The sequence below is a fragment of the Zingiber officinale genome, chromosome 2B (genome assembly GCF_018446385.1).
Source record: "Zingiber officinale cultivar Zhangliang chromosome 2B, Zo_v1.1, whole genome shotgun sequence".
Lineage (NCBI taxonomy): Eukaryota > Viridiplantae > Streptophyta > Magnoliopsida > Zingiberales > Zingiberaceae > Zingiber > Zingiber officinale.
The window spans coordinates 151,685,818-151,756,479 of NC_055989.1; the positions used below are offsets into that span (position 1 = coordinate 151,685,818).

General features: G+C 38.6%; 6 protein-coding genes and 1 pseudogene across 13 annotated transcripts in view; 5 read left to right on the plus strand and 2 right to left on the minus strand.

Moving 5' to 3' along the window:
- Nucleotides 1–3,597: 3,597 nt before the first annotated feature.
- Nucleotides 3,598–3,739, minus strand: LOC122049745 (annotated as a pseudogene).
- Nucleotides 3,740–10,057: 6,318 nt separating this feature from the next.
- Nucleotides 10,058–12,010, plus strand: LOC122048873 (exocyst complex component EXO70H1-like). Its single transcript, XM_042610387.1, has one exon. It carries the CDS (start codon nucleotides 10,058–10,060, stop codon nucleotides 12,008–12,010), a length of 1,953 nt encoding a protein of 650 aa, XP_042466321.1.
- Nucleotides 12,011–15,080: 3,070 nt separating this feature from the next.
- Nucleotides 15,081–19,011, plus strand: LOC122047884 (serine/threonine protein phosphatase 2A 57 kDa regulatory subunit B' kappa isoform-like). 3 transcript variants are annotated; one of them, XM_042609410.1, is made up of 4 exons: nucleotides 15,081–15,394; nucleotides 15,499–16,733; nucleotides 17,710–18,033; nucleotides 18,731–19,011. In XM_042609410.1, exons 2-4 carry the CDS (start codon nucleotides 15,573–15,575, stop codon nucleotides 18,731–18,733), a joined length of 1,488 nt encoding a protein of 495 aa, XP_042465344.1. In that variant the 5' UTR covers nucleotides 15,081–15,394; nucleotides 15,499–15,572; the 3' UTR covers nucleotides 18,734–19,011. The 3 variants fall into 3 exon arrangements, with proteins under 3 accessions (XP_042465344.1, XP_042465342.1, XP_042465343.1); XM_042609408.1 differs by lacking the exon at nucleotides 18,731–19,011 and having other exon boundaries at nucleotides 17,710–18,221; XM_042609409.1 differs by lacking the exon at nucleotides 18,731–19,011 and having other exon boundaries at nucleotides 15,081–15,390; nucleotides 17,710–18,221.
- On the minus strand, nucleotides 18,428–22,633 carry LOC122047885 (protein YIPF1 homolog). Of its 2 annotated transcripts, XM_042609412.1 has the most exons (7): nucleotides 22,425–22,633; nucleotides 22,296–22,338; nucleotides 22,142–22,222; nucleotides 21,837–22,026; nucleotides 19,610–19,877; nucleotides 18,706–18,929; nucleotides 18,428–18,623 (listed from the first exon to the last, which is right to left on the minus strand). In XM_042609412.1, the coding sequence occupies exons 1-6, from the start codon at nucleotides 22,494–22,496 to the stop codon at nucleotides 18,723–18,725; spliced, it is 861 nt and encodes a 286-aa protein (XP_042465346.1). In that variant the 5' UTR covers nucleotides 22,497–22,633; the 3' UTR covers nucleotides 18,428–18,623; nucleotides 18,706–18,722. The 2 variants fall into 2 exon arrangements, with proteins under 2 accessions (XP_042465346.1, XP_042465345.1); XM_042609411.1 differs by having other exon boundaries at nucleotides 18,428–18,929.
- A 3,440-nt stretch (nucleotides 22,634–26,073) lies between these two features.
- LOC122049675 (protein LURP-one-related 5-like) lies at nucleotides 26,074–27,120 on the plus strand. Its single transcript, XM_042611036.1, has 2 exons — nucleotides 26,074–26,541; nucleotides 26,612–27,120. Exons 1-2 carry the CDS (start codon nucleotides 26,287–26,289, stop codon nucleotides 27,029–27,031), a joined length of 675 nt encoding a protein of 224 aa, XP_042466970.1. The 5' UTR covers nucleotides 26,074–26,286; the 3' UTR covers nucleotides 27,032–27,120.
- A 1,971-nt stretch (nucleotides 27,121–29,091) lies between these two features.
- On the plus strand, nucleotides 29,092–38,035 carry LOC122047886. 2 transcript variants are annotated; one of them, XM_042609413.1, is made up of 10 exons: nucleotides 29,092–29,328; nucleotides 29,546–29,712; nucleotides 29,828–29,892; nucleotides 30,183–30,223; nucleotides 30,544–30,632; nucleotides 30,708–30,821; nucleotides 31,576–31,653; nucleotides 31,745–31,810; nucleotides 37,434–37,514; nucleotides 37,617–38,035. In XM_042609413.1, exons 1-10 carry the CDS (start codon nucleotides 29,184–29,186, stop codon nucleotides 37,722–37,724), a joined length of 954 nt encoding a protein of 317 aa, XP_042465347.1. In that variant the 5' UTR covers nucleotides 29,092–29,183; the 3' UTR covers nucleotides 37,725–38,035. The 2 variants fall into 2 exon arrangements, with proteins under 2 accessions (XP_042465347.1, XP_042465348.1); XM_042609414.1 differs by having other exon boundaries at nucleotides 29,093–29,328; nucleotides 37,437–37,514.
- Nucleotides 38,036–66,468: 28,433 nt separating this feature from the next.
- The window catches only part of LOC122047887 (membrane-embedded CAAX protease MroQ-like), a 5,026-nt gene continuing 832 nt past the window's right edge, over nucleotides 66,469–70,662 (plus strand). Inside the window, exons 1-8 of one of the 4 annotated variants that reach the window (XM_042609415.1) lie at nucleotides 66,469–66,749; nucleotides 66,980–67,071; nucleotides 67,463–67,570; nucleotides 67,667–67,749; nucleotides 68,233–68,366; nucleotides 69,251–69,300; nucleotides 69,377–69,469; nucleotides 70,230–70,321. In XM_042609415.1, the coding sequence (XP_042465349.1) occupies nucleotides 66,507–66,749; nucleotides 66,980–67,071; nucleotides 67,463–67,570; nucleotides 67,667–67,749; nucleotides 68,233–68,366; nucleotides 69,251–69,300; nucleotides 69,377–69,469; nucleotides 70,230–70,321 (895 nt within the window). In that variant the 5' untranslated portion in view covers nucleotides 66,469–66,506. Of the gene's footprint in view, nucleotides 66,750–66,970; nucleotides 67,072–67,436; nucleotides 67,571–67,666; nucleotides 67,750–68,232; nucleotides 68,367–69,250; nucleotides 69,301–69,376; nucleotides 69,470–70,229; nucleotides 70,322–70,662 lie in introns of all 4 variants that reach the window. The other 3 variants (XM_042609417.1, XM_042609418.1, XM_042609416.1) reach the window with 3 other exon arrangements.

Consider the following 70,662-nt stretch of genomic DNA (forward strand, 5'->3'; position numbering starts at 1 on the left):
CTTCGTCCATAAATAACTTCGAAAGGACTCAAACCAATGGTCTTGTTCTTTGATCTATTATATGTGAATTCTGCTTGAGGTAAAACTAGATCCCATTACTTCGGTTTAGTTTCTGTGAGATATCTTAGAAGATTTCCTAAGCTCCGATTCACTACCTTGGTCTGACCATCTGTCTAAAGGTGATAGGCGTTGCTGAAGTTTAGCTTTATCCCTAGCTTTTCCTATAAAGTCTTCTAAAATTAACTGACAAATTTAGTATCACGATCCGAAGTAATAGTTTGAGGAATCCCGTGTAAACGCACAATCTCTTTGAAGAAGAGGGTGACAATCTGAACAACATCCATGGTTTTTTTGCATGTCATAAAGTGAGCTATCTTGGAGAATCGGTCCACCACAACTAGAATATAGTCTGCGGTCCGTTGGGTGCATGGTAAACCCAATACGAAATCCATGCTAACCTCATACGAAAGGGTTTCGGGAATTGGTAAGGGAGTATACAAACCAGCATTGGTGAGGGTTCCCTTAGATTGTGACAAATAAAGCAACGATCCACGAAATGAGCTATGCCACTAGTTAGCTTGGGCCAATAGAAGTTGGAAGAGATGAGGGCTAATGTCTTGTCTCGGCCAAAGGAGGGATCATCAACATACATATCTGAGAAAGATCCAAAGTCGGTAACCTTAATACTCATGGTAGTAAGTAGGGAAAAGACTGCACAAAGGCTCATACTCTCACGAGTATAACCTTGTCTCAATAGCTCCACAATGACTTGTCGTTGTAGTTTTTTAGCATCCTTAGGGCTAACACGGTATGCCAGCCAATTAGGTAAGATTGACCCCGGAACGAGGTCGATCTGGTGTTGAATGTCTCTCCTAGACGAAAGTCCCGGAGGAAGGTCTTCAACAATCAAATTAACAAAGTTGAATAGGAGTTGTTGCACCTCAGCTGGTAGATCCAAGTCTAGGTCTATTTTATCGCTTTTGTAAGGAAGCAAAGTATACACCATGTCTTCGTGCTTCATCTTGTTCAAAAATTTGGACATAGGAAGTAGTGTAGAGTTATTAGTTACCAAATCTGAAGGGATTCCATCTTGTCCAGACTCTGAATAGAGTGTAATCACGTCAGAAGACCACGAATTCATCATCTTCCTTGTAAGTAGCCTCGATCGTTCTTCTTCTAGATTCCAAAGGAAAGTTGGTAGCTTTATTTTCTTCTCGTAACAACTCCAAGGGGAACATAGCCATGTTGGATGGTACGAGATGATTGTGTCACTGGATGCTTTGCATCAGACGCCCCAAGTTGAAAAGAACTCGTCCTCGAGTTCAAAATAATATCTTCAACATCCATAGCCTCCCTTTTCTTCGCATTGTCTTCCGATACAGTACAAACTGCAACCTCAAATAAGACCAAAATCTCATGATCATCACCATAGAGTACCTCTTCAACTTCATCATCAAATATCGGTTCGCCTAGTGCTTCGATCTCATCTTCGTCGTAAATTGGATAACTAAATAATTCGATCTTGTCGTCGTCTTTGCTGCCTCCTACAATTGGATTATCGAGAGAGTAGGATTGGTCGTACTCGATATTATCGAGGTCCCCATCCTCATGGTTGTCTCCATCGCCGTGAGAGGAAGGGGGATGTAGAGGTACTAGGGAGTTAGTGTTCTCTCAAAGTTGTAAATGGTGGGGTGGTTAAACCCATATTTCTCGAAACTAAACTTATACTTGGACAACTCTTCTCGATTGGAAATTAGAGATGTTTCAAAAGGGGAATAAAGAAACTTACGATATTTACGTTCTCATGTCGCTAGATGTTGAGATAACTTTGTGACTTGTCTCTGTAGATACTGAATCTCGTCTTGGGTGCTATGACCACAATGTGAGGCTTCCTCAGCCAGAACCTGCCTTTCATGATCATGACCACGTCCATGACGACCCTCCATTGGATCTTAATGAGCTTTGATACCATCTGACACCGAGTAGAATATAGATTATTTTGGGGCGTGAAATTACAGAGGGATTAAGAAGAAACTGTTGGTGTGGTTAGCACTAACGATCTAACTCAGGTTTTGATGAATAACAAAGTAGATTAAGTTAGTTTCATTGTAATCTAACGCTTTGACCAAGTGTGCAGGAGAAGCCGAGATAGGTCAACGGGCTGATCGGATGTCTGACATGAAGCCCAGCTAGGTCGACGGGCCGACCAGATAGCTGGCACGAAGTCCAGACAGGTTGACGAGTTGACCGGATGTCTGGCACGAAGTCCAGCTAGGTCGACGTGCTGACTTGATAACTGGCAAGAAGTCTAAACTGGTCGAAGGGATGACCGGACGTCTGGCAGGTAAGTTAAGGTAAATCACTGGAGAGGAGTGATTGTGAGGACGCGTTCCCGGAAAGGGAACTTAGGCGCCGATTCAACTTATAATCATTTCGGAACTCTAAGTTGAGATCTTTACTAGATTCCGGTCTCGATGGGATGGAATCTAATTAATACTCTGTTTGATTATTATAATTGTGCTAACACTTTGATTTGCAGGATAATATAATTTGTATTATGCTTCGGACTAACGTTTTCTTGCAGGGAGTTGAAGCTGTTGGAAAATGGGGTTCGGGCGTCCGGAGTGCAAATTTTATCTCCTCACTGCGTCGCCACGTGGAGCTTTATGGTTGGTTGGGCTACGTCACACTCCAGGCATCCGGAGCCTCCTATATAAGGAGGGTGAGCGCTGGAGCAAAGAACAACTACTACAACATCATCCAACACTTGCTCTGTCGTGCTGTGCTCCTACGACGCTGCGAAGCTTCTCCGACAACGAGTTGTTTCTTCTTTTCCTTAATTGTTGTCGGTACTTCATTTTTTAGCATTCCTGTACTGTCATTTTGTAATAACTTTTTCAAATTGCTAGTGGATTGCCCAACGAAAGCACTCGACGAGTGCGAGCCTTGGAGTAGGAGTTGACGAAAGCTCCGAACCAAGTAAAACGGTTCTTGTTAGCGTTGTGATTTCGTTTTTCCGCTGCGTACTTATCTTTCAATCGATATTCACCTCCCCTCCCCCCTATCGACTTTCACGATCCAACAGAAATAAGAGAGAAATAACGAAATAAGAAGTAGCTCAAGATAAGTTTTAAAAAAATCTTCTTGAGAAAATAAGAGCGGAAAATAAAGAACAAAAGAGATGTAGCTGTAACGTGGCTTAAGCGAAATCAATTGATTCAATATCAAAATAGCTTGTCCCCAAACATCATCTAAGCATAGGTTTATATAGCTCTTAAAACCCTAAAAAAAAATCTAAACATAAAAATAATCAACTAAACTTATTCCCTAAGATTTAGGATAAATTAATTATCAAAACTCGGTTCCTAAGATTTAGGACAAAATTAAATATAAAAAATAAACTAAACTTAATTAACGGATAACTACTTAAAGAAACCCCAATTTTGGATTCTCTCCTACAGCACACATGTAATATAATACATGACAAGTAATGAACTCTCCTCCATAAATAATTAATTTAATTATCTATATTAGATATTAAATTGATAAAAAAAATACTACACTTAATCTTAGCTGAAAGACCGCCCATAAATTAGGCAAGGGTGCACCATACCCATGCAATAATGCAATGCTAGGATGATGTTCAAGAATCCTAGTAGCAAGCTATTGTAATGGACTCCCCTTATAAAAATTAATTTAATATTATACTTGATATCAGCTAAAAAACTGAGAAAAGTATGTTTTCTAACATTGTCGGCCCAAAATATTTATAGAAGATTCTCTGCTCACAGTGTTACTAATTCTAAGATGTGGAACTAAAGATAACTCTAGATTTCTAATTGATTAATGAAAAAATTTACAATAATATGCTGCAGCTAAGTCCCGAACTCTAGTCCTTTAATTGATTTATGAGAAAAATTTCTAATAATACACTATAGTTGAATTTCGAACTCTAGATCACTAATTAAGTAATGAAAAAAAAATCTAATAATATATCGTAGCTAAATCTTGAACTTAGATCATTGGTTAATGTGTTTGTAGGAATTAGTAATAAACTTCGAAATTATTTTTGATGAAAAAAAAATATTTAAATATACTAATTTTATCTCTGTTATTATTATGAGTTGAATCATTTTTTTCATCGATCGATTTCGATCAAAATTAATTGATCAATTAATTTCGGGACTTAGAGATCTTAGGACTATATAAAATTAGTTCTTATGTGTTCATCTAGTTCTCATGATTATATTCATGTCCTCAAATATTAATTTAACCCTATATTAAAAGCAATTATTTTTTGAATATGAAAATGGATTCAAAAAATTAATTTATATTCAAAAAATTTGCTCTCAGGGTCAAATTGATATTTAAGGGCATGGATATAATATGAGAACTAGACAAACACATAGAAATTGATTTCATATCAATCAGAGATCATTTGTCCATCAAACGATTTTTTCCAAAATAAGTTTTTTAAAAATCTATGATGAACAGTTATATCAATTTGACCCGATATATTGAGAGCAATAATTTTTTATCACGAATATGTTCGAAAAACTAATTTGCATTTAAAAAATTACTATTCTCAATACATTATGTCAAATTGATATTTGAAAGTATGAATATAATCACAAGAACTTGAAGAACTTATAGGATATGGTTTCACTTCATTCCAAGCACTTTATGTCTATCAATTAATTTTATGTTCGAAATGAAGTGAAACCATGCCAAATTGATGGACATAGAGTGCTCAGAATGAAGTGAAACAATGTCTTATGTGTTCGACTAATTCTCTTGATTATAAAAATACCCTCAAATATTAATTTGACCCGATATATTAAGAGTAATGATTTTTTTTTAACACGAATTAGTTTTTCAAACATATTTTCAAGTTTAAAAAAATTATTGCTCTCAATATATTTTGTCAAATTAATGTTGGGAGTATTTTTATAATCAGGAGAACTAGACGAACACATAGGAATTGATTTTAAGTGATTCCAATGCCTCTAGATCCATTAGCTTGTCTATCAGCCGATTTTGGCTGAAATCGACTGATGGATAGATTTTTCGAAATTGATTCGACGAAAAAAAAAATCAGTCAAATCAATTTAAGATGGATTTTTTCAAAAAGTTTAGAAATCGATTTGACTAATTTTTTTTCCAGTTGAATCAATTTTCGAAAAATTCATCCATAAGTTGATTTCAGCCAAAATCGGTTGATGGACTGGCTGTTGGACCTAGAGACTTCGGAATGACATGAAATCAATTCCTATGTGTTCGTCTAGTTCTCCTTATTATAAAAATATTCTCAAACATCAATTTGACCTAATATATTGAGAGCAATGATTTTTTGAAGATGAATTAGTTTTTCGAACGTATTTTTAAGTTCAAAAAATCATTGCTCTCAATATATCTAGTCAAATTGATATTTGAGGACATTTTTATAATCAAGAAAACTAGATAAACATATAGGAATTGATTGCATGTCATTCCGAGGTCTTTAGGTCATTCTTTTCAATAAAAATTGGCTAAAATCGGCTGATAGACCTAGAGACCTCGGAATAATATAAAATTAGATCTCTTTGTGTTCGTCTAGTTCTCCTGATTATATAAATACCCTCGAATATCAATTTGATATAATATATTGAGCTATTCGTTTGAACACGAATCAATTTTTTTTTAAATATTACTGTTCAGGATGGATTTTAAAAAAATATATTTTGAGAAAAATCATTTGATCGACAAAATTAACATTAAATTATTTTTCATATGTTCGTCTAGTTCTTATGATTATATTCATCACCTCAAATATCAATTTAACCTAATATATTAACAGAAATGATTTTTTGAACATGGATTAATTTTTTAAACTCATTTTCATGTTCAGAAATCATTGCTCTCAATATATCAGGTTAATTTGATGTTTGAATGTATGAATATAATCAGGAGAACTAGATGAACACATAGAAATTGATTTCATATAATTCTGAGATTTCTAGATTTCAAAATTGATTAATTAATCAATTTTGATCGAAATCGACCGATGAAAAAAATGATTCGACTAATAATTGAATCGATGGGAATAGGAACAATAATAAGAGATAAAATTGATACAGCATAAATGATTTGACCATTTTCTAACTAACCTACGTGATTTCGTCATTTCATAAAATTACCTACTAGCCTACTAGCTAGGTTCAGTAAAAAAAAAGTAAAAAGCCATTCTTTCTTTAACTTCGATTCCATTAGTTCACTGAACCAAGCGGTTCTTCTATTGGAACCGGTTGAGCTTGTGGTTTAATTTGCTAGTTGAGATTATAAATTTCAACACCCATGACCATAACGACCCCCTCTTAGACTTTGACATGATAAAAACGATGTTCAATACTTGGTCAAATATTTAAGATTTTAATTCGTCTATTTTTCTTCTTCTAATTTTGCATCAAATGATATTTTCTTTCCTTGCAACTTTCGCATGTTCATCACTACACAATATCAATATACGATAATATATATCCTTGTGGATCATTCATTATATAAAATATATAATAGAATATAATAGAATATACTCATGAGAATATATTCTTATGGATCATTCATTATTTCATGATGACAAAAAATGAATACGTTCGCCCTAGCGTTCCCGTCAATTCATCCCAAGACTAATACGGAAGAGATAAATCACGGACGACTGTTAACCTTTGGAATAATGACTAATACATAAATGAGACATTTATCATTCATTATTTCATGCACCTTTAGATGTTCGCTGCCCAAATGCTACTTACACTCTTGTATCAGGAAGAAAGGATTTTCATGTCCAAAGTAAATAGGCCGTGTTCGTCTAGATAAGGCCCGTAGCTAAGATTCGACCTGATTAGTTGCTTGAAGGATCTTACCGTTATACCATTACCCGGGGGCTAATGCTCCATATATACTCGTCATTATTGGCAATTGTTTTTGCTCATATCATTTTTCCAAACCTTCACTCCTTTCCTCAAATTATGATTCGGCAATCCATTTGGCTTCGCACAAGCCACATCCAAAGGGGTTATGTAAGTCACAATCGAACTAGAAGTATAAACTCATACTACTCGATCAACATGACAATTCTCATACGAATCTATAAACGAAGACGTCTTCATCTTAACTACACGTCTCCGCTGACTATATATGTATCTCGGATGTAAGATTATTTCTCCTTCGAAATAATGATCGAGTCAACTATAACCTAACTGCAGGAGAGTGACACAGGCCCCCCCTTAGACCAAGTCACTTGAACTGATCAATTGCTTCTAGTTAGTTCAGACCTCAAAAATCATTCCCATCACAAACACCAAAAGTCCAAACTAGTGCCTCAGTTTTCAATTCTCTATGAATCGAGTACAAAAAGATATTTTTTTTTAAAGATAGAAATGCAAAAAAAAAGTAAAGAAATAGAGATGGTCGCGAACTTTTGCCTCGATTTTCAATTAGTTATGAACAAGTCGCAAAAAAGCATTTTTAAAGATAAAAGATAGAAAAGAGCAAAAAGAAAATATAGATGGTCACGAGCCTTGTGATTGTTTTTTCTACTATGTTTTGGATGTCAGATAAGATAGTAATTATTCTACGAATGAATGAGATGGAGAAATTGAGAAAAACATCAAATTAATCACTAAACATAAAGAAACTCTCATCCGCTAGACGATTTCTTAATAGTTAAATAGATATTTATATAAATTATGATTTATAAAAAAAAAAATTAATTCTTATCTCGTAAAAAAGAAAAGAAATTGATGCGGTGGTAAAAAAATATGCCAAGGACGAGTTAAAGATGGGAAAAGTAATCGATGTGAAGGTTAAAATCAAGACAGTCAAAGACATAGAATCATTGGGTCACAAAAATTAGTCGAGCGGGTGGCGACGGGTCGATCAGGCATGGGTGCTCGCTCAGCGAAAGGAGGGTCCAGAAATAAGGTGCCGCCTAGAGGCATGTCCGACCAAATCACTTCTCCGGCCAGATGATAGGCAGCGCCCCAATAGCCGGACGACTAAAGAAAGGAGGACAGATGTTCACAACTGTGACGACCCTATAAGGGCTAGTTCGATCGGACCGCCTGTTCGGTCATACGAGGAATAACATACTGAGCCGAGTAACCGTGGAGAAGAACAACCTCGAGTAACCGGGCGGGGAATCGCGACCAAGCAGCTCCCCCACTCGGCCAAACACTGGGACCCCCTTGCTTAGCTCATCGTATCCTTCTGGGAGATGGTGCCGCTGACAACAAGGCATGGTGATCAGTAGTCAAAATAGTACGATGAAAACTTCCACTGAAATGTCAGGGATTTGCACGTCCCGTTAAGAAATTGTGTTAGAGACACTTTTCTGACTTATTTTTTCTAGGAAAAATGTACATGCACTTTGAGAAGCATGCACGTACGCTACATGATCACAATAAAAAATGGAAGGGGGGGGGGGGGGGGGGTCCATGCACCGGAGAAAGTATGCGTTATTTGTGAGTACGCTCTTGTTACTATTATAATTTTCTTTGTTTTTCACTATTGTCGGTGGCTGACTTGAGCGTCGGATGATCAATGTCGGGGACACCTTCCCTAATCCGATACTAACGGAGTGGAGTCTTCACATGTTCAATTACAAAATCACATTTCTAACTAACTGTCTCCATCGCTTTCAGACATGATCAAAAATTTTATCAGTAAAAAAAAATTATAACAGAATTGATCCTGTCCGAGAGTCGAGTCGACGAACGCTGGGGAGATGACGTTCACGTTGACTGGATGTAGACTGAAGATGACATGGGTCTCCGACGAGCTACGCTTGCAACCACAAGTCGTTAATACTGAGCCGGGGAGGGGTTCCCCAGCGATGGCTCTCCGACGCTCAAGTCAGTCACCGGCGGCAAGTGAATGAAGTAGAGAAGAGAAAAGAACAACAGCGTAACTGTAGCTACAGTAGTAAACATACCTCCGATGAAGTTTGGGGCTCCTTATATAGAGCTCCTGGGAGCGTGCGTGCACGCTTGTCGAGGTGTGCACGCCTCTCAAAGCTTACCATGAAAGGGCGTGCCAGTAAAACGTCTCTGACACCATACCTTAACAGTCCGAGCATATCTCTGACAAAACAGCGGAAGCTTCCAATATACGATCCTCTGCCTAGCCATGCCGCCAGCCATGCCGTCTGTCGATGGCACGAGTTCCTAGAAAGATATCACCAGCTACTCCTTTTGTCTGTTACCGGGCTGAGCAGAAGAGCCGCTCGGCCAGTTTACTGTCTGGCTGCTATTGTGACTGGGCCGAGAGAGATGCCCGCTCGGCCGATGGTCCGCTGTCTCGGCTCCGTCTTGTCGAGGCGAGGGAGCCATGCCTGTTTGGTCGGGGCTGTGTCCACTGTTCGGCCGAGCGGGACGGTCGCTCGGCCTTCATCGCTCCATGCCTGAGCGTCGAAAGCTCGGTATTTGTCCGAGCTGTCGTTGTGATGGGTCAGGTACTCCCTGTCCGAGTGGGGAGGTGGGTCGCTCGATAGGACGAACTCTCGGAACTTCGACCACTTTGACTTTGACCTTCCTCGTGTCATTGACCCTCCTCAGGACGGGAACCCTTCTTATCGCCGGATCAAGAATTAATAAACCATAACCCATAAAAAAATTACTAATAATCTGTCCATAACCCATAAATAACCTATATACTAAAAATAATCTAAATACTATAAAAATAAACAATATTAAAAATAATAAAAAATATTCATTTTTTTAGTCCGAAACCTAAGATATCTCAATTCACGTGGGAGACAAAGTCCTAATTCTGAATTAAAAATGGTGACCCGTTAAAAATTCAGCACATCCTACGTGACTTCCTTATAAATGGAGTCACAGATTGAGCAGTTGAGTTGCAGATGCTTGTCGATTTCTTCTTCCCCTGCAAAGTTGAGATTTTTGAGCTCGATTTCGGTTTTTGCAGAAAGAAAAAGTCGAAATTTTTGAGAGTTGTTCTGTCTTTTTGAGGTTTGATTCGTTCTCCGTCTGCGAAAAGTCGTGATTTTTAAGGTCGATCGGAGATGCCGCGGAAGGGAATGCGCGGATTCTTCTCTTCGTCTGGTCACTCGGAGCAGCGGCAGCGCGACCGCCGGCCGGCCGAGAGCTCCGTTTCGCCCTCACGCCGCACGTTCTCGGACACCTTGATGGAGGACAACATCGCCTCTGCGGAGCAGATCATTGGCCGCTGGGGCCTCGATGTGGCCGGCTCCCTCTTCTCCGCCGCCGGCCGGCCCGATTCCGTACACTTGCTGCGCGCCGCGGCGGAACTTCACCGCTCCATGGTTTTCTTCTCCGATCCCTCCGCGGAGTCCTCCGCTTCGCCCGAGGAACGATCCGCAGCGCTGTTCCGCGCGCACGAACTCCTCGCGGCCGCCATGCGCCGCCTCGAGCGTGAGATGCATCTGCTCCTCTCGGCTCATCACTCCATCCTCAACCCCAGAGATTCTCTCCGCCTGCAATATGCCTCCTCTTCTGATGCGTCCGACGTCGATGATGCCGAGGTGGACGGCAGCGGCGTCGGCGAGGCAATGCAAGACCTTCGTGCGGTGGCCAAGACGATGATCTCCGCCGGCTACGGCAAGGAGTGCGTAAGGATCTACACTACTATGCGGAAATCCTTCGTTGAAGAATCCATCTATCGATTGGGATTCGACCGCAAGAAAGCTCACGTACACAAGCTCAATTGGGCGGCGATCGAGCCCACAATCCAATCTTGGCTCGCCGCCTTCCCTGTCGCCTTCAGAACACTCTTCTCCGGCGAGCGCTTCCTCTGCGACCAAGTCTTCAAAGGCTCCGACACAATTCGAGAGTCCTGCTTCGCGGACATCACTGGCGACGTTGCCGCCCGAATACTCGCCTTCCCCGAGTCGGTAGCGAGGTCGAAGAGGTCGCCGGAGCAGATTTTCCGGCTCCTTGACCTCTACGACGCCGTCTCCGAGCACTGGCCAGATATAGAGACTTTATTCGCCTTCGAATCCACCGCTGCGGTTCGGTCGCAGGCTGTCGCGTCCCTCCTCCGGCTGGCAGAGGTGGCACGGGCAACGCTGGCAGATTTCGAGGCGGCGATTCAGCGGGATGCTTCCAGGTCCGCCGTCCCCGGCGGCGACGTCCACCCCCTCACCCGATACGTCATGAACTACGTCCTCTTCCTCTCCGACTACAAAACTACGCTCGCCGACATCTTCGCCGACTTCCCCTTTCAGGCACCGTATCCTCCGCCAGAGTCCCTGTTCGACGCGACGGCGGCGGCGACGCCGCCGGTGTCCCCGCCTTCCTCCTCCATTTCCATCGTCAACTCCTTACATGAAAATCCATGGAGGTCCCCTCCCTCTTCCCCCACCGCCGCCGCAGCCGGATCGATTTCAGCACGAATAGCGTGGCTCATTCTCGTTCTCCTCTGCAAGCTCAATGGCAGGGCGGAGCTCTACCGAGAAGCGGCGATCTCGTACCTCTTCCTCGCCAACAACCTCCAGTACATCGTAAGGAAGGTGAAAGAGAGCTCCCTGGCCGTTCTCCTCGGCGACGAGTGGGCGGTGCGGCACGCCGAAAACGCGAGGCACTACCTGAGGAGCTACAAGAGGCTCGCGTGGGCGAAGCTGGCCGATGAAATTCCCATGGAGACGGCAGACATGACGGCGGAGGAAGCAGAGAGACGGATGCGGCGGTTCGACGATGCGCTGGAGGCAGCGTGCAAGGGGCGTGCGGTGGTGTCTGACGCCGAGATGCGGGAGCAGGTGAGGGAGTCAGTGGAGAATATGATCGTCCCTCAGTACCGAGTCTTCCACGAGAGGTGCAAGGCCACTGTCGCCTCGGCGGCGGCGTTGAGGTTTTCGCCGGAGGACGTGAGGAACAAGATCGATGTGGTCTTCACCGGCTCGAATGGAAGAACTTCGTCGCACGGTTCATCTGCTTCCGGTTCATACTCTGGCTCGACTGCTACCGGTTCATCAAGGACAACGCACCGGTCTGAATAAAATTAAGTAAATTTATTAGACAAAAATTAAAAGGTTATCAAAAGCAAATCTTACATTAAAAAAAATATTTAAGAAACTTACTATTTTAAATTTTATTTCTAAATTATTCTTTTTATCCTAAAACCAACGATATTAAACGGCTGTATCGATAATATTTTATTATTAAAATGTCTAGTCGAGCATAACACATGTCTAAAATGGCACACTGATATTTATGGAGATTTGGGTCTAGTCAAGTCAGTTCAACTTGATTTATATCACTGCCTATTTATAGGCATTATAGGCAACAATGTAATGAATAGCGATCCGTGAGAATATTTAGTAAATTTCGATTCTTTCTTTCGCTGATTGCTTTTATCGAATCGAACTATCAGTTCATGTATTTAGGGTTTAAAATATTATTCTTTTACTTTTTCTCTCTCTCTATTTGTTCTGAATGTTTGATTTTGGACAGTTGAGGAATAAATTTTTTATTCTCGTATTACACCCTGTCCGTCACATGTTCGCTCGGATGTTATGATTTTCCTCTCTCGTGATGGTCTTGGGTCGGATACGACAGAAACGCTAGGGACAAGCGTTTCACCTTTTGCCACAATTAATTTTGGTCAACAATGATCAACTCAAGGAATGAGATCTGGGATTGTTGTGCCCTAGCTAACTTCATTCTTTTCTGTTCTTTCAATTGTTCATCTCCAAGTGTGTCTGCGTCCCAAATCTGCATAAGGACTTGTTTTTTTAACAATGAATACTTCGAAATCATGGATTTACTGCTTCACTGTCGTTGCTTTGCTTCCTCTCTTGCTATTCGTTCTAAAGCTTTGATGATACGGTGAATGAGCCAGGCCCCCAAGTGGAGTCCAAAGTAGTTGGCAGTCAAAAGTTCAAGGTAAAATAAGAACTGAGGAATCTACTGAGTGAAAATTTTCTCATCTCGATCGGCCAGAGTTAGATTTGATATTTTGGGGGGCTTAACTCCTCACTTAGCTCGATACCTATGAGACTCTATTCCCTATTACATCCCGATCAATCATGGTTGAGCGGTTACTCTGAGGAGCCTAATTCCCTACTCAACTAGATATTTGTGGGACTCTACTCCCCATTACATCCCGAACGGTGAGCAGCCCAACTCTCCACTCAGGTGGATATTTATAAGGCTCTACTATCCATTACATCCCAATCGACCAAGGCTGGTTGGACACTGAGGGGTGGGTCTAGCTCCCCACTCAGTCGGATACTTACGTGACTCTGTTCCCCATTACTTCTCGATTGATTGATACCGGTCGGACATGCTCTCAAAAGCCCCGTGCCTAGTCTACCAAATATATACAAGGCTATGTTCCCCATAACCTCTTGATCAATTAATGTCAATCGGACATGTTCTCGGGGGCCCTTATAAGGCTCAACTTCCTTGAGGATATTAGGATATTTTTACGATTAGGAGAATGAAACGAACACATAAAAACTTTATTATGATATTCTGATGTCTCTAGGTTCATATTTAAGGTTTCCGATTATTTTTTCTTTTTTTTAAAAAAAAAAAATTGATTCTGGGACGAATCCTAAATTTGTCCAAGAATTCGGGACGAATTCTGAATTCGTCCCAAAATTAGGGACGAATCCAAAATTCGTCCCAGAATTAGGGATGAATCAAGAATTCGTCCTAGACTTTGAGACGAAGTTTGAGATGAAAATATTTTTGTTAGGAATTTGCGACGAATATATTTTGTTACAGATTTTGTTTCTAATTTGGGTCAATTTTTTTTTCACCAAACTTGTTACGATTTTAGGACGAAAATTATTCATCTCAAAATTTCTTCCCTAAATTATTATTTTTTTCGTAGTGAATTATCTTCACTTTCTTTGTCTCTCTATTTTTTTTTTCTGTCTATGTGAGTTTTCAACACTCCTAACTAACTCACCCACAGTTCACAACCCATTGCTTCTAGACGAGATCATTTGATTTTTGTCCACAATGCTTAGCTCAAGGATTGGGATATGGGATTGATGTGCCCTAGGTAAGTTCATTCTACTCTATTCTTCTGATTGTTCGTCACAAAGTGTGTCTACGGTTCAAATCCACACAATGTCTTGTGTTGTTTCCGGCTATGGAGATTTCAAAATCGCTAATTTAGGGTTTCGTCAGCTGTTTGTTCCAAAAGTTTGAACTGGATAAAGCTCAAGAATTGGGATTGCTTTGCTCTAGAAAAGTTTGATTTTCTCTATTCTTCTGATCTCTCATTGTCGATTTTGTACTTCAATTCATTAGGAGTTCTTATTTTGCTTAGCTTTTCGCCGGCAAAACTCGATCTTGAGTCGAGATTCCCTTGATAATGTATCAATTCTGGTAATTTCTTTTTTGTTCTGTTAAGAGTCAAGATGGGAATTGGCAAAGATAAGCATGGAGAGTCCGACAAAGTCTGTTCCCAAACTTGACTAATGGATATAGCTACTCCGGCGGCAGCTACCCTCCTCCTCCGGTCGTCGCTCTCCGACAATCGGCCACTGCCGTAGCTAAATTCTGGGGTGCAGTGATTTACGTGCCTGTTTGGAGATGTCCGATGGTGAATTTATCTTTAATTCTTCTATGATCTTAAATTTATTAGCAAAAATTTATTGTTTGGAACCAATTGGTTACAAATGATTCGACAAGAAAATCTATAGAACGAATAGGTCCGTACAAAAAAAAGTATGCTGAGACTGCGTCCATCTATACGACGTCATTTGTCTCTGTACGGACAAATTTAAACCAAAGGGTAAAGGTAAAAATGGTTGGGGTTTAAGGTTTTGTAAAAAAAGGTAAAAAGGTTCACCCGAATCGTGAGAAGGTATTTTTTTTATTCAATAAATATAAATAAACTTCAATACAAAAGTCCTACTCTTTTGATTTTTACCATAAATTTAAATAATAATAAAAATAATAATTTAAAAGGAAAATATTTATTAATTGTTTTTAGATCCGCATAGAGGGTGTTTTGAGATCTCTCGTTCCATCTTTTCAACGGCTCAGATGGCTAGGATTGCGCACGGAGATGCATCACGGCTGTCCATTTGAGCAGTTGTGTCTCTCACTGCGCTGCTGCTGCCGCTTCTGCTTATTTCTGGTTCGCTTCGCCTCCGCGGATCCCGAAAGGAGAGCGGTAGGGGTCGAAGGCGGCTGCGGCCCCAGTCTCTCCGTTCGGAGTGGGAATCCGTCGCCGGATCTGCGAGCTATGCTTCGGATCGAGCTTTTCTCGACAGATCGGCGAACCTTTGCCCGGAAAATTCGTTGAGCCGCTTCCTCCGGCGATTCCTAGGGTTTGCTGGACTGTGATATCCGCCGCTTTTTCCGGGCGTGCTTCCAGGTCCAGATCTGGATTCCAGTTTGCTGTCTCCGTTAGTAGGCAGGTGTTGATTGTGTTTATGTTTGATATTTCTGCCTTATCTGCTTCCCGATTTGGATTCTGCGTTCACTCTTAGTGTGATTATGCTGGTTTGATCTGAAATGCTAGGCAATGCACCTTTAATCTCGGGATTTCATTGAAAATTTGTGGCTTTTCCGAGCACTTCTCAATATTCTGGCACAATGTGGAAGCAACTTCTCAGTAAAATACCTCGGAAGTCCTCCAAATCTGATACGTCTTCTGGTTCTCTTCGTGGCCATGGCGGCAGCAATGGTGTGCCTCGGGGGGACGGGAACCAGATCCAGCGGACAAGCAGTGGTAATGTGCTTCCTTCCCGGGCAACCACAGTGAAGAGGACAGCTTCCGCTATCTTCCCTTCTAGTGTTGTCACCAGCATCGAACCGCTGCTTACATTCAAGGATGTTCCTGCTGCAGAAAAGCAGAACCTTTTCCTCAGCAAATTGAGCCTCTGTAGTGTCATCTTTGATTTCTCAGATCTAAACAAGAATTCGGAGAAGGAAATGAAACGGCAGGCGCTGCTCGACCTCATTGATTATGTTGATTCAGGGACCTCTAAGTTCACCGAACTGATTATCTCCTCTAGCTGTAGGATGTTTGCTGCTAACTTGTTTAGGGCCTTCCCTCCGAACAACCGAACCAGCACTAGTAGCGGGGAGACTGATGAGGAAGAACCAATGTTTGATCCTGCATGGCCCCATTTACAACTTGTTTATGATTTGTTGCTGAAGTTCATAGAGTCCTCATCGTTCGATGCTAAAATTGGAAAGAAATATGTAGATCATTCATTCATTGTGAAATTGCTCGACCTGTTTGATTCAGAGGACCCCAGAGAAAGGGATTGCTTGAAAACCATCTTGCACAGAATCTATGGAAAGTTTATGGTACATCGCCCCTTCATACGAAAAGCAGTCAACAATGTATTTTACCGGTTTGTTTTCGAGACGGATAAGCATAATGGGATTGCAGAATTGTTAGAGGTTTTTGGTAGCGTAATCAGCGGGTTTGCACTGCCATTGAAGGAGGAGCACAAAATATTTTTGACGAAAGCTCTGTTACCTCTTCATAAACCAAAGACACTAGGTGTTTATCTTCAGCAACTAACTTACTGTGTGACACAGTTTGTGGAGAAAGAGCCTAAATTGGCAAATGGAGTGATAAAAGGCCTATTGAAGTATTGGCCGATAACAAGTAGCCAGAAGGAAGTTATGTTTTTGAGCGAGTTGGAGGAAGTATTGGAGGCGACCAACATGGTGGATCTCCAGGATTGTGTGGTTCCATTGTTTCAGAGAATTTCCTTATGTGTCACCAACTCACACTTCCAGGTGATAAAAACTCTCTCTAATACATTTCTTTACTTCCCTTATGCATAGACTTCTTTTATCACTTTATGATTTCTTCTTAGTTGAATGAGTTCAAGTTATTTGTTACATACATGTTGATGGAACTAGTTCTTTAAAGTTTTCTGACTCTCAAGTCTTCCTTTGTGTATGTTCACCGGTGCATGTCCAAATGATTGTATGCCAGTTTCTCCAATGATCGCGTGAAGTTTCACATATATCTTGAATGAGTAGATTAGGTTGCGGATAATCTAGATCCTTCTGCGACTGCTCAATTATGAGATTGAGTCGTAGATACAAAATGCAAATTGGGGTCTCACATTTGCACTAGATCCATGTTCTTCGTATGAGTTTTAAAGCAAATTCTACTGCTTCAGATAATGTGTCGTTCATAATCTTGTAGTGTGGATTATATTTTTTTAGTTATAAGTTGCTCATAGACTCTCCAATGTTACATTATTGTTAGGAACCGGCACTTCACCTTCGTAAAACAATTCTGCTATGTTAAAGAAGGATTGTTATGCCTCTTATCTACCACCCTCGTCGTCTCATCATGATATTCTATGAGTTAATTTAGAAGCTTAATCAGGATATCAGCCAATGCTATGTATTAGTCAAATAAATACTCTAATGTTCACACCCTTAAGTAGCAGTGAATTTTTTTCCTGATACGTTTGAATGTTTGCATTATAAATTATATGCTATGTATTATCGGATTGATTGCTTATACATATGAACAACATTTCTCTTGTTTTATCAGAGAATTTGTCTCTATTCGCCTTTATTTTAGAGTGAAATTTATGTCATCAGTGGACATTATTCTTTGCTTGGTTTGGAAGCAAATGTAGATTTTAGGATGTTGTAGATAAGCAAAGCCAGCACCGATACGATCTGCACCTGTTTTTGAAGTTGTTTCGATTCATCAAAATGATATATCTAATTGGTTGTGAACATTTTTTAGGTTGCAGAGAGAGCCCTATTCTTGTGGAACAATGACCATGTCATTAGTCTGGTTTCACAAAATCGACAAGCAATCATGCCTTTGATTTTCCCAGCTCTAGAAAGGAACATCCAATGTCACTGGAATCAAGCTGTTCTCAACCTAACACAAAATGTGAAGAAAATGTTATCAGAGATGGATCCAGAACTCTATTTGGCTTGCGAAAGGCGGCACGAGGAGGATGAAGAGAATAGGAAGGCAACGGAGGAGAGACGGAGGATGGTTTGGGAGCATTTGGAGACTATCGCATCGTTCCAGTCAGTAACTGGGAACACACCTGTACTGGTAAGACCCACAATTACCCCATCGATTACCGCTGTTATTTCGTAAAAGTATTAGAAGCCTCGATGGAAATGAGAGTAGTTTTCATGTCACTACTTCAGATATCCTTTCATGGATGGTGATGATTTGTAAGTAATGCAACCATTTTGTGTGCTTGGTGTTGTTGAATAGCACTAGTCAATTTGCTTTTATTTGTGGATCGATATTTGAACCAAGTTAAACTTGTGCATGCTGTCTACAAATTCTCAATCCATTTGATGTTACCTAATGTTTTTTTTCATGAAAATTGTGGGGTAGATTTTATGAAATTAATAACAATTTTTCAATAACAATGAACAAAAAGATTACATTGTCATGTTTGTGTATGTCCCAGTTGAACTGAACTTAAAACAATGAATTAATAATACTCCATCAGAGTGAAGATCTACTAAGTTGCAATCCTTGAGTTACAGCCTAGTCTATATTTTAAAAAATAAAAATCTTGTCATATAGTAAAAAAAGAAAAAATTAAGAATCAAAATTCTATTGTCTTTAGGTTTAATTGACAGAGCATATAATGCTTGGATCAAAAGATAGTCCGATATGTGAAACTCCTGTCAATGTGAGATTCCGACTGAAAATGAGGACATTCTGCTCTATCAATGTGAGATTCTGACTGAAAGTATTGATACTTACCGCCGTTTTAACTTTGCTCACACAGTGATCGTGAAAAAGTAGAGCTTCAAAACGACTGCAAGAGTCAACTGGAGCAGAAATATTCCGGCGACGATTAGGAACCACCTCTCCCCAGATGACACAATGTGTGTGCGAAGATTAAGCGCGACAAAGGTTGCGGACATGAACCCTGCAGCGCAGACGGTCACCCATCTGAAGATTTCCACAGGTACAATGAAGAGGCACTGCAAGGATACATACAGTAGGCAGTAAGACGATGGATGAACAAGCATAATCATTTAGTTACACAGTTAACTGTGAACGGAATCAATCGAGTATGAAATTAAAGTTGTATGGATGCACTACTGGAATAACTCTAAGAACGATGTAACAAAATAAGAGCCGAATATAATAACCATCCATCTGGGAGACAAACTATCCACCGGTTGCAACTAAAGATCAATCCAAGTCAAAGCATCAACGACAATGTATGGATCAACTTAAACAGAAAAGACAACTGTAGCTGCTAAACGATCGCTTACTTAAAAGTATTAACGAAGTACATAACGTAATAGCTCTTCCACTCCTCGAGTAACTCGTCATCTCGACAATGGTAGTGGTTTGCTTATAGAACGAGCTATAAACATGCACCAGATGGCAGATTTTATAGATCAAGAATAGAGTTAATCAGTTGCTTGGTTTGCCCAAAATCTCATGAAGATTCAGTTTTCCAGGTTGAATGAGATAAGTTAGGTTTTTTCTACCCACCTCTAGTTGGCATGTAAGCTATCAAATAGATGCAAAGAAGCTCTAAAATCAAATAATGTAAATGTTCCATTTTCTAACTAATGAGAATTACACAAAAAGATGAAATGATGAAGAAAGGTATTTCTGCTGAACTTAGAGAAAGTAACATATAGCTTACCATGGCAGGAATGAAAACGAATAAGGAATAGCCAAATAGACACCAAAGTTGAACGAGTCCAGATGGCACGGAGAGGTATTTGAGTACGATGTATAAACCGAGAGGAACGAAAGTGACATAGCCATAAAACAAACCAGCAGACCAAGTAACCAAATTGATATCATACTCCCACTCTTTATGCTGCAATTTGTGTGCTAAATAAGTGACAAATGTGCCAATGGCAGCAGCCACAAAGACCAACGTGGTGCATATCCAGAATGGACCATATCTGCAAAAAGCAAAGTCAGTTTAAATCCCAGAGTTGGAGGTATTGTAAATTATTCATGTCATCTAGGCAGAAAACCTTCCAGAACAAAAGAAGGATGCAAAATAGAAAATAACAAAATGAAATAACCACAAAAAATAGAAACTTGCGTTTGATTACAATCAGGCTTCAGCACACCATACACATACCACAATTCCACAAACGAATGAATCTCGACTAAAATAAAAGTTGGTTTAGGTTAGAGTTCAAGTATCTCTAACATAAAATCTCATTTTGCTTCCCCAAAGTTTCCCTTTCGGTCAAAATGTCTCAGAGTTACAATACTATCAAAATTCCTCAGAGTTTACCTTAATTATGTAGAATGTTCCTGTCTGAGGATGGTTGGGGAATGTTGGAAATCTGGAAGCATTAAACATACAACGAAAGGATAAACATTTGGAGGCATTTTGACAATAGTAAAGTTCTGATGAAAATTTGGCAAAGCACAAATACTTGTAAAACATTACTAATATGATGCATTATACTGGTTGTTCTAACAATCTCTAACATGTCTCTGTCAAATTTGAGAACGCCCATAATTTACTTTATTGGGACCACAGATCTCTTGCCTGGGGACCTACATAGTAATCACTAGAAGCAGGGACGGATCCAGTGGGGATGATGCATTATACTGGTTGTTCTAACAATATCTAACATGTCTCTGTCAAATTTGAGAACGCCCATAATTTACTTTATTGGGACCACAGATCTCTTGCCTGGGGACCTACATAGTAATCACTAGAAGCAGGGACGGATCCAGTGGGGGGGGCGGCATCGACGGTCGCCCCTCCTTACTGGCGGTGGAACCCCTAGTATTATGGGGTTCCACCGGTGAAGATAGAGGATACCACCCCTTGTTCCGTGTAAAAATCGTCCCTCCATGCTTGAATTCCTAGATCCGCCACTGACTAGAAGTGTGGCTGGTGACTGGGCATTAATACAAAAGTAACCGGAATCAGCAAGTGATGAAAAATTATATAGAGAATCTTAAGATAGAAACTTATTAGTCGGCGAAAATTTCTCTTGAAGTCCGGTTCTATCAGCTGACCAACTTTAGTGGCTGACTTGATTTTCTCCGTTCTTGGAAGATAAAAGGTTGAATTCGAGGCTCAAATATTGTAACAACTTCCGTTCCCTTCAAGACAATTCTTCCAAAGATACAATACAAATGAAGTGAAGGGATAGATATCTGCGATCTTACTAAGTCATGTGATCAAATAGCATCACTCCACAAAAATCTCCCATATGTTGGCATCAGAAACGCTCAAGAATCTCCTCCCTCAAAAAAATGCTCTAAAAAAATTCCATAGGAATATGCTGGCAAGTCCAAGCAAACTCACAGGCAACATAGAAACTCATAGTATATGAAATGTGACAGTTTATGAAAAACATGAATTACACGAATTCACTCTTCAGTGCAGTGCAGCTGACTTGTTATTTCATCTATCTAATTGGAAGGACTGACTTAGGTGTTTAAATTAGAACATATTAGACAAAATTGGTAAAACATCTCTAAAGCCACTTGGTTGGTTTGAATCAACGTGATAGCTTCTATGATGAAACGTAAGACAACATCATCTGAAGTCCACTACTTTGACAGTGACAATTGTAAACATAACTTCAGTATATTTGAACACCATGGTCTAAGCCTAATCATAAACCATCATTTTTCACTACAAATTCAATCCATTTAGCAAGGTAGAACTATATGATAACCCTTGTAACTCCAAACATCCAAGTTAGTAAAGGAAAACATAAGCCTAAAGAACAATGAATGATGGTTGGAAATTTTCATAATGGAATGAGGCAAGGAGTTTCACACAGAAATAGTTAATTGAAAGAAATTGCCTTCAAACTTAGTATGACGAGGCAGAATTAGCTAACAACTAAATAGTGAAGCCGCATATTGGGAAGAGCGCGTACAGGTCGGGATTATCAGATGTCTTATCAGCGAAGGTCCCTCTGAACGGGAAAAGCGAATCTTTGATCCTTTCCAAGACATCAGCGGTATCAACATCGAAATAAGGTTTGTAAGCAACCACAGTGAACGCATGCATCCATCCCGACTGCTGCGGTTCATCGTAGCTCCCACGCACTGGCTTCGAGAACGTATCTACAAAATTAAGACCCCTGATCCAAATGAGAAAGCAACCCCAGACACGATACAATCGAAAGCAATAATGGTCACAGGAGGAGAAAGAAAGAGAAGCCGGGAAGAGGCCGAGTACCGTCGGCATCTGAAGGGGGGCGGAAGACAGGAATCTTCCCCTGGGAATCCGAAGAAGGAGGAAAGGTCTGAAGGTTGGACTCTGACCAAGCAAGAGGTTAGCGATTCGAGATAGCAATCTGACAGAATTTTGCATCCGGAGGGATCGATCTAACCTTTGAACTTGAGGGCGACGTGATCCGCAGAAGAGACAACGGCCTGGTAAAGGAGAAAAAACAAGATCCTGTAAGATCAGAAAGGAGAAGAGAAGAGGGATCGACGGGAAAGAGGTACCGACACCGTACCGGAACGGTTCCAGAGACGTTGGTGCCGTTGTTGTCGTCGCCGATGGAGGTGTAGACGCCGGTCGACATCATCTTCGTTCTTCTTCCGGGGACTCGCCGTCGAGGGAAAGCTTTCGAGATCCAGTCCGGCGACGAAGGGAAGCAGGGGCCATAACAAACAGCCCGAGCCGGAGTTGAACCCGACTTAGCCAGACCAAATGCTTCGCTCGTATCAGACCGAACTCATGAACAAACGGCTCATGCCTCGCTCGTATAGATCAGCCGGCCTAAAAAGCTAGTCAGGTTCAACCGGTTTAAACCCGTTGGTCAAATAATTAGCCTCCTCGAATAATTATATTTCGGCAATTTACTGAATCGACTGTCCAAATTTCAAAATACCTAAAACACGAACCATATTTTTAAAATACCCCTCCGTTTTCTCTCTAATTCCCTCCATTAATTTCGTTCAAAATTGACTAATATATATATATATAAAAAGAGATTTTCAAAAATACATTTATTTTACTTTTTAATAATTTAAAATTTTGTAAGTCCATCAATTGATTTCAAACAATCCTACTAATCCTAATAGACATTCTCACACCACATTCAAATTTAAATTTTACAACCTGATTAATCTTGGGATAGATAGTCCCATCTCATATTTTATCCATCAAATAAATTTAGGAATAATGATAACTCTTAACGTAGTGTCCCAATTTTATTAGTAGTTCAATCATTGTAGATAAAATTGTAAATGAACTGAATGTTTATGAACAATTTTGATATTCTACTTGATAAAAATTTATTTATATTCATTCAATACATACAAGATCAATTAAATAAATAAACTTGAAAAACTCGTTAAACTAAACAAATAAATTTGAACATATGTATTTAACTCATTAACGCTTGAACAACATTTGCAAATAATGTTTGTCAATAATATTTATGAACTATATTTATTATTACAATTCTTATCAAATATGTTGAATAAATAAAAAAATACTTTTAAAATAATAAATAAGTTTAAGTTATTAAACTTAATAATTAATCAAACAAACAAAAATTTCAAATAATCAAATAATTTTAAAATTGAGAGTTCAATAACATTTAAATGAACCAAGCTTAAATTTTCCCCGGACTGACTCAATTGATAAGTTCATGAGATAATGACTATAGTGATCGAGGGTCTAAACTTGGCAAAGGATTTTATCACCTCTGCAGACCTCGACTGACCCATGCATTTAATAATTTAGATTCATGTTGAACTCTTTCTTAATGACATGAGGTAGTTATGAGGGGTCACTAATATAACAGTATTGTATTTTTAAATTGAGAGCAATAATATATAACTGAACAAAACTCAAGCTCATAAAAAATAAATCAAGCTAAGTTTAAATGATAGTTTCAAAAGCTTGATTTATTTTATGCTTGACTTTATTTGATTTGACTCGATTAATTTATCAAATAAATTTAAACATCGTAAAACTTAACTTGACTTACTTATTTACATGTGGTAAAAAAGATAATTTGCTCGTTCTTAATGTCTTCGTCAATCTGTCCTTAGGCTAACACAAATAAAATAAATCATGGATGATTATTAACTATTAATATAGATGATCAAGATATAAAAAAAGACATATTCAAATATATCAATATCTCATATCCTAACGAACCGACTCACTTATTTACCGCTCTATTAGTAAGTGTGTCATGGGTAAGAATTCAAATAAGAAATGCATCGTGTCTCTTATCGCCGCTCTAACTCTGGAAATGAATAATAATAATTTTTAACAAGTACTAGGGGCCGACTAATTCTACGGAGGATTGATCAGTCTACGATAATTTCTCATTAGTTAGAAGCGCTGTAACGGACGTTCAACAACCCAACATTTCACGCTTGTTATCATATTAAAAAAAATTACTTTGTGGTTAGGAACACTGAATCACGAGGAGACGCCCTCTCGCTGATCCAGGGCATGTGAAAAGGATAATAATGATATTTTGATAACGTGGTTCACTAAATTGCCAATTATATATTTTTTTTTGTCACGTGGAGTCTCATGTGAAGTATGGTGCAGGTACGTTTCGTGTTCCGGGTCCCATCAACTGGCGAAATTAGTGGGAGCGTCTCCCCTCATATTAAAAATATCATTAAAGAAAGAATATTTGTGAAGACAATAAAAGGATATCTTTTTAATTAAAATTATCAAAACGACTTTTCAAATGACAAAATTAGGAAATTTCTAAATCGCGCGTAATACTTGGAAAATGATGACTTCCGTTCTACCACTTCGGTCAACTACATGTTTCAGCCATATTTAAAAGATTAAATATAGAAATTATTTATATAGTTTTAAATTCGTACCATCTCAATATCTCCCCACCCCTTCTCTCTGTACCCATATCTTTCTCTTCCCTCCTCTCAAAATCCATATATTTAAACTTTTATCATTTTAAAAATTCTCATTAATTTTAAAAATTCATATGATAAATTAATATAATATGAGTTTTTTAATTAATCAATAGATTTTGTCTAAAATTTATTAATGGATCTAAATTATTTAAATTTCTATAAATTTATAGACATCTGATAAAGTTAGATGAAAGGGAGATAGATATGATATTAAACTTTGATTTTAATCGGTAAACACTATGGCCTAATAAGGAGGTCAAGATTATTTTGATCCTAATCTACTTTCAAATTAGATCCAACGTAGTCTTGGTCTCTAGGGGTAAATCAGGACCAAGTTAGGCCCATGATATCCCTTGATAAGAAGCAAGGTTTAACATCATATATACTTTCCTCTCACTCAATTTTATCGGATGAGTGTAAATTTGTAGAAATTTAAACAGTTTAGATCCATCAATAAGTTTTGATAAAAATTTACAGATCGATAAAGAGCTTAGATTGTACATATTTCAGATCCCAGATCCTATAAATGTTTGATGTGATAAGGAATTTAAATATATTTTTTATTACTATTTTTGAGTTTTTCTAATAGTAATTTAAAGAAAAAATGATAAACTCAACTAATATTGGGATCCATCTCGATCTGACTCTATAAAAAAAATTTATTTGTCATTAGAATTAACGATTAATGAGGGTTGTGGGGTTGATTTAAAGAAGGTAGATCCGTTATCTTAGCAGCCCCCTAGTATCGATCTCATGAATATGGAGGGAGATTCATGCAGATACACAGGCCATAGGGGTGGGATTGATTTAAAGGTTTTGTTTCACGGAGGTGATAGAAAGATAGGTGAGAGAAATAGAAAGATAGGTGAGAGAAAGAGAGAGTTTTTATTTTTACAAGTGGATATAGTGGAAAAGAGAGATACATAAATAATTTTTATATTCAATCATTTAAATATGAACCGAATGATGTAGAAATTAAAATCTGCAGTTGAATGGGTGCTCGTGATTCTCAAAATATAATGGGTGATTTAGAAATTTCCCAACGGGCATTTGGTAAATAATATTATATTTAGTTTTAATATAATCTGCTACTATATGAATACTGTTCAACTTATTAAGTAAATTCAGAATCATTTCGAAAGTATTTAAGTATAATTGTCCACATCGAACCAACTTAAATAGGTGGAATATCGCATCCCTTCTCGCGGTTTTACCCTCCACAAATTTTCGACCCAGAACTGGTTCAACCCCGAACCGGTTTTAAAAAAAAAACCCGGTTGAAGTGGATTCTACATCACTACACTCGAAGACTAGCGACTCATTTCACAGCCTCATATCCCTCTGCTGCTGCGGCGGCGGCAGCATCGTCCTCTCTGCTTTCGATTGTGGTCTTGATCGGTGGCACAAGCTCCACCTTGCTCTTCCTGCGATCATCCGATCGACGCACCTCGCTGCCCGCCGGCCATGGAGAGTGATTTGAAAGCGTCTGAGGTGGCTGTCGTCGGAGAGAAATTTTGCAGCCAGGCGGAGCGGGAGCTGACGGTCCGAAAGACCTCCATCTTCTTCTACGGAGATGGATTCGCCGCCTACGACCACGCCACTGGAGATCTGGTCTTCCGCGTCGACACCTACGCCCGCAGCGGCTCTCCTGCTTTCGCCGATCGCCAGATCCTCCTCATGGATCCCTCCGGCGATCCCATCCTCACCCTCCGCCGCAAGGTCCGATCCACCTATCGATTGCGATTCTAGGTTCGAATCGATACGTATTTTCTTTCATTTTTTTTTTCAGTGGCCGAGCTTGCATCAGCGGTGGGAGGCGTTCCTGGGGGAGAGGCAAGAGGGGCAGCGGCCCCTTTTCACTGTGCGGAGGTCCTCCATCTTCGGCAGCGATCGTAGCGGATTCGTGGTGGAGGCGGACTCCAACGGGTACCGAATCGAGGGGTGCTTCGCGAAGCGGTGTTGCCGAGTGATCTACGAGGGCTGCAGCGGTGGCGGAGGAGGAGCGGCGGTGGTGGCTGAGATTAAGCGTAAAGTGGATACTTTGTCGCACGTGATGTTTGGGAGAGACGTGTTCTCGCTCTGCCTTCATCCGCACTGCGATTCTGCCTTCGCGATGGGTCTCGTCGTCGTCCTCGACCAGATCACCGGCGAGGAGTCCGAAGAAGAAGAGGAGCAGGTCGATTCTCCGATAGCAGAGGCCGCTTGTTAATGTTAATAGATAATTATGGTAAATTACAGGGACTTAGTTGATAACTCAGACAATGTTTAATTATATTTGAATTTGAATGTTTTTCTAAATGATTTTTTAAATAATGTTTTAGGTTTTAAATTTTCGGATTTGGTACAAAATTTTTGAATCCGAACCAAACAGAATTTGAGAAAAATAAATAGCTTTTTAAGTACAATTGATTCAAGGTTTTGAAGTAGAGAGTTAGATATGTGTTTCACCCACCTATTGCCTAACTCTTGTACTTAAGTAAGAATTTCAAGGACAATCATCGAGCTCGATGATTGAACCTTGTTTATTGAGGTGTGAATTAATTAGTAATTTATTTATTTAATTTTTATTTTAGCTAATTGTTTGGACCCATTAATTCTTAGGATGAGTAGGATAAATCTAAAAACACTAGTAATAGACGGTCAAACATAATTTGTTACAAGGAAAATGTAAATTGGAAATCGAATTAATTAGTACTTTCATAGGGCAAAAATCATATATTCAGATGCATTTTTCATATTATAAATATAATTTTATAATGGAGAAAATTAAAAATAATATATATTTTTTAAGTTAGGTACTGATTATCTAACTTATGCTAATTCAATAGCTTATTACTAGTGATAAGCAATTGACTCGATTCTTATCTGTTTGAGTAACTAAAAACACACCATTACATCATAGTCCAGAGCTAAAATATCACTTTTGATATCTTAAATATTTTTTTTTAAATTTTGATTTAACATGAAAATGTCTATACGAAGAGATAAAATTAATCTCGTGAAATTTTAAACTCCTCGTTTTATTTTCTACCAATATTGAGAAGTGCCAGATTGTATATTGTTCAAATTTATAAGGTAAGATTGTTAGTTAAATCGAATTATTCAATTTGTTTTTTAAATGAGCTCGAGCTTATCCATTTAGATGTTATATTTGATTGTTTAAAATATTAATATTTTAAGATGTATTTGATTGGTTAGTGAGTTTAATATTATAAATTTATTTATTTTATTTTTTATTTGTAAGTTTATTTAATTTTTATTCAGGGATGATTTTGTCCAAAATAAAAAAGACAGTAGGGTGAAATTATGCTGCAAAGGTTGGAACCGTCAACCCAGCGGCCCCCTCAACCCGGCCCCATAAGTATGAGAGGGAGTAAATCACGGTGAATACGAGCCCAGCTATGACATGGTTGATTGGATGAAGACTCCATACTTAGTACTGGGTTGAAAAAGGTTCTCCAATGATTCTCCGATATTCAAATCAATCCTCGATTTAGAAAAGAATAGTAGAAAAACTATAGCAGTGAGCGTGTTGAATAGTAAAAAATTGCATACCTCCGTTTATAATATTACTGTAGTGTCTGTGCATGCATCTCAAGGCATATGCACGTTTTCCAAAGCATTCTAGAAAAAGACAAGTCAAAAAGTGTCTCTGACATCATTTTTTAAATGAGCACACAAATCTTTGACGTACTAAAATAGAAGTTTCTAAAGTACGATTTGTATGCTAGACATGTTCCGTTGTCGGCGACACAAACTTTTAAAAGAGTACGGTGAGATATGTAGGTGATCCCAGTGTAGGTTGAACAAGAGCCGCTCGGTAGGGATGCCCCAGTTCGATTGTACTGAACAGAGCTATTGCTCTGTCCCTCACTCAGCTTTTTTATTGTCGGAAGGCTACATTTTGTCTGACCGGACATGCTATCCGATCGACAGGGGCGGTAGGCCAAGAAATTTACTATTTGTCCCTTAATCTCAATCACGGATAATTGTTTGGATGGTCACATCCGACCGACATCGAAGGCCTGTTCAGCCACCTACGCCCGATATATGATCTTAAGTCTTGATTGTTTTGATTTTAACCTTCACGTCGGCCACTCTTTCTTGTTTCTAATCATCTTGATGAAGCCGTTCTTCATCACCGTATTAAAGGAGATTGTTTATTGTTTATTAATAATTTATGTATTTTTAAAACCATAAATACTGATAAAGTAAATATATATGTTTAAATTTATTTTTCAGAATATTTATCTAACCGGTGGGGCCGAACCGATTGCACCGGATAACCTGTTCGACATTTCTCTTTTTTCTTCGAGGTATTTCTCTTTCCCCTGCAGCAAACGGAAGTAGATCCCAATCGAATGCCGAGAGTCCTAAGTTTCTGCCGATCCAAATCAATCGCAATCCTTATTTGGATCTTCACCACCATCCTCTTCTACCTCACCCTTCGAATCTCCATGGATAACTCCAATTCCTCTCCGGCGCTCATTGCATCATCAGATTCCGGTAACTACTTCCGATCATTTGTTCTACGTTGGAGTGGATCTCATAATTTTATTTGGGGGTTTTTACGGCGGATTTCAGTTCTGTTTGAGTGAGTTCTTGGAATTGTTTGCATAATCTTATTAGTTTGTGATCCGAAGAAATCAAAGTCCTCGCTTTTCCTCATTTTTACTAGGTTTCTTTGGGAGAATAATGGTGCTTTTTGGTGTGCCTGGATTAGGATCTAGGATGTCGATCTCGGAGGGGCGGAAGCTTTTGTACGATAAGATGGCTCGAGATTTGGACGAGCACGGCGCGGCATTTTTGAAGGGCGGAGAGACTTCGCAATCACTGTCGATTTCGGAATTGTTCGAGCTGAAAAATGGTTCTGTTACTCCGGTTTTGAAGGTGAAGCCTCTACATTTGGGCCTTAGTTGAGCTGGCTTCTTGAAAAACAGTATTGACCTTTTTTTCACCATCTATCTCAACGCCCTTTCTATTCGCATTCATTTTCTTTTAACAGAAGGCAGATCCACCAGTTCGAGCAACAGTGCTTTATCTCAGTAGTGAATACTCGATTCCGATCTCGTATGTACTTTTTTTTTCCTCATAAGGATTCCCATTCAAAAGAAATATATATTTTTTTATCAAATTTGGAAAAATCAAGCAAGTCAAGATATTATGATTAATGATTAATGATGCAAGTTAAATTCTTTAGATTCTGGACTAACGTTACCATTCTGTTTACTAACAAAGGAATTATTTGTCTTTATTTGAATTTTCTCTGCTTTGATTCTTGATTAAAGTGTGCCAAATTTAGTGCAAACAATAGGTTAGTTTCTTCCTGAACTAATTCTTTGGTGTATTGGTTCTGACAGGAAAACTGTCAGAGAAGTCTTTCTTCCATACTTCGACAGTGGTAATTAACCTAATTTACAGCCATTTTGCAATGGTTAGAATTGATTTACGCAAGCTAAAAATATCCCTGAATCGTGTTCAATTTTTTCACTCGTTGATTCCATTGCTTGTATCTAAATTCGAAGTGTCATTAGAAGGCTATGTTTACACTATTTGACTCCATAATTAATGTCACTATCCATCTGAAACACCACACTAAAAGCTGCATGCGTTTGCTGTATATTATGGCCCTAGTGTCTTGTCAAAACTGACTGTTTTATATTTTATAAAATTTACATTTCTTGGTGTCATGTAACCAACAATTAGCTTTAACTGTTTCAGTTATCTGGTTTCAAAATATGAGCATTTACCACTCGAGTATGTTTCATGCCTCTCATCATCTGAAACCTGTAATTGCAACAAATGACCAGGTACTAGAAACTTGTTATGATCCTTGTGCATATCTGCAAAAATTCTTATATTGATATCATGCATATTTTCTTGAGATTGAAGCTGAGGCAAATAGTATTAAAAGTGTTGCGAAAGATGTATGTCCCCTGAAGATTATCTTGGATAGAGTTGTGTTGACATCAACTGGTGTGCTACTGGGATGCTGGCAGGTCTCTCTCATCCTTCTTGTTCTTCGCCTTTCATTCTGAATCCTGACATACTTTTAAAATATTTTCATGGACAATGTTAATGCAATTTTTTGTGAGCTATGTAAACTTCATGATAATTCTGGTCATATGCATGTGGTGTTTCATCTAGAGCTGCTGCTTATACAGCTAGACATCGCTCCTTGCAATTTAGTTTGGGTGTTGCTCTTCACGCCTTAATGATGCACTCTCATTAATTACTGGTTTTTACGTTTGATGTGTCTCAAGCCATTCTTCCTTAAGTGCTTAGGTCACAATGAAGCTTACCAAAATGTTTGTAGTGTTTTATATCAAAGTTTGATAAAATTATCTCTGTGTTATTGTTAACAGTATGCATACTTGCAAGAACAATCATCAAACAATTAAAAAAATAATGCAAAACTAAAAGGTGCAAAGGTAACTTCTGCCATAAATCACACAAACTCCCTTTTGGCAAAATAATTTGCAATCAGCCTATCATTCAACCTTCTAAAATTTAGTGCTTAATGCATTCTTTTTTTTTTTTTCCCAATTGTCAATCTCTATTTAATAGATTCTTGAAAGTGTCTATGAAGGATCTTGATAGATCAAGTGATGGATGGGAAAATTACTAATGCCTTATCGTTTTTCTTATAAAATGGGCTCCTTTCTGCGGCTGCAATTATTCCTTTTATTACTTATGAGCTAACCTTTTCTTTTGATTTATCTTATCTACCTTTCTGTTCTCGTAAACTGCTAGGTGGTCTCAGGCACTGATCCTACAGTCATTCGAGAAAAACTGAGAGCTGCTCTTCCACGTGCACCTGAGAAACAACTTGTAAGAAGATAGGCGTTTGTTTTAGTCTAATGATTGGTTCATTCTATTTTATCATTCCATCTTTTACATTGTTTTTTTTTTCATCGTACAGTATGAGTCTCTTCTACTTCACACTTCATTTGCAAGAATTCTTGGGCACCCCAAAATCTTATTTGAGGTAACACACTGTTGGTTTACGTATCAATCTTATGGAGTTACAGTGTTCTGTACGTTCTCTCCTACATTGTATTCCAATGAAAGCCATCAGTCTGATGTGGATGTCTTTGTTGGACTCCACTATAATCGGAAGCAAATTATTAGCTTGGAATAAATTTGCTACTACCTAATTTGACAATTTGGAATAAATATGCTACTACCTAATTAGCTACTGAATAAATTTGTTACTGCCTATTTGGTTACTGTCCAAATTCTGCTACTGCCCAAATTTACTACTGTTATAAGTAGAAATAAATAAAGGGCATTTATTTTTTTGATTCCTTGTTTCCTTTAGGATTGTCTTTTCCTTTTTCTCCTTGAATAGTCCATGTAATTAACTCCTTATAAAAGAAGTGTTATTATCAATGAAGAGGGGAGAAAAAATTGAGTAATTGGGACTCTGTCTAGGACGAGTCTTTCCTCCTCCCTTTCCCCCTTTCGTGTTGCATGACTAAGTACGGATCCGGATCTCGACTTGTGAATCGATCCTATACTCGGGACCATATCAACTTGGTATCAGAGTCGATCATGCGTGACACGGATCCGATCGCATCCAAACTCGATGACTTCATGGAGAAATTGACCTCGCATCAGCAAGTTTTTATGGAGCAAATCACCTCCCGCCAGCAAGGACTAGAGGAGCAGATTGCCGAGATTTTCCGTACTGTTCAAGATGCTAGACGATGACCTTTGTCCACTGCAGACAACCCTACCAGCGCAGAGTATGACCCTTCTAGAGGCTCGGGGGTCAGACATGAACTGCCAACTAGCGGCACCATGGCTCCGCGATACTCAAAGATGGAGTTCTCCACCTATTCGGGAGAAGGGGATCCGCTGAGCTTGGTTAAAAGATGCGAAAAATTCTTTACCAACCAAAGGACTTCAGAGGCTAACAAGGTTGGCCTTGCTGCCTTCCACTTGGTAGGGGAAGCCCAACTTTGGTTTGATCAGGTAGAGCAAGAAGAGCCAGAGATGACTTGGAAGCAGTTCAGAGACCACTGTCATATCCTCTTTGGCCCGCCTCTGAGCAACAACCCTTTGAGAGAGCTAGCAAATCTGAAGCGGACAGACTCTGTAGAAGACTACCAACGCCAATTTCAATCTCTCCTAGCCCGAAACTCAGACCTCCGACCCCGACAAGAGGTTGACTTGTTCACAGCAGGGCTAGTTGAAGATCTTCATATCGACATTGAGCTACAGAAGCCTGGAAACCTTGGCATTGCAATGAATATGATCCGGGCATTAGAACGGAAGCAATGCTTCCATCGAGGCGGGTGCCCACTGCGTACAAATTGGGGCGGAATCACATCCAAGTTCAACCCTAGCAGTAGAGTCCCTCTCGTAGCAAAGACCAAGGCTATGGGGGACAACAACAAAGGGACTCCACCTACCTCATTCTTCAAGCGTCTATCCCATGCGGAGATGGCAGAATGAAGAGCTAAAGGCCTCTGTTTTAATTGCGACGAGTCCTACTCCACGGGTCACAAGTGTAAGCGCCTATTCTGGATTGAAGTACCGGATGATGATAGTGAAGGTGAGGAAGAGGGGGAGATGCACCCAGAAATTTCCCTCCATGCTATCAGTGGGGTTAGAAACTCACAAACAATGCAGCTGTTGGCCGCATCACATGGGATACCTGTCTCGGTATTGGTGGATTCAGGAAGCACACACAACTTCGTGTGTGAAGGGCTAGTGCCGCACCTGAAGGTGGAGATCCAAAAGCGACCGGGCCTTGAAGGTATGTGTTGCCAACGGAGAGTACGTGCCAAGCTTAGGCCTTTGCAAGTCGGTACCCCTACAGGTGGACAAAGATACCTTCTCTGTTGATCTCTATATGTTTCCGTTGGAGGGGTATGACATGATTTTGGGAGTTAAATGGTTGCGCACCCTAGGCCCCATTATATGGAATGATCCCTGACGATGAAGTTTGCCCTAGCGGGCAAGGAGGTCCTCTGGCGTGGTCACCCGTTGGAATCGAAGTCAGGTCCAACCATGATACGTAGCGAGGAATTCATAGGGAAAACTAGAGTCATTGCTTGAGGATTACGATGACTTATTTCAAGAACCTGCAGGCCTCCCTCCACCTCGAAACTGTGATTACCGTATCACGCTCTTGCCAGGATCCACCCCCATGGTGGTCCGCCCTTACCGCTGCTCGCAGCTACAGAAGGATGAGATCGAGCGACAATGCACCCAGATGCTCATCCAGGGTATCATCATCCTCCCTAGTAAGTCGCCTTTTTCGTCATCAGTTCTTCTGGTTAAAAAATAGGATGGCTCGTGGCGTTTCTGTATCGATTATCGTGAGCTCAACAACCGTACGGTTAAGGACAAGTTTCCCATTCTAATAGTGGAGGAATTACTTGACGAGCTCCATGGGGCGCAGTACTTCTCCAAACTAGACTTGCGCTCCGGATACCACCAGATTCGGATGGACCCAAGGGATATCGAGAAGACAGCCTTCTGTACCCACCATGGATACTTTGAATTCCTAGTCATGCCGTTTGGCCTCACCAACACCCCGTCAACCTTTCAAGCACTAATGAATGAAGTCTTCCAGTCATATCTCCGTAAGTTTCGTTTTGGTTTTCTTTGATGACATCTTGATCTACAACCCCACGAGGGATACTCACTTGGGACATTGTCGGCTTGTCTTTGAATTGTTAAAGGCTAACCTTTTATTTCTAAAAAAAATCCAAGTGTTCCTTTGGTCAGTCCCAAGTCTCCTACTTGAGTCATGTTATCCATTCCCGAGGGGTCGAGGTGGATCGCAACAAAATCCAAGCGATTGAGGAGTGGCCCAGACCTCAAACTTGCAAAGCTCTCAGGGGATTTCTCGGACTAACAGGCTACTACCGCAAATTCATCCAGGCTTACGGGCAAATCACAACCCCTCTCATGAGTCTTCTTAGGAAGAATGCATTCTAATGGTCCCAAGAGGCTGAAGAGGTATTTGGGCAATTAAAGAAGTCCCTATCAGAAGCACCAGTGCTTAGTTTGCCTAATTTTTCCGAATAATTTGTAGTGGAGTGTGACGCTTTAGGAAGTGGATTTGGAGCAGTTCTTCAACGACTAGGGCACCCCATTGCTTTCTTCAGTCGAAAATTAGTAGATGATGATTAGCAGCATATGAACGAGAACTCATTGGTTTGGCCAAAGTCGTTATCCATTGGAGGTCGTACCTGTGGGGTCACCACTTTGTGATACGAACAGACCATTATAATTTGAAGTACTTGTTGGAGCAGCGCATCACCACATCACCCCAACAACATTGGATTAGCAAGCTGATGGGCTTCGACTTCCGGGTGGAATTTAAGGCGGGCCATTTGAATCGAGCGACAGACGCCCTCTCCCGCTGTCACGAGGAGGAACCTATTATAATGACTCTTTCTATTCCCTGTGCAGAGATTTTTGATAAGATATGAAGCGAAGTGAACTCTAATTCTGAGTTATTCGGGTTAATACGCCTAGTTCAAAGTGGAGAGGAGGGGCCCGAGTGGGAAACTCTGGATGGCTTAATCTACTACAAGGGTCGGGTTTTCCTTCCCGGCAAATCTCCGCTGCTTCCCACAGTGATCGCAGTTTTTCATGAGGCGGGGCATGAGGGGATACAGAAGACATTACACCGCCTTCGTGCCGACTTCTATTGTCCAGGTATGAAGCGGGATATCTTGACCTTTGTGCAATAATGTGTTACCTGTCAGCGCAACAAATGACAGAACTTGCAACCAGCAGGTTTACTTCAACCTCTTTCCATCCCCGAACAAGTATGTGCAGACATCTCCATGGACTTTATTGAGGGTCTTCCGAAGGTGAAGGGTAAATCAGTCTTGTTTGTAATTGTGGACCGTTTATCCAAGTATGCTCATTTCATTCCCCTAGCCCATTCGTATACAACGATCTTAGTGGCTGCGATCTTCTTTACTGAGATATTCCGCCTCCACGGAATGTCTGAATCTATTGTTTCTGATCGTGACAAGGTTTTCCTTAGCTCCTTTTGGCGGGAATTGTTCTGACTTTGTGGAACCAAGCTATCTTTTTCTTCAGCCTACCACCCACAGATTTATAGACAAACGAAGGTGGTTAATCGTACCATTGAAATGTATCTGCGTTGCCTTGTTGGGGATCAACCGCAAAAATGGCTTGAATGGCTTCCATGGGCCGAGTATTGCTATAGCACATCTTTCTATACTGCTTTGGGGGCTACACCATTTCAGCTTGTGTACGGACGAGAGCCCCCTCGTCTCCTATCTTATTCTAGAGGTTCTACTCGTGTTGCTGCAGTAGATCGCGCCTTGATGGAGAGGGATGAGGTGCTTCAGGTGGCGAGGGCACGTTTACTGCAATCCCAACAGCGGACCAAATTAGCTTTTGACTCCTCTCATCGTGAATTGAGCTTTGCAGTGGGTGACTGGGTCTGGCTGCGCCTACAGCCGTATCGTCAACTATTGGTGGCTCGCCAACGTCATCACAAGTTGCTTCCCAAATATTTCGATCGATTTCAGGTGGCGGCACGCATTGGGTCTATTGCTTACAGACTTGATTTACCGCCTGATAGCCGCATCCATGATGTTTTTCACGTCTCATTGCTAAAGCCATATAAGGGCTCTCCACTAGATAATGTTGGAACCTTACCTCAAATGTGTGAAGGCCAAGCTCTACCTGTTCTCCAGATAATTCTGCGCAGCCGTCTTAGTAGAGGGACACTGGAGTACTTAGTGCATTGGGCAGGTTCCTCCATTGAAGACGCTACTTGGGAACCGGCCGAGAAGTTCCCCTCCGTCTACCCAACCTTCGAGCTTGAGGACAAGCTCAATATCGAGGAGGGGAGTGATGATGTGGATGCCTTTGTTGGACGCCACTATAATCGGAAGCAAATTACTAGCTTGGAATAAATCTGCTACTACATAATTTGACAATTTAGAATAAATCTGCTACTACCTAATTAGTTACTGAATAAATCTGCTACTGCCTATTTGGTTACTATCCAAATTCTGCTACTGCTCAAATTTATTACTGTTATAAGTAGAAATAAATAAAGGACATTTATTTATTTGATTCCTTGTTTCCTTTAGTGATTGTTTTTTCCTTTTTCTCCTTGAATAGTCCATGTAATTAACTCCTTATAAAAGGAGTGTTATTATCAATGAAGAGGGGAGAAAAAATTGAGTAATTGGGACTCCGTCTAGGATGAGTTTTCCGCCTCCCTTTCCCCCTTTCGTGTTGCATGACCAAGTACGGATCCGGATCTCGATATGTGATTCGATCCTGTACTCGGGACCATATCACAGTCATAGTTTGTTACAGTAAAATATCCCTTGTACCATACCACGGTCAACACTGAATTTGTCTAAAAATTAGACCAAACATAGATCAAGTCAGAACTCAGAAGCTTTGTTCAGAATTGCTGGGTTGCTATAGAATACAGCGGGTGTCTCTGATTACATGTGCCTGATTTCATTTGGTCATGGAGAGATTGCTCGCTCAAAGTTTATATTTGATATTATCTCACAAAAATTTCTCATCTTAAACTCATTTCTTCAGTTGTATTTCCCTTGATAATCTACTTTTGCCCTTTTGCAAAGAAGCCTGAGAAGCCATCTGATAGCCTCCAGTTGTTTCATGAGCTAGTGGATCAGCTCAACAAGAAACTTCAAGGTTTCGAGGTAAAGCTACTTGCACTTCGACAAAGATCCTGTGTGCTAAATTTGTTGTTTGCTACTTAAGTTTATGTTTACCTGCATTTCTGCTTATCATTCTCTGTTCAGGCAACCGTTTGGGAGCTTTGGTTCGTCGAAGAACATGATGTGCTAGCCTTAGCATTAGATGGAAGAATGAAGATAAGGAAATTCCCTCTTGGTTGCAAACAGAATTAAGACATGCAAGCTTTCTGTTGAAGAACTTCCCACATTCTATGAACTTGAGATTCTGAGACAGCAACCTTCTGCCGTATCCTACCTCAAAAGGATAAACCAAGTTCAAGCTGATGAGAAAAGAAGAATGCATTCTTCAGTGAGAGGCATAGAGAATCAAAATTTTTCTCAGCTGTGCTGTAACTTCACATAGTGTCAAAATACAGTGTGTTTTTAAGTAGCTTCACTGGTGGAAACAAACTGAATCAAATCTTTTGCCAGAAATATTGGAAGTAATGATTGAATTAAAATAATACAAAATCAATTTTAATTTATCTGTTGAGATGACCTGAGCGGATAATTTCAGATTGCCAATGGGACTGGTTCTGTTAAGTTTCCGGTGGTCCGAGTTGTAGAGTTGATGCGGTGCGTAGCAGAATCGCGAGTTGATCACTGAATCGGGAAGAAAATTCGTTGATTAAGATACCGAGGTCTGTGTTCAACATAGTTTCCTCGAAATAGATTCGTTCCACCTTCGACTGTGCTTCGAGGTTCTCTCGGGTTGTCTGGTTCCCATGATATAACGATAAAATCATGCACGCAACTAAGAACTGATTGTTCATGGCGAACTGAGAATACACCCAAGTGTTATTACGAGTAGTTCAGCTGAACGGATGTATGGCTGAGAGAGTTTTGTGGGAGAACACGAGTGGATAGATGCTCACTTCTTGCTCTTCCTCTCGTTTTCTCTTTCGCTTATTTTCCGCTACTCTCTATCCTTTGTTCAAGATCCAGTATCCTTATATAGGAGTCCTCACCTTGCTTATAATGAATGACCAAATTATAGTTATTTAACGCTGGGTTTAATGTCGCCATTAATAGGTTTAATGTCTTCATTAATGTCAAGACGTTACGGAATCATTATTAATGAGTTTAATGTGATCATTAATGCTAAGACGTTATAAAGTCACCATTAATGAGTTTAATGCCGCCATTAATATCGAGACATTACGGAATCGTCATTAATTTCATATTAATGCTTTTGTTACCCTTTTGAGTAGGTAGCAAAAAGAGATTTGGTGGCAAAATGTTAGTTTATTTACTTGGCCAAATCTTACCTCGACTAGTTAGGCATTCGATGTGTGCAGGTCGTGCTCGCATACGAGTCAACTTTGGTTCAGTACAATTCGGGCCTTGGATTTGCACCCACCCCTGCGCACCCACGCATGAGAGAGTCTCTCCCCATGCATATGTTTACAACATCAATGCATATACTATAATTTAAACCAACAATAAAGCCAAAAGACTTTTAATGTGAGACTAACAACTCATGCGCAATAGAGTTTTTTCGTCTCCACCTATTTATTACATTCACATTTTCAACAATCCCCCACATGAATAGAATACATGGTATGTGATAACATTCAACAATTGAGTCAAGTATAGGATATGTAGATTTTATCTTTTGAATCTTCCCTTGTGAAGATCTATTTGTATACTGGCTGACAGTAGACATGATGTCCTTGAATTGTTTTGCCATTTGTATAAGTATTGACAAACCTCACCCAAGACTCTCCCGGATACAACTCAGTTTTTATTAGTGTGTGTTCATTCTTGGCCATGAACACGCCTGATTTTATAAGAAGCTCTAAGAATTGTGCTATTCTCTTCGAAGTGACCCCACTTCTTTCTCACACAGGTGATCCCTTGAGAGTAGTCATCTACTCTTCTTAATCAGTAAAAGTTCACTGGTTTACCCTGGTTCAATCACTATTTTATTGGGTTATCCCTCATAGTGTCTCTAGTAAGTGTAAATTAGTTGTTCCTTTGAATCTAGTTCTTAGGATCTCCAGTCAACATATGTTGGGTGTCCTCTGCACTGATCACTGATAATGACATCAAACTCATTCCTCGTGATGAGCTTGCAAATAACTTTTGATTTAACCCTTTGGTTAGCGGATCTATTAGGTTATCCTTTGACTTCACATAGTCAACAATAATAACTCTCGTTGAGAGTAGTTATCTAATGATATTATATCTATGACGTATATGCCTAGATTTACCATTATACAGACGACTCTATGCCCCATTACTTGTTGATAGACTATTACAATGTATACAAATTATCGGCACAAGTTTTGGCCAACTCAAAATATTTTATGAGAATTGTCGTAGTCATTCAGTCTCTTCACCACATTTGTTAAGAGCTATAAACTTAGATTTCATCATGGATCTGGTTATTACTGTTTGATTAGAAGATTTCCAGGAAATGATTGCACCTCCCAGAGTGAATACATATCCACTCATAGACTTAGAGTCTTATATGTCAGATATCCAACACATCGTTGTATCATTCTATCACAGCAGGATATCTCGTATAGTGCAATCCATATTCACGAGTATACTTCAAGTACCTCAGTACTCTTATTATTCCTTTCCAGTGCTCAACACTTGGATTACTTATGTATCTACTAAGTTTACTTACTGCGTAGGCTAAGTCTAATTGTGTACAATTCATCAGGTACATTAGATTTCCAATTCCTTGAGAGTACTCTATTTGAGAGATACTTTCACCTTGATTTTTTGATAAATGTTGACTCGTATCTATCAACGTTTGTGCCAACGCAGTATAACCTTTGGTGAATTTATCAAGAATCTTGTCCACATAATGAGACTGACTAAGAACAAATCCTTCTGTTGTTTTAAGAATTTTGATTTCTAAAATCATATCATCTAGGTCCATGTCTTTTATGTTAAATCTTGAGTTCAATATATCTTCAGTGGATTTGATTATCTTATCATTACTTCTAATGATAAGTATGTCATCTACATATAGACACAAGATGACATAGTTATTCTTTGTAACTTTTATGTATACACATTTATCACATTCATTAATCTTGAATCCACATTCCTTCATGACATTATTAAATTTCTCATGCCACTGCTTTGGTGTTTGTTTCAAGCCATATAATAACTTCACCAATCTACAAACTTGTTTTTCTATCCTGGTACAGAAAACCCCTCAGGTTGCTCAATATAGATTTCCTCTTCTAAATCTCTATTTAGAAAAACTACCTTTACATTCATCTGATGTATTTTGAGATTTTATAGAGTGACTATAGTTAACAATACTCTAATGGAAGTTATTCTTGATACTGGAGAATACATATTAAAGTAATCAAAACTTTCTCGTTGTCGGTATCCTTTGATTACTAATTTGGTTTTATATTTATCAATTGTGTCACCTGAATTCATTTTCTTCTTGAAGATCCACTTGTAACCTAGTGATTTACTTTCCAGAGGAAGATCCATAAGTTTCCAAGTGTGATTTTGCAAGATAGATTTTATCTCAGATGCAATTGTCTCTCTCCAATGAAGTCCATCATAAGAGCTTACTGCTCCTGAGTAACTTCGGGGCTCACTTTCCAACATGAAAGTGATAAAATCCGATCCATATATTTTTCTACCTGAGCTCTTTTGCTCCGTCTAAGCTCAACCTTGACTGGTTCATCATCATTATTTTCATCTTGTATTTCATATTCCCATTTTGAGGAGCTTGCTTCCTCTTGAGTCTTATATGAAAACACATGCTTGAAGAACGAGGTATTTCTGGATTCTATTATCGAGTTCTTGTGTATATTCAGTATTTATGACTCATACATAAAAAACTGATACACGTTGTTATTATGTACATATCCAATAAATATGCAATTAATAGTCTTTGGTTCTATCTTAATCCTTTTCGGATCAGACATTAAAACTTTGATAAGACACCCCTACATTCGTAAATGTTTGTAGAATGATTGTCTTCCATTCCACAACTCATAAGAGTTCTTATCTATTTTCTTCCGGGGCACCTTATTTAAAAGGTAATTAATTGTTAACACAGCTTCTCCCCACATAAACTCTGGCAGTCCATAGCTCAATAGAAGAATATTCATATCTCCTTTAGAGTGTGGTTCTTTCGTTTCGAGTTTTGACTGTGCTCGACCATGTTGGCTTCCATAGTAGCCTAAGAGAGCAACTTTCTCTCTGAACTCTTTTTGTCTTCTTCGATGGGAAGTCTAACAATGAGTTCCTCCACATTCATCTCCTTCCGCTTGTGCTTTAGGTAGTTCTTGAAGTTCTTCCATCCAAGAGGCAGCTTCTCAATGATAGTAGCCACCTGGAAGGTTTCACTTAGAATCATCCATTATGAGTGGATCTCGTTCAAGATTACCTAAAGTTCCTGGACTTGGCTGATCGTCATCTTGAAGTCAACTATCTTATAGTCCAAGAATCAACCCATGATGAACTTCTTGGTCCTTGCATCCTACGACTTGTACTTCTTGTCTAGTGACTCTCATAGCACCTTAGCCGTTCTCTTCATGCTATACATAGAGTACAACGAGTCAGTAAGGTAGTTGAGGATCTAGTTTCAATAAAGGAACTCAGAGTGAGTCCATGCCTCCACTGTACTGATGGTCTATGTATCAGCATCCTCAGCATACTTGGGAGGGTCCTCAGTCAAGAATCGAGCCAGATTGAGCGTAGTTAAGTAGAAGATTATCTTCCGCCGTCACCTCTTGAAGTTTAATGCATGGAACTTCTCTGGCCTTTTCTCATTTGTGGTTGATTGACATAGTTCTAATCGGGGCAGAGGGGGTCTTTATGTGTTGAGTCTGTTGTATCTTAACACTTTGTTCTGTGGCTATTTCAATAAAATGAAATTTATTTTAAGATTATTGGACAATCTTGTAGGTCCGGGTAGGTCTGTTAGAAGGGGGGGGGGGTTGAATAGCCTGAAAAATAAATCAAGACCTTTCTCGAACTTTGTACTCGGGTTAGCAGCAATAGTATAATAAAAATAAACAATACAAAAATTGAAAGAAGAGACTCGGAATTTTACTTGGTTACAACTGGGGTGGTTGTTAATCCAAGACAATGACATCACTAGAAAAAACTCCTTCGTGTAGGCGGAGAAGCCTCTTACAATCTTTGAACGCTCAGACTATTGCTAGGAAGTTAATACAAGAGTTGATTGATTATTTCATATCTCCAGGGGACTTTTTATAACTCCTGAAAATTCTATCTACAACTTGAGGGTGCCTCCCAAAGGTATGGAGGGCGTCTCCAGTGAGGCGGCATGGATACAACTTTATCCGCTACGAACGACCACTTTGACCAGGCCGAGGGTGCCCTCAATGCTATGGGCACCCTCTACATCATGGAGGGCGCTCTCTATGGAGGGCATCCTCTATGTCATGGAGGGTGCCCTCTACCTGTAGCATATAAATAGCTCCAGCTTTCCTTTGGATCTTCCGCTGCTCCGTTCGCTTGGGTGATTGCGACCAATCGAAATAAGGCTAACCCGAACTCAATTTCCGTCCTTCTCCTCGAGCAGGCTTTCGCTCCTCTTCTCATCTCTCGAACGCCGCGTACGTTATTCTCGTCCATTGGTGTACTCTTCCGCGGCACCTCGTCCCTCAGACGCACCGAGCCCGTTGGCTCTCTCTCGTACCGTCCTTCTAGCTAGCCGCATCTTCTTCTCGACTTCTTGTGCTCCTATGTTCCTGCACACTTAGAAATAGGGATTAAACGAAAACATGACCTAATCTAACTTAGATGATCAGACAAAAATAACCTTGGGGATCCAACAAATCTGTTGTAGGAGATATTGAGAAAAATTACTGAATTAAAATGATACAAAATCAATTCTAACTTATCTGTTGAGATGACCTGAGCAGATAATCTCAGGCTGCCAGTGGGGCTGGTTCTGTTAAGCTTCCGGTGGTCCGAGTTGTGGAGTTGATGTAGTGTGTAGCAGAATCAGGAGTCGATAGTCAAATCAGGAAGAGAATTCACTGACTAAGATACCGAGGCATGCGTTCAACGTAGTTTCCTTGAAACAAATTCGTCCCACCTCCGACTGTGCTTCAAGATTCTTTCGGATCGTCTGTTTCTCGTGATACAACGATAAAACTACGCCCTGGTTGTTTATGGTGAACTGAGAATGTACTCGAGTACTATCACAAGTAGTTTATCTGAACGAATGTATGACTGAGAAAGTTTTGTGGGAGAACATGGGTGGACAGAGGTTCGTTTCCTGCTCTTCCTCTCACTTTATCTTTCGCTTATCTTCCACTACTCTCTATCCTTTGCTCAAGATTCAACTCCTTATATAGGAGTCCCCACCTTGCCTACAATAAATGACCAAATTATGGTTGCAGAGTTTAATGTCCCCATTAATGGGAACATCAATGCATGTGTCATAATTTAAACCAATAACAAAATCAAGAAACTTCTAATGTGCGACTAACAACCCATGCACAATAGAGTCTCTTCGTCTTCACCTTTTTATTCCATTCAAATTTTCAACAATATAAAAATATTGTTATTCAAGTTCAGGCTTGAAAAGTATATGTGATATCAAAATTTGATTCAAAGTTTGAAAATGCAAATAATTTTGACTGGAGTTGGGTTCAAAATGGAATTTGAGTTGTTCAACTTTGATTTGAGTAAAGTTGAATTATAATTTGACATGATTAAAATTTGAGTTTGATTTAAATTATTTAAATTTTAATTTTGAATATATTTAATGGAATAATGTTTGGTATTTGAAGTTTAATTTTGAATATATTAAGTGGAATAAAGCTGAGTTGTTATTATTATAATTTTGAATGTATTTAAATTAAAATTATATTAAGTGGTAAATGACTCATAAACAAGCTAACAAAATATTATTAGCTCAAATTTGGCTAAAAAAAAATATTGAACATGTTCTCAACTTGAATCTGATAATTTTAAATATGAATTAAATATTTTTTTAGCTAGTTTAAGCAAGCTCGATTTGTTTTCATCTCTAATCTTCACTTTATAACTTTTAAAGAAATTGCCATCTATCTTGTCTTTATTAGTTCAAGGTCAAGATCAACTATTCTATGTTAATTAATAGAATATATATATATATATATATATATATATATAATCTTGATGTTTGACAATATATGAAGATTACTGGTATAATTGTCCATCTGAGAGATTGATGGTCAAAAGTTGACCAAAAGTCAAGTAGGTTAAGGTTGACCAGATATTTGACTGTGAAAATCCTAATTAAAGGTTAGATAAGGCAAGACCAACGAAATGATTGGTAGGAGAAGGAGAATTCAAGTGAGTCAATGTTGACTAGACACTTGGTATGGAAAAGTTCTAGTAAGTGAAATTAGGTCAAAAATCCTAGTGAGTGAAGCTAGATAGTGAGGAAGTCCTGGTGAGTGAACCTAGACAGTGGAAATCCAGGTGGATCAAAGGATTAACTGGACATCTGGTGAGTGGAAGTCCAAGTAGGTCATGGAGAACCAGACACTTGGCACAAGACGATAAGTCCAAATGAGTCGAAGGATTGACCAGACACTTGGTGACGAAGTCCTAGCGAATCAAGGTTGACTGAATATTGGGCAAGGGAACCTTAGGCTTGGTTAGACAAATCAAGGTTGGTCAATCAGTTGGGAAATTAATTGAGCCAGAGTCCCAATCGATCATCTGAGAAGTGTCATGAGCATAGGTGATCCAATCGATCAGCTACACCAATTGATCAATTCTTTTCTCGTGAGAGCACAGATCGGTTGATTGATTGAGACACTCTAATCAATTAGATGATCGATTGAGGCTGGTTCTCCTAATAACACGAAAAGAGGCTGAATTGATTGGGAAGGAGTCTAATCGATTCTAAAATTTTCCGCGAGAGCACAGAGGCACTCTAGATTGATCAGTTGATCAATTAAGCCTTCTCAATCAATTGATCAATCGATTGGGATATGACCGTTGCATAGGTTGACGGATAGATTTGCTCGAATCTCATGTGATAATCAATTGGGGGTAAGGCCAATCGATTGGGAGCCCTAGATCGCGAAGTATAAAGGTGTAAGGCAAATTCAAACGTGCAACACTTCTCACAACAACACTCACACGATTCTTCTCCGACTTTCTCTGCTATTGTTTGTCGGAGCTTGAGCTTGGAAGACAAGGATTGCTGCACTTTCTAACTAGTCCAGAGGCATCTTTAAACTACAAGAGATCAAACAAGAGAGTTCTTTCATTTGTTTTGTGTATCTACTTCTTGTTTGTATTATACTCTTGTGTGAGCTTGTATGAGTTTTCTCAACCTTCGGATTATTTTCGAGAAGGAGTGTTTTGATAGTGGAGAGTGTGTTCGGGGTGGATTCTTGGATGAGTCACCTCATCTTGAGGTGAATACTAAGTAAATACTTGTGTTAGTATTAGTGAAGTTTTCGCTTCAAATTTTTGTTGCAAATCATCTTCGTCGAAACGAGACGAGCTATTTATTGGCGCAAAATTCCCTAGGTCAAGGTTGACCTGGTTGATTGAGCTTGATTTGGGTCAAGCTTGAGTCTTGATGTTTGAGTTTCGATGTTTGACAATACATGTAGACAACACATGGAGATTGCAGGTGCGATTGTTCATGTGGGGAGATTGTGAAGGAGAGTCAAGTAGGTCAAGGTTGACTGGATACTTGACTGGAAAATCCTGGTGAGTGAAGCCAGGTGAAAGTCCTAGTGAGTGAAGCCAGGTGAAAGTCCTGGTGAGTGAAGCCATGCAGTTATAGAAAGTCCTAGTGAGTGAAGCTAGGCAGAAGGAAAGTCCTGGTGAGTGAAGCTAGGCAGAAGGAAAGTCTCGGTGAGTGAAGCCGGACAGTTGGAAATCCTGGTGAGTGAAACCAGGTGAAAGACCTAGTGAGTGAAGCTAGGCAGAAGGGAAGTCCTGGTGAGTGAAGCCAGACACAGGAAATCCAGATGGATTAAGGCTGATCAGACATCTGGTATTAGGAAGTCCAAGTAGGTTAAAGGGTTTGACTGGACACTTGGCACGAGAAAATCCAGGTGGGTCAATGTGATTGATCGGACACTTGGTGAGGGAGTCCTAGCAGGTCAAGGGTGACCGGATGCTAGGCATGATGAACCAACATGTCATGGTTGACCGGATGTTGGTGTAGAGGGCTTTGGACTTATTTTTGGGCAAAAACAAGAGCTGAATTGATCAGCCGATCGATTGGCTCATGCCCAATCGATTAGGTGAGTCCCCGCGACAAGCCTCCAATCGATTGGGTGAGTGGATCGATTGGGAAAAGTGTCGCGCGAACAGAAAGCCTCTCAATCGATCGGTCGATCGATTGGGAGCCTCCAATCGATCGATGGATCTATTGGGAGCTGCGATTCTGTGCGATAAGCTCTGGATCGATCGGCTGATCGATCCAGGCAATTCCTAGGAGCACAGAGGCGCTCTGGATCGATCGGTCGATCGATCCAAAACCTCCTCAATCGATTGGGAGCACTCTAATCGATTGGGATCTGACCGTTGGCGCAGGATATAGCCGTTGTCGAGCTCTTCCTTCGCTAAGACTTGCACTGTTCAGCTCCGATCGAAATAGCAGCTTCTCCACAGCGATTTTCCACTCTCACCGCCAATTCTTGAAGGATCTTGGAGAGACATCCAAGTCAAGAGGCGTGTCTACAACAAGAAGAAGAAGCTAGGGTTAGGGTTTTCATTGCATAACTTGTAAGATATTTCTTGTATTTGTCTTCTCTTGCTTTCTTCTTGTATTGAGAGTATTGTAGGGCTTCTCCGCCTTCGGTAGTTACCGAAAAGGAGTGTTTACATAGTGGAGGGTGCATGAGTGTGTGGATCCTTGGATTATTCACCTCTTCTTGAGGTGGATACCAAGTAAATCCTTTATGTTAGCGTTGTATATGTTGTTTCTTGTATTTCCGCTGCATATCCTTGAAGAAGCAAGCAACGACGAGCACGAGATCACGCCGAGCTATTCACCCCCCTCTAGCTACATTTCGGTCACAACACTATTCACCCCCCTCTATCTCTGAGTGTACTAACAAGTTGTATCAGAGCGAGGCTGCTCTTCACCAGACTTATCGTCGGAAAGGGAAATGAGCTATAGGAAGAAGAAGAAGAAGTTGAGGCCCTAAAGTCAACAAGTCGAAGATCTCATCTAGAGAGCTCAACTTCAAGATGAATTTCTGAGATGAATTCGGATATGATACTAGAGCGTCTCCACCATTCATATCCGCAAGCTTCAATCTTTGGAAATCTAGGATTAAAATTTTTTTGATGATAGAGATAGAGCAATGATTTGCTCTAATGGAAGATTTTCAAGCTCCAACAAATGACAAATGAAATATTCTCAAGAAGAGAAAATTGAGTAAGGAACAAATCCAAAGATATGAGACAAATGACAAAATGACCAAATTATTGATCAATTTATTGCCAAGCAACATTTTGAGCCAAATTGGAGATTATGAAGATGCAAAAGAGCTATGGAGCAAATTGGTGAAGCTCCATGAAGAACCATCCTCAATGGAATGCAAAGACAAAAGTAAAGAGGGAAACTTTTTGTTTTATGTACATAAAGATTTAGAGGTTGAGAGATGCTCAACGTCCGTAAAGGAAGTTGAAGAGGCATCCACCTCAAGAATTGAGGGGGAGTGTAATTCATTGATACAGGATCAAGAAGAAGCCTCAACTTCTGGAAATGATAAGGTGGAAGATGGTGCTACCTCCACAAGTCAAGAATGATCAAATGAAGGATCATGTGCCACTCCTACAAGTAAAAATATAACAATTTCAATTGTTAAAAATAAAAATCATGTCATTTACTTTAAGTGTAGGGAAATAGACATTACAAGAGTAAGTGTTCAAAGTTGACCAAGAAGAAAGGTCAAGTGGCACCCAAGGGCAAGGAGAAGCCTAAGGAGGTTGGCCCCATGGTATGCAAGGGCAAGGAGCACATTGTGTATTTTTCTCTCAATCAAAAAGGACATTATCGAAACCAATGTCCAAGGGAAAGAGTTCCGACCAAGAAGAGAATTGGACGCTTAAGTCAAGGGGGAGCCTCCAAGAATAAAACTAAGGTAGCATTAGTTAATGGTATTCCTGTAAGGAATGATAAAAAAAAATATGCTAGAAATAATCTCTATCATTTTAATGCTATTTATCATGAAAATAAGAAGCATTATAGGATTAAGGAAAAATATGTAGCGTATCATGTTAGAACTACCTTACCTAAGGATACGAAAGTAGAAAATGATTTAGGCAAGAAATCTAAGAAAGATAGATATATGTCTAAAAAAAATCTCAAAAGATAAATAAAAGTTTAAGTTTGAAGATTTATGGAAGGAAAATAAAGGCTTGAGGTCAAGAATTAGAAAATTAGAGAAGACCCTTAAAAAAATGACTAATGAAGAAAAAGATGTTGGTGTTGGTTGCTACTCGGAAAGCCTAGAGGTTCCACTGTACAAAAATTTTGTACAAAGGTCTGAACCTTTTCCTAGCTACCATGTGTTCTTTTAAATTAAATTTTGGATCGCCTGCGGAACTTAACACGTTTGATCCAAAACTTAATCTATTTGTTCTTTTAGGTTTTGACTTGGATCTCCTGCAGAACTTAACACGTTCGACCCAAATCACCTTAAGTTATTAATTCCATTAAATATTAATTTCCATAATTGGTTCCCAGTACTGACGTTGCGAGGCACATGGCCTTCTTGGATATGGGAGCAACCACCACCGACTAGACAAAACCTTTTATAGAAATCTAATATTTAATTTCCTAAAATAACTTTAGGTTAACCGAAAAGAATAATCAAATCACAAGGAAAAATAAAACAAAAGAACACAACTTCGAAAAACATATTCGAAATACTAGAATCGTAAGCCTCTTGTATTTGGTATTATTTCCAAAAATAACTAGTATGATGCGGAAAGAAAAAATACTAGTTATACCTTTTAGAAAGACCTCTTGATCTTCTACCGTATTCCTCTTCTAACCTCGGACGTTGTGTGGGCAACGATCTTCCGAGATGAGAATCCACCAAAGCACCTTCTTCTCCTTTCTTCAAGTTTCGCCAAGCACAAAGCTTCCAAAAGATGAAGATCTTTTCCACCAACCAAGCTCCAAGGGATACAAGCTTTCTCCTTCTTCTTTTCTTCTCCAAGTAGTATCCGCCACCACAAGAGCTCCAAGCAAATAGAGAAGGTTCGCCACCACCAAGAGGAAGAGAGGAAGAGAGGTTGGCGCCACAACACCAAGGAAAAGAGGAGAGAATAATAGAGGTTGTTCACCATGAAGCCTTCTCTACCCCTCTTTATAATCCTTGGTCTTGGCGAATAAGGAAAATTTAATAAAATTTCCTTAATTCTTTTTCCATTGAAAAGGAAAAATTATTTAATTAAAACAATTTTCTTTCTCAATTCTATTTGGCCCACCATCAAACTATAAACAAGGAGAGTTTTAATTAATTAAAACTTCCTAATTTGTCTCCGTAAATTTATAAAATTTCTAATAATTTAATCCCTTCATGATTGGTTTATAAAAGGAAATTTAATAAATTAAAATCTTTTTTTAAACATGTGGATAAAAGAAAGTTATTTCTAAAATTAAAATCTCTTTTAATCTACAAATAAGGAAAGATATCAAATCTTTTCTCAATCTTTTGTAGAAACTAATAAAAGAGAATTATTAATTTTAAACTTTTCTTTAAATCATGAACATGGTTAAAAGGAAAGTTTTCTTAAAATTTAAAATCCTCCTTTAATCAACAAATAAGGAAAGATTTTAAATTTTAAACTTTCTTTTAAACATGTAGGTGATTTACAAATAAGGAAAGTTTTTACCAAAAATTAAAACCATCCTTTTAAACTACAAATAAGGAAAGAGATTAATCTCTTTTCTTAATCTTTTGTAGAAAGCTATAAAAGGAAATTTTAATTTTTAAACTTTCTTTTAAAATCATGATATCCACATAAGAAATAATTTCAATAAAAATCCTTTTTAAATATTCTAGTGGTCGGCCACCTAAGCTTGGGACCCATGCTTTGGCCGGCCACCTACATGCCTCATCCATTTGGACTTGGCCGGCCCTAGCTGGGTTCCAAGCTAGCTTGGCCGGCCCCATTGGATGGGTAAGAAGGTGGGTATGCGGTGGGTATAAATCTCTATATACTAGAGGCTACGATAGGGACAGAGAGGAGGAATTGGTTTTGGTCTCCCGATGAAATTAAGCATCCCGTGTTCGCCCCGAACACACAACTTAATTTCATCAATAATAATTCATTCCACTAAAGAACTATTATTGAACTACCGCACCAATCCTAAATTACATTTTGGGCTCCTTCTTATTATGAGCGTGTTAGTCTCCGTGTTTAAGATAACAATGTCCACTAATTAAGTAAGTTCTTGACAACTCACTTAATTAATATCTAGCTCCAAGAGTAGTACCACTCAACTTCATCGTCATGTCGGACTATGTCCACCTGCAGGGTTTAACATGACAATCCTTATGAGCTCCTCTTGGGGACATTCTCAACCTAGATCACTAGGACACAGTTTCCTTCTATAATCAACAACACACACTATAAGTGATATCATTTCCCAACTTATCGGGCTTATTGATTCATCGAACTAAATCTCACCCATTGATAAATTAAAGAAATAAATATCAAATATATGTGCTTGTTATTATATTAGGATTAAGAGCACACACTTCCATAATAACTGAGGTCTTTGTTTCTTTATAAAGTCAGTATAAAAGAAACGACCTCTAATGGTCCTACTCAATACACTCTAAGTGTACTAGAATAATTATATAGTTAAGATAAACTAATACCTAATTACACTACGACCTTCCAATGGTTTGTTCCTTTCCATTATGGTCGTGAGCTACTGTTTATAATTTATAAGGTACTGATAACATGATCCTCTGTGTGTGACACCACACACCATCTTATCTACAATATAAATTAATTGAACAACTTCATTTATCATAAATGTAGACATTTGACCAATGTGATTCTTATTTCTAGATAAATGTTTATACCAAAAGCTAGGCTTTTAGTATACACTCTAACAATCTCCCACTTATACTAAAAGATTAAGCTGCCATATCTGCTGCCATACATCTGATTCCCATGCCTTTCAAAAAGCTCTTGCCTTAAGGACCTTAGGTTATCATCTGATGCAATCTAGGCGGCAACAACTTCTCCTCGTTATACAATTTCTCGTATTGGGTGGTACTTGCGCTCTATTGTGTTTACTTGCCTTATAGACTTATGGTTTGTTCGAGTTTGCTACTGCACCAACATTATTACAATAAATTGTAATAATCTTTGGACAAACCAGAAATCATATCTAAGTCTATCTTGAGGTTATTGAGTCATTCAGCTTTTATGGCTACCTCAGAGGCTTGCCATATACTAAGCTTCTATGGTGGAGTCCAGAAAAACACATATGCTTATCACTCTTCCATAGTTATGACTTTACCTCCTAAAGTAAACACAAAACCCCGAGGTCGACTTATTATTGTCCCTATCCGATTGGAAGTCAAAATCCATGCAGCCCACAGGGACCAAATTAACTGCCTTGTAAGCTAGCATATAATCTCTAGTGCCTCTAAGGTACTTTAATATATGCTTTACTGCAGTCCAATGTCCTTGTCTAGGGTTACTTTGATATCTGCTAACTATGCCCTTGGCAAAACAGATTTCTTATCTCGTACATAGCATACATTTAGGCTTCCAACAGCCGAAGCATAAAGAACTGCCTTTATTTCCTTTGATGTCTACAGAGACATATCTTTAGATAAAGTTACTCCATCCTGAAAAGGTAAGAAACCTTTCTTGGAGTTTTGCATGCTTAAAACGAGCAAGGATTTTTCTGATATATGAAGCTTGGGATAAGTAAAATATTCTTTTCTTGCGATCACTTATTACTTTGATCTTAAGAATATATACATTCTCCCAAGTCCTTTATATCGAATTGTTTGAACAACCATACCCTTACTTCTGACAACATTTTGATATTGTTTCCAACTACCAAAAATGTTATCTACGTATAGTACAAAAAATACCACCACGCTTTCATCACACCTTTTGTATACATAAGACTTATCCGGTTACTAAATCCATAGATCTGGATTACTTTGATAAACCGGATGTTCCAAGACCTTGAAGCTTTACCTTAGTCCATAGACTGTTTGAGCTTGCACACAAGATGCTCTTAGCCCTTTGCAATGAACCCTTCTGGTTGCTTTATATGGATGCTTTTTTCAAGATTTCCATTAAGGAATGCTGTCTTGACATCCACTTGCCAAATAGATAAAAGAATCCGGATAGACTTAAGCATGGCTACCAGTGAAAAAGTTTCCTTTTTCATCAAGCCTTGCTTTGAAAGTTACTACCTTCCTGTCTATCCCTCTTTTCCTATTATAGACCTTTTTACACCCAACGGCTTTTACACCATTTGGTGATTCTATAAGCTTCCAGATTTTATTAGAATACATATATTCTAATTCTGTTATTCATTACTCTTTGCCAAGATGCTACATCTTTATCTTGGAGTACTTTATCATATGACCGGAGATCAGGTTCATGTCCTCCAGGGATCGAATCCAAAAACTCTCCCAAAACATGAACCTATTTAGGTTGCCTAACAACCCTCCCACTACGACAAGGCACTTTCTGCAATTGTGTATCATTTGTGATACGTGTTGCAGTTTTCTTGTGGTATCTCATCTTGTACAGTTGGTACTAGGTTAGACATGTCCTTTATTATTTCCTTAAGAACAAATTTACTTATGAGCACGTGGTTCATTATATAGTCCTTTTCTAAAAATCAGTCATTGATGTTATCAATGACCTTCTGATTTTTAAGACTATAAACCTACTTTTGTTTATCTAGGATAACTTACAAACAAGTGAACTCCTATCCAACTTATAATTATCTCTCTTTAACATATATGCTGGATTACCTGAATCCGAATATGCTTCAAAATAGGCTTACGCCTATTCAGCAATTCTATATGAGTAGAGAGTTATGACTTGGAAGGCAGTATGTTCACTTTCATTTTCAGAGTTTATCCTTAAAACAAATTTGGTAATTTTCTTAATAACTCATCATCTATCTAATTATTCCATAAGAGTTCTTTTCCTTCTTTCTACTACACCATTCTGTTGGGGTGTACCAGATGCAGTTAGTTAGGATTGAAATCCAACTTCTGATAAGTGACTCCTAAAATCTCTCAAGAGGTACTTGCCACTACGATCTTCCATAGTGACTTTGTACTTTATTCCTCCGCATCAACCTTGTACTCTTTGAACTAATCAAAGTACTTAGTCTTGCGGTACATTAAGTAAATTTATTTGTATCTTGAATAGTTGTCTATAAATTAGACAAAATATTCAATACTACCTCTTGTCTGGATAGTCATAGGATCACACAAATCAGAATGAACCGATTTCAACATATCTTTGACTCCATACCCCTTGGACTTAAAAGCTTCTTGGTTATTTTCCTTCCAAGTAAGACTCGCAGGTTGGAAAGATTTCCACTACCAATGAACCCAAAAGTTCATCAGCTACCAATGAATCCTACTCAAGTATAACCTAGCTTTAGATGCCAAAGATATAATTGGTTCATTTCCGAAGGTTGCTTTCTCTTAAAATTAGAAGATGTGTTACTAATTTCCATTTGTTGCATTGTGGGAGTTATTGGATTATAAATTGTCAACCATCATACCAGAATAGATAACTTTCCTATTTTTCTTGATAACAACTTTGTTATCAAAATAGACATAATATCTATAATAGTTTAGAAACTGAAATCAGGTTCTTTCTAAACTTGGTACGTAAAGACAATTACTTAAAATCCATATTTTATTCTTATCAAAGGATAAACATCTCCCACTGCAACAGTTACCACTTTTACAGTAGTGCCCATGTGGATGGTGATTTACCTTTCATTTAGTTGTCAGGTTTCCTGGAACCCTGCAATGAATTGCAGACATGATTAATGTCATCTTGTATCTACACTCCAGGTTCTGGTAGATAACACCACTAGACATGTTTCAACTAATGAATTAAATACACCTAAATTGTTCTTAGTTCTAAGAAGATAGTCTACCTTAATGTCCAAGTCCTATTTCCAATCATTACAATTGGGACTACTAAGTCTTTTTCTATAGTATGACTACTAGGGATTGACAAACATCCTAAGAATCACAAAAACATTTGGTCAAGATCAACTCCTTAAAATCTCCATGAATTTTGCGTATACAAAATCGAAGAGGAGATTTTATTCATTAATTTTATTATCTCGTCAACTTTACTTTATGACGAATAAAATTAATAGTTGATCTGTCTTTGATCAAATATTTGGTCAAAACTCTTTGAATTTAAAATAACATTGATTCCTCAAACAATATTATTTAAATTTACCAACACCTCAAACACCGTGAATTTTGCATGCCACGTTAGTGTGGACATATACAAATTCAACATTTGTAAAAGGAGGGTTTTACCCATTAACTATCTTGTCAACGTATCTTTATGACAAATAAAATTATCTCAAACACCGTTAATTTTGTATGCCACGTTAGTGTGGACGTATACAAAATCAATCATTTGTAAGAGGGGTTTTAACCCTTTAATTTTATTATCTTGTCAACCTAGTTTTATGACAAATTAATAGTTGGTTTCATTTGGTCACACAAATAATAGCAGTGACTCCGATGGGGAGGATACTATTAGATGTGTCTTAGTGTATACCATTACTTGACACTAAGTCCATTAATAAGATTATGCCCCTTCCGTTGGGGAAGATCACACGCTCTTAATTAACTTCCTATAGTCATCCAAAAATGGAAGTCTGTTCTAGTGATCCACAAACAAGCTCATCCGTTATGGAGGAAGGCACTCAGAGCCAACGCGCAAGCTTGTTTGCATCACTTACAAACCAGTAATGGAGACCATGAGATTTATTTAAAAATCCCTCTCCCACTTAGTTATTTATAAACGAGGAATTTTAACTATGCTAGCCTACTAGTCATGTATACTAACATGCACACACAGCACAATATAAAAGCAATAAATAGAAAATCTAATTTTCAACTATTATGACTTTTATCTCTAGTTGTCCTCTGTGTGTTGTCATCCCAAGCTGCTGCCATATTTGGCCACCTCTACCGGGTCTAGCTGTCGCATCCATCTTGCTCCTAGTTCCGCTGCGCCTTTGGTCCTTAGAAGGTTCCACGCTTTGCAAGATTCGATCCGCGACATAAATAGAATTTTACATTTTGATCCTATATTCCATAAAAGGAATGTACATGTATCTAGATCAAAATAAAATTCTAATAAAACTAAATAAAGCTCCTGCTGTATTTTATAATACAATCATGCACACTCATATAAATGCCCTTGACATGTCCAAGGGTCCAATCACACACATAATAACTATAAACCATAATAGTTGGATCCTGCATCCACAAAGTTAGCACATCCTACTATTAACCTGCCTAAATTATGTATGACATGTGCATAATTAAACTAATACCAAATACACAGAGGCAAAACCCTAGCTCTGATACCAATTGTTGGTTGCTACTCGGAAAGCCTAGATGTACAAAAATTTTGTACAAAGGTCTGAACCTTTTCCTAGCTACCATGTGTTCTTTTAAATTAAATTTTGGATCGCCTGCGGAACTTAACACGTTTGATCCAAAACTTAATCTATTTGTTCTTTTAGGTTTTGACTTGGATCTCCTGCGGAACTTAACACGTTCGACCCAAATCACCTTAAGTTATTAATTCCATTAAATATTAATTTCCATAATTGGTTCCCAGTACTGACGTGGCGAGGCACATGGCCTTCTTGGATATGGGAGCAACCACCACCGACTAGACAAAACCTTTTATAGAAATCTAATATTTAATTTCCTAAAATAACTTTAGGTTAACCGAAAAGAACAATCAAATCACAAGGAAAAATAAAACAAAAGAACACAACTTCGAAAAACATATTCAAAATACTAGAATCGTAAGCCTCTTGTATTTGGTATTATTTCCAAAAATAACTAGTATGATGCGGAAAGAAAAAATACTAGTTATACCTTTTAGAAAGACCTCTTGATCTTCTACCGTATTCCTCTTCTAACCTCGGACGTTGTGTGGGCAACGATCTTCCGAGATGAGAATCCACCAAAGCACCTTCTTCTCCTTTCTTCAAGTTTCGGCCAAGCACAAAGCTTCCAAAAGATGAAGATCTTTTTCCACCAACCAAGCTCCAAGGGATACAAGCTTTCTCTCCTTCTTCTTTTTCTTCTCCAAGTAGTATCCGGCCACCACAAGAGCTCCAAGCAAATAGAGAAGGTTCGGCCACCACCAAGAGGAAGAGAGGAAGAGAGGTTGGCCGGCCACAACACCAAGGAAAAGAGGGAGAGAAATAATAGAGGTTGTTCACCATGAAGCCTTCTCTACCCCCTCTTTTATAATCCTTGGTCTTGGCGAATAAGGAAAATTTAATAAAAATTTCCTTAATTCTTTTTTCCATTGAAAAGGAAAAATTATTTAATTAAAAACAATTTTCTTTCTCAATTCTATTTGGCCGGCCACCATCAAGCTATAAACAAGGAGAGTTTTAATTAATTAAAACTTCCTAATTTGTCTCCAGAAATTTATAAAATTTCTCTAATAATTTAATCCCTTCATGATTGGTTTATAAAAAGGAAATTTAATAAATTAAAATCTTTCTTTTAAACATGTGGATAAAAAGAAAGTTATTTCTAAAAATTAAAATCTCTTTTAATCTACAAATAAGAAAGATATCAAATCTTTTCTCAATCTTTTGTAGAAACTAATAAAAGAGAATTATTAATTTTTTAAACTTTTCTTTTAAATCATGAACATGGTTAAAAAGGAAAGTTTTCTTAAAATTTAAAATCCTCCTTTAATCAACAAATAAGGAAAGATTTCAAATTTTAAACTCTCTTTTAAACATGTAGATGATTTACAAATAAGGAAAGTTTTTACCAAAAATTAAAACCATCCTTTTTAAACTACAAATAAGGAAAGAGATTAATCTCTTCTCTTAATCTTTTGTAGAAAACTATAAAAGGAAATTTTTAATTTTTAAACTCTCTTTTAAAATCATGATATCCACATAAGAAATAATTTTAATAAAAATCCTTTTTAATATTCTAGTGGTCGGCCACCTAAGCTTGGGACCCAAGCTTTGGCCGACCACCTACATGACTCATCCACTTGATCTTGGCCGGCCCTAGCTTGGGTTCCAAGCTAGCTTGGCCGGCCCCATTGGATGGGTAAGAAGGTGGGTATGCGGTGGGTATAAATCTCTATATACTAGAGGCTATGATAGGGACCGAGAGGAGGAATTGGTTTTGGTCTCCCGATGAAATTAAGCATCCCGTGTTCGCCCCGAACACACAACTTAATTTCATCAATAATAATTCATTCCACTAAAGAACTATTATTGAACTACCGCACCAATCCCAAATTACATTTTGGGCTCCTTCTTATTATGAGTGTGTTAGTCTCCCTGTGTTTAAGATAACAAATGTCCACTAATTAAGTAAGTTACTGACAACTCACTTAATTAATATCTAGCTCCAAGAGTAGTACCACTCAACTTCATCGTCATGTCGGACTATGTCCACCTGCAGGGTTTAACATGACAATCCTTATGAGCTCCTCTTGGGGACATTCTCAACCTAGATCATTAGGACACAGTTTCCTTCTATAATCAACAACACACACTATAAGTGATATCATTTCCCAACTTATCGGGCTTATTGATTCATCGAACTAAATCTCACCCATTGATAAATTAAAGAAATAAATATCAAATATATGTGCTTGTTATTATATTAGGATTAAGAGCACACACTTCCATAATAACTGAGGTCTTTGTTTCTTTATAAAGTCAGTATAAAAGAAATGACCTCTAATGGTCCTACTCAATACACTCTAAGTGTATTAGAATAATTATATAGTTAAGATAAACTAATACCTAATTACACTACGACCTTCCAATGGTTTGTTCCTTTCCATTATGGTCGTGAGCTACTGTTTATAATTTATAAGGTACTGATAACCTGATTCTCTGTGTGTGACACCACACACCATCTTATCTACAATATAAATTAATTGAACAACTTCATTTATCATAAATGTAGACATTTGACCAATGTGATTCTTATTTCTAGATAAATGTTTATACCAAAAGCTAGGCTTTTAGTATACACTCTAACAGTTGGATTGTAAAATCGCTAGAGGGGGGGGGGGGGTTGAATGGAGTTCGTGGAAAATCTCGAGTTAAAACGAGTTACGCAGCAAAAGAGGGAAACAAACAACACAATGCTAACAATGCCAAGTTTTACTTGGTTCGGAGTCTGTGATGACTTATACTCTAAGGTCCACGATCGTTGATCGCTTTCGTTGGGCAATCACTATCAATTCATAAATGGATTACAAAGATTGATTACAAGAACTAAAAATAAAACTGTTACCGACAACAAAGAAAACTAACTAAAGCTTGATGTCTAGTCGTCGGTGGAGCGTTATAGCGTCGTCTAAGCCTTTTTGAAGTAGTGCGCAGGAAGGAAAGTGTAGGACCGTTAGATTCGATAGAGGGGGGTGAATATCGATTCGAAAAATAACGAGTGTAAACGCAGCGGAATAAAAACTAGACACAATGGATTTTACTTCGTTCGGAGCCTGTGACGACTCTTACTCGAAGGCCCGTACTCCGTGAGTACTTTCGTTGGGCAATTCACTAGCAGTTCGAAATAATGATTACAAAAAATAGTACAATGAATGCTAATGAAAATGAAAAACAAATACCGACAATAAAGACAAGAAAGGAGCGTAGTGTCGGAGCTTTGTTAGCGTCGCAGAAGTGCAGAGCAGTGGAAGACTTTTCTTTTCGTTGTTGTTCTGAAGCTCTCCTCTGACCCTTCTTTTATATGAGGCTCGGGGCGCCCTGGATGCCTTCCGGGCGCCCTGGTGAGACGTGGCAAGTCCAACCAGCGAGCTCCACGTGGCGACGCGCTATCAGGATGAAATTTCCCTCCCGGGCGCCCGGATTCCTTCCGGGCGCCCGGACCCTGTTTTCCCGCAGAATCCGTCCAGCAAGACAAACGTTAGTCCGGAGGCAAATTTACCCTGCAATACAGATTGTTAGCAAAAGCAAAGTGAGTATGAATTAGAAAAAAGGAGTATGACTTAGATTCCGTCTTTCCGAGACCGGAATCTAGTCACGATCTCGACTTAGATATCCGAAATGGATCTCAGCCGGATCGACGCCTAATGTTCCCTTCCCGGGAATGCGTCCTCGCAGTCACTCCCCTCCAGTGACTTACCTTACTTACCTGCCAGACGTCCGGCCAGCCCTTCCACCGTCGGACTTCTCGCCACCATCCGGTCACCACGACCTAGCCGGACTTCTCGCCAAGCGTCCGGTCACCCGTCGACCCGCTTGGACTTCTTGCCGACTATCCGGTCAGCCCGTCGACCTAGCCGACTTCTCCCAGCCGGTCGACCCGCTTGGACTTCTCGCCAGCTATCCGGTCAGCCCGTTGACCTAGCTGGACTTCGTGCCAGACATCCAGTCAACCCGTCGACCTGTCTGGACTTCTCCTGCACACTCGATCAAAGTGTCAGACAACAATAAAACTAACTTAACCTATTTGTCATTCATCAAAACCTGGGTTAAATAGTTAGTGCTAACCGCACCAACAGAAAGTTGTCGCAGATGTTCTTCTAAAGTTGCTAATCGATGACCCTTATATAAGCCCATTCCGGGTACCTGGACCATGCTAACATGACGACCTCTCGTCGAAACTTCATCCGCGAAGTTTTATACACCTCCGGGCGCCCGTACCCCCTCCTAGCGCCTGGACCATTGACGTGGGCTTGGCCAGTCGATGCGCTCCAACTTAGCTTCGAGATAACTTTTCTGGTCCTAGTGCTCGGACCGCCCAGGTGCCTGCGGCACCCAACCAAGTGCACTTGGTCTAAGCGCTCGGACTAGATCCGAGCGCTCGGACTAGATCCGAGCGCTCGGACTAGATCCGAGCGCTCGGACTAGATCCGAGTGCCCGGACTCCCATTTTTCAGCCACCTTTTTCCTGTAAAAAGGGTTAGCCCAAGTAAAAAAAAAAAGTTTATCTTGCAAAACAAAATTAGCACAATTACGATAAGAGTAGTAGTAATTAGATCTTGTCTCCTCGAGACCAGAATTTAGTTAAGGTCTCAGTTTAAGTTTCCTAAATGGACTTAAGCTGGACCAACGCCTATAGTTCCCTCAACCAGGAACACATTCTCACTAGATCTCTCCTCCAGTTGCTTACCTCCATTTGCCAACTGCAGTCACTTGACTTGTCTTTGACCCACCAGGTCTTTCCACCAGTTGTCAGGTCCCGCTGACTCAATTGGATTTCAGCCGGTTGTCAGGTCCCATGGATCCAATCGGACTTCCATCCAAATATCGAGTCCCACGGACCTATCTGGACTTCGCACCAACTATCGGGTCCCGTGGACCTAGCTAGATTTCAGCCTGGTGTCAGGTCCCTCAGACCCGTCAACTCTTGCACACTTGGTAAAGTAATTAGCCCACAAAATACTCTAACTTTAATTCATTTGTTATTCATTAAAACCTGAGTTAGATCATTAGTACAAATTGGACCAACAAAAGGGTCCAAGAATAAAAACTTAGGTCAAAAAAGAAAAAATTCACCCAATGATTGTAGGGGTTTGGGATACAAACTTAAAGCCAAGAAGCATGTACCTTTATACCATAGAGTTCCATATAGTTATGAAACTAGCCCTAGGTTTAGGAGTTAAGCTAAAATTGTAAAGAAAGCAATCCTTAGAGTTGACTTTGAGGAGACTAGTGTGATTAAAACTTCTAACAAGCCTAGTTACCAAGAAGGTTACGAGGGAAGTTATCCCTGGAGTTGACCATGAGGAGTCTAGTGTGACCAAGGCTTCTAAGAAGCCTAGAAAGGTCATTAGAAAGGTATTAAGGGAAATTATCCCTAATTAGTACCTAGAACACCCAAGAAGCATCAATAGATTTTGGGTTCCTAAGAGTGTGTTCTCTATACCGTAGATAGGTTTAGAGAGTGTCAACTCTAATTGGAAGGGTAGTTAACACAACCTTGATGAAGTTGACACTTTGAGGCATTTTCAAGATTTTGCTACACCTTGAAATAAAAGATTAATGTTTACTTTTAGGAAGAGTAAAATGTGATAAAATTTGAAGAATTGGACCTAATTAAATTGACACAATTATGTTAGAAGTCAAAGAAATGTTAAGTTGGGAATTTGACAATTTCTTTGGGAGATAGGACAACCAAGGATTATTTTTAAATTTAGCAATTAGTTAGTGATACTTAGATAGATAGTCTAGACATTTCATTTATGTTAAAATTATCATGATTGTGTCATGACGTTATATTTAGTATTTATATATGTTTATGAAAAATGTCAAATGTTATATCATATATACATCATTATTCATGATATTTTTTCTTTGAAAAATATGCATTTGATATATACCATAATCATTTTCATGGATTAGTTTAAATTTCTTATAATTAAGGACAATAACATTAATTATCAAATGACATCCTAGGTGGATGATTAAAATTTAAAATACCTAGTTAGAAATACATGATTCCTTAGATTAGGGAAAATCAATATCTACATCTCATAAAAACTATAAGTTGACTTGTGTGTATTTTGATGCATATAAATACAAGTGATATGTTAGGAGAATGAACAAAACTCAAGATATTAATTTAGTGCATCTATTCCAGTTTTAATTTCATCAAAACACATAGATTGTGTTATGCAATCATAGGGAAAGTAAGTGTACAAGTTATGTGTATTTAGCCCAAAGATCATAATTGGAGATTGGGTTTGAAAAATGATTTTAAAAATATTTTGAAAAACCTTGGTGAAGACTATTTGTTGATAGCAATCACCATTGAATAGTTATACACAAACTTGAAAGAAATATTGAAGTTCTTAATGGTTTCCAATTATGTGTCAATCTTTGAAAATATGGTTTATTTTCATAGAAAACTATGTTTCCATGATAGCATATGAAATAAGTAATTTAAATTTATTATTTTTTTGGAAAAATATAGAATTATGTAGGAATTTATGAAATTTGGCCGAAAGCTAATTTCAGAAAAATCAGAAACTCAATCGATGTTATGTTTAATCAATTAGTTGATCGATTGAATTGAATTTTCCATGAGCAGAGGCTCGCAGAATTGATCAAGTGATTGATTGACCCAGACTTCAATCGATCAGTTAATCGATTAAAATAGTTTTTTTCCCACAAACAGAGGCTCGCAGAATCAATCGGTTGATTGATTGAGTGACTTTAATCGATTAAGTCCCAACTTTAATTGATTAAAAAAGCTGATTTTAATTTAGGTAGTCTGATTTCAGTTCATTAAGCCATATTTGGTCACATTAACCATCTCTAACCCTAAGAAATACATTTCTAAGTATTTAAGGGTAGTCTTTTAGTTGAAAACAAGAAAGGATAAGTTAAAAGAGACTAATTTGAACTTTAGGAGAAGATTTGCATTCAAGATTGAATTTTAACTTCATAACTTTAAATTTTGAGTTTTCTAAAGATTTAGGAATTTCAAGTCATTGTTGGTGCAATGATAGAAGATTGGACCATGTTTTGAGGGGGAGTTACTCCTTAAAGACATGAATTAAAATTTTCAAATAACGAAACAATGGAAGATGAGAAACCTTTATTGTTATGAATGCTCAAGGATGAGCATTGGAAAATAATAGAAAATTGGGAAATCTTTTTTGTGATAGATAAATGCTCTAGGATAAGCATTTGGAGACAATGAAGGGTATGAAACCTTCATTGTAATGTTGTGAATAACAAGTGAGATTGTGAACAATATATGGACACCTCAGTAGGGGAGAGTTTTTGATATGTGTCAAAGGGGGAGAATGTAGGGTTTAAGTTAGGAAATCTTCATTTATCCAAAGGGGGGGAATGTAGGGTTTAAGTTAGGAAATCTTCATTTATCCAAAGGGGGAGATTACACTTACCCAAAGGGGGAAAATCCTCATGTAAAGGGCTAGAATGAAGGAAACCCTCATTCATGTTTTGACATGAAGAAGAAGTTGAGGCTAGTGGATGAGCGTAACTTAAACGTATTGTCAAACATAAAAAGGGAGAGATTATTAGTGCAATTTCCTCTAGGTCAAAGTTAACTAGATTGATTAAGTTTGAGTTGGCTCAAGCTTGAGTTTTGATATTTAAATTTTGATGTTTGACAATATATGGAGATTGCTGGTGCAATTGTTCATCTAGGATATTGATGGTTAAAGGTTGACCAGATGTCAAGTAGGTCAAGGTTGATGGGATACTTGACTGGAAAAGTCCAAACTGAAGGTTAGGTAAGGGCAAGACCAATGAGAAGGTTGGTAGAAGAAAGAGAATTCAAGTGGGTCAATGTTGACCAAATACTTGGTATGAAAAAGTCATGGTGAGTGAAGCCAGGTCAAAAACCCTAGTGAGTGAAGCTACATAGTAAGGAAGTCCTGATGAGTAAAGCTAGACAGTGAAAATTCAGGTGGGTTAAAGGATTGACTGAATATTTGGTAAGTGAAAGTCCAAGTAGGTCATGGAGGACCAGATACTTGGCACGAGACAGTAAGTTCAAGTGGGTCAAAGATTGACCGGACACTTGGTGACGAAGTCACAGCGGATCAAGGTTGACCGGATGTTGGGCAACAAAACCTTATACTTGGTTAGACAAGTCAAGGTTGGTCAATCGATTGAGCCAGAGTCCCAATCTATCATTTAATTGATTGGGAAAGTGTCTAATCAATTGGGGCTATACCAATCGACTGGAGGCTTTTCTCATGAGAGCATAGAACGTGGTTGGATCGATCGGTTGATCGATTGATCCAGTCTAATCGATTAGGTGATCTGTTGGGGCTGGTTTCTCGCGATGACGTGGAAAAGAGGTTGAATTAATTAGGAAGGAGCTCAATCGATTCCAAAGTTTCCATGAGAGCACAGAGGCACTCTACATTGATCAGTTGATCTATTAAATCTCCCCAATCGATTGATCAATTAATTGAGATACGACAGTTGCACAGGTTGATGGCGGGATTTACTCAGATCTCACGTGATAATTAATTAGGGATAAGGTCAATCGATTGAGAGCCCTAGATTGCGAAGTATAAAGGCGTCATGCGGATTCAAACGTGCAACACTTCTCACAACAACACTCACATGATTCTTCTATGATTTTCTCCGTTATTGTTTACCGGACCTTGAGCTTGGAAGACAAGTGTTATTATACTTTCCAACTGGTCTAAAGGCATCTTCAAACTACAAGAGATCAAACAAGAGAGCTTTTCATTTGTTCTGTGTATCTACTTCTTGTTTGTATTGTACTTTTATGTGATCTTGTACGAAGTTTCTCTACCTCTGGATTGTTTTTGAGAATGAGTGTTTTTGATATTAGAGAGTGTGCTCAACGTGAATCCTTGGATTGTTCACCTTATCTTCAGGTGGATATCAAGTAAATCCTTGTGTTAGTATTGGTAAAGTTTTCACTTTAAATTTCCGTTGCAAATCATTTTCAATGAAACGAGACGAGCTATTCATCCCCCTCTAGCTCTGGGTGTACTAACATATAACACTTTGATATACAGGCCACCTTATGTTACACACTCATGCAGATCTAGTATATATATTTTTTTTAAAAAAATCTTAGTAGTACAGATCCTCTAATTCACAATCCCTGGTCCCTTCTACAATTTATACGTCGAATCGTGGCTAGAATTCGGCCAAAATTGGCTACGATTTCCCTTGGATTCACCTTCTCACATAAGTTATAGTTTTGGGTTAAGCTAGACCGTTGACAATGGGTAGGTCGTCCCCTGCTCAACACCATACAGTCTGCCCACCGCCAGCGGCCTCTGGTCGCCTGTCTCAGCTCAAAACTATAACCTAGGTAAGAAGGTGAACCCAGGGAGGGATCGCAGTCAATTGCGGTCAAACTCCAGTCAGAATTCGACTACAATTGCGGAGCGGATCAGGAGCGAACCAGGAAAAACCAGACCAGAGAATCCCTTCTCAAATTTTAGGGTTTAGGATTTATGTCTTAGGTTTTCAGATTATATATATATATATATATATATATATATATATATATAGAGAGAGAGAGAGAGAGAGAGAGAGATGATATGATATCTGATGCCTCCTGTACTACTGTGAGCGAAATCCGACGTGGGCTATCTGATATGGTCAAAACTTAATTTTTTAGTCTTTCTCTCATTGCAACAACTTTTTTATCTTTCCTCTTAAATTAAAATAAAATTCTCTTTCCTCTCCTATTATTACATGTAACAATCACTATAGTACTGATGTTATAACATTGTAACAGTTACTATAACGTTATAGAATCTATAGCTGATACAACCGTGTATTAGCTACTACAACGATACAGTAGTTGTTACAACGGTGCAACAACTGCTATGTTGTAGTAACTATTGTATAATAGTTGTTACAACGTGTAGCAGTTATTGTATAGTAGTTGTTATAATGTATATGAACTGTTATACAGTAATTATTACATGTTGTTGCATATAATAATAGGAAAGAGGCAAGAGAATTTATTTTAATTTAAAAGAAAAAATAATAATTATTACATGGAAATGAGAGAAATTTTTTTGAGGTATGATTGACATTCACAGTTGCGTAGAAATCGTGTGTCTGGGATGAAATTATAGAATTTTAAAAATTACGTGTGTTTTTTTTTAATTTTGAAAGTTTAAAGGGAATAAATATAATTTCCCTTTTAATTAATTGATATATAAAATTTTCGACCCAGGCGTATTTGATCCGACCCACGCCTCTTCCAGAGAGTTCCTTATCTCTTCTCCATGGCTTCACTTCTCTTTCGTTCACCTCCGCCCTCGGCAGCCCGGCCGAGGCTCGTTGCTGCGACAAGCCGCACGCTGCTGCTGCTCTTCGGTCCTTTGCGCACCTCGTTTCTCCGTGAATCCAAATGGCTGCCGTTGTTTCGTAGCCGCGACAGCAGGAGACCTCTCTCGACTGCCATTACCACCACCTGCTTCTGTAACGCCGATGACAAGTTGAAGTCCACATCTTCTGATGACTATCAGGTCTGATTCTTCCTTTGCTGCAGAAGCCGGTTCTATTCGTTCTTCCCTTGCCCCTTTTATTAGATCGTCTTTCATGAGATTGTAGTTTATAACCTATTGCACATTATGAAAAGGAGCTTGTTTTTTTGTTGGAATTAGAATTCTTTGCTAGCAACTTCTGCAATTGTCTGACTAGATTCGTGCAGTCGTATTATCCTTGTGCCTTATGCAGTTTTTGATAGTAATTACAGGATTCAAATGTGAAATGGCTCGTCCTTCGTAGGTGGGATGTGCCATGGAGTTGGCAAACTATCACGCTTACAATGATGGCATGCGGACTAAGGTATGCTGCAGCTTAGTGTTCAATGCTTGTTATGGCATTCATTTGTTGGCAATCTTCTGGTGTACATCATTGATCAATGAATCTTTTTTATAAAATTATTCTAGAAATGTTGTGCCACAATTTTATTCTTGTAATAAAAAAAGAAAAAAAAGTTGTTTTTAATTGAATACCTGTTTATGGCATTTGTGTTGTCCTTCTGCCGATGTTCATTACCACACAGTCTTTTGTTCAAAACTATTCTGAAAAATGATGTGCCACAATTTCTCTTTTTGGATTGAAAAAGAACAAAAAATGGCTTAATTGCCTTCCTTTTTGTCACCTTGAGTTGTATTTGTATCTAGTGTTTGTTTGATATTTGTCAACAGATAGAAGTTGAAAATTTTCCAGACAGCTTTGTCCTTACAGGGTTAGTGGAGGCATCACTATTGCCATATCTTGGTTTCGAAGGCAGGGAAGTTAGTTTGGATGAGAAAGCAGAACTTTTGTTTGCTGGGCAATTGTATGAGTGGATATCCTCGATCTTAGTTTCCAAATACATTTTGTTTTGTTTCTGTTTGAGTTGTAGCTCTTATCATATATGTGTATCATTGGACAGCTCTGTGACAGCAGTTGTGCTAGGGGTGATGTATGGTATCACCAAGAGCTTTGAGCCACTTCCAGATGATCTGTTTTGTTATGGTGAGATCTCATTAATCTCTTGTTTTTCAACATCATATGTGAGCTAAGATCTACATCGTTGTAATACAGTCAATATGCACTGATATCCTCAATTGGTCTAAGAATTGCATTGCAATAAATATAAAAAATTAAATTTTCTCTAAAAAGAACGAAAAGAAATTTTGTTGCTGTTACATGTGAACTTGATAGTTTTTTTTCTTTGTCCTTATTATGTTTGGTTATTTTTCTTACTATATTCTTGGCTTATGAGGATTATTTTCCATGACTTAACTATTAGAACTGCTCTATCATTGAGACTTAATCCACAAAATAAGTTGATTATTATGGGTAGCACATGCCTTTTATTTCAAACATTATGGTAGTTCTGGTCTTCACTTGAGTGATGTGCAAAATCGCTCTTCAAATAGTATGAAATTTATGAAAAAGGAATTGAAGCATCCCCGTCAACATAACTATCTGATGGGTATGTTATAAATTTCTCAGATCTCAGGAGACCATTTGAACTACGGGATGGTTGGCTCCTGTGGGCAGGAATCGGTTTCATTGGTGCACTACTTGCTATTGCTCTAACAGGAGTTGCCTTGAATGCCTTTCATGGTGAAAATCCACAACGAGAGGTTAGATGTTGTATATGACCATCTGCTTTGAAGGATAATAAAAATGGTTTTCATTGTATTTTTCTAAATTTTGTTTGACATATTTAATTTCCTTGCCGGTTGTGCAAGAAAACTATTGCAAAGGTAGGTCGGAAGAAGATCTACTTTCTTGATTTAGTAGGTACGTGAGACGAGTTCCCAAAAAAATTTCCAACTTTACACTTTCGTAACACGAAAACCATTTCAAACATTTAAAGGAGACAGGATGAAAACTCCATCCCTGGATGAGCTCTTACTTGGACATCATGGCCCTGATGTTGTTGGGAATTGAATGTTGGTATTTTGGTGGTTCTGAATCCCAACTGAACGTGATTTCCATGGAAAATGAACAAGAGACAGAGAGAGGTAAGTACTATGTTACCATATCTATAGATGGTTACCTCTCCAAACCAAATGCGGCTTGTCCACTTTGGACGTTACAGAAGTCTGTGGGTACAATTGACAATCTCAAGTGGCACCAATATCATTCCTTGGTTTTCTTGCTTATTGCAGCAGCATTTCAATGCCAGCCAATCCACTTGGATTTTATTGGAAGCCACAAATACATTCTTAAAAATTGCTTGTGATGGATTTCATTATGGATGAGAACTAGTTATGGCACTTTAATCTTCCTGTTAAAATATAATTGTAGCTGGTATTTAATAATATTTGCGATATAGATCTTGATTTTAATGTCATACAGTTATTTTGTTGTGTTTCGTGCAGTTGCCAATATTTTGAATATTGTCCTATCAGTCTTAACATCTGGTTTTTTATACAATTCTTTAATGTGCAATATTTGCACTAAAAATTAAGTTAAATTTTAGTTCAAAATTTTCTAAGCTTATTGCATAATTATGTGCCAGACTGATGCTTTAGTTCGCTTGTTGCCATTGATTGGCTCTTCAGGTATCAGGTATGGCGTTCTGTATCTTGCTTTTAAAATGAAGATTAAGTGAATGTCTGATTATGTAAAATCTGGTTTATGATAGCACTGCATGTCTGGTGGGTATAACTGGTGTTTTAGCCCCAGTTCTTGAGGAGACTATCTTCCGGGGATTTCTCATGGCATCTCTAACTAAATAGTATATTCCTTGTTCCAACTTTCTTTTCATAATACTTGTTAATTCCAACTCCCAATATGTTAGTGATTCAATTGTTGGTCTATCTTAAAGTTTGATCAACTGATTCGTTGTTGTCAGTTGTCATTGAGCTATTAGTTTATGCAAAATGTACATAGATAGTTATTCACCATCGACTAATATGAAACTGACAGATCAACATTGCCATCTGAAAGCATCACACAATAAGAGAGGAGGAGACATGTCCTACCCTGCCTCATTGTTCAAAAATATACTTTGTTATTCACAACACTTCACATTTTTCTAGTGCTTCATATAGCATCACCAAGTGATATTGTAAACTGCATTTTATCTAGAAACTAATGGGGCATTTGTTTCACAAAAGGAATTGATAAATAATTAGCCGGATTACAGGAATAGTTTATTGTGCTTGCCCAGACCATTTTGCTCGGTCATAATATATATTCTTTTGAGAATTGAACAAAGTAAGAATACATATTTTTTGAAGAATGGAATGGAGTACAAATAGTTATTCCTTCGACTAAGGGAAGAAATAACTAAGAAAGATAATTAGAGAATCACAATTGCAATGGAATTAGAATTCAATGTTTATTTTAGTGATTATAAATATATTATTCTAGATTTCACAGGGAATAGAAGAGCTAATTCTATGAACCAAACGCACCACAAAATACTTTTCTTGTTGTGTGTTTAAAATGTATACTAATTCTCAACTCATATTAATTTTTCATTTTGTATGCAGTCTGCCAACACCAGTTTCTGTGATTATAAGTGCTGCAACATTCGCTCTCGCTCATCTAACTCCTGGAGAATTTCCTCAGCTGTTCATTTTAGGTAGTAATTTAATTTAGTTGGGTGTAGAACCACTTAAGCTAAGTTAACAAAGGGCTTGATGCCTGCATATTTATCAGTATGTGCGCAAACCATGAGCGGCTTGCCAAAAAGATCTTATTAGTTGCAACTGAATAGTTTTGGTTATCCAACTATTCCTATGTTTTCTGTGCAAAAACTTACCTGAAACTTCCTGATAAAACTTTCTTGATTTGTTGAATTCCACATCAGCTTAATAGTCCGTATGCTAAAACCTTTTGATGGATTAATAACTGTATATGAGTATGAACTTAATTTACTGTAAGATTCTTTGTTCTAAAAATTGATTCTGTTTGTTATTGCAT

What these genes read in the sequence shown, in the direction of transcription:
- LOC122048873 (XM_042610387.1), top strand. Translation starts at nt 10,058, where the DNA reads ATGCCGCGGAAGGGAATGCGCGGATTCTTCTCTTCGTCTGGTCACTCG.
- LOC122047884 (XM_042609408.1), top strand. Translation starts at nt 15,573, where the DNA reads ATGTGGAAGCAACTTCTCAGTAAAATACCTCGGAAGTCCTCCAAATCT. An exon ending in TCACCAACTCACACTTCCAG is followed by an intron (nt 16,734 to 17,709) that starts GTGATAAAAACT and finishes AACATTTTTTAG; the next exon opens with GTTGCAGAGAGAGCCCTATT.
- LOC122047885 (XM_042609412.1), bottom strand. Translation starts at nt 22,496, where the DNA reads ATGATGTCGACCGGCGTCTACACCTCCATCGGCGACGACAACAACGGC. An exon ending in CCCCCCTTCAGATGCCGACG is followed by an intron (nt 22,027 to 22,141) that starts GTACTCGGCCTC and finishes TTAATTTTGTAG; the next exon opens with ATACGTTCTCGAAGCCAGTG. An exon ending in TCGTTTTCATTCCTGCCATG is followed by an intron (nt 18,930 to 19,609) that starts GTAAGCTATATG and finishes GTATCCTTGCAG; the next exon opens with TGCCTCTTCATTGTACCTGT.
- LOC122049675 (XM_042611036.1), top strand. Translation starts at nt 26,287, where the DNA reads ATGGAGAGTGATTTGAAAGCGTCTGAGGTGGCTGTCGTCGGAGAGAAA. An exon ending in TCCTCACCCTCCGCCGCAAG is followed by an intron (nt 26,542 to 26,611) that starts GTCCGATCCACC and finishes TTTTTTTTTCAG; the next exon opens with TGGCCGAGCTTGCATCAGCG.
- LOC122047886 (XM_042609413.1), top strand. Translation starts at nt 29,184, where the DNA reads ATGCCGAGAGTCCTAAGTTTCTGCCGATCCAAATCAATCGCAATCCTT. An exon ending in TAATTGCAACAAATGACCAG is followed by an intron (nt 30,633 to 30,707) that starts GTACTAGAAACT and finishes TATTTTCTTGAG; the next exon opens with ATTGAAGCTGAGGCAAATAG. An exon ending in AGAAACTTCAAGGTTTCGAG is followed by an intron (nt 37,515 to 37,616) that starts GTAAAGCTACTT and finishes TTCTCTGTTCAG; the next exon opens with GCAACCGTTTGGGAGCTTTG.